Raw genomic sequence first — 60,948 nt, 5'->3', positions numbered from 1 at the left:
TGTATACTCGTGCTCAGTCCGACATATTTTGCTAAAGGTATTCCTTTGATATTCTTAGAAAACTGACTTAAGATTAATTCTTGTATTGCTCCGCTGCTCATTTTTGGCAGCTCTATTGCCTCTTTTTGTGAGCGTCCAAAAAGCTATTAGCTACGTAGGGTACCAGAAATTGAGTAAAAATTTATGCAGTGTTGCGGACCTATTTTCCTCATTCGGATTAGTCCGGGAAGCATTCGGTAGCACTCGTATCTATATCGCATGACGTAATGAAAAAACCTCATAACTGTTTTAGAGTATCAGTCGTAGACGCCTAAAGGAAGTCTATTCTATTATTTGCGTAAAATGTAGCTGTTTCCTTTCTCTCTCAAATGGCTGTACTAGTGAACACCTTCGCAAAACATGCCACAGACGTGACATCTTGTAGCTTTTCACCCAATAGTAAGATTTTAGCCTCAAGTTCTGGCGATAAATCAGTTCGACTGTGGAATATTGAAAATGGGAGCGAGCTGTCGGTGTCACCATTGCTTGGGCATACATACAGCGTCAACTCTTGCAGTTTCTCACCATTTGGAACTATACTTGCAACAGCCTCGACGGACTGTAGTGTTTTCCTCTGGGATGTTGATTCTGGTTCCATGATTTCGGTTCTACAAGGACACAAAAACGTTGTTCGCGTTTGTCGGTTTTCACCTAACTCTCGATTTCTCGTTACCGGCTCTGCAGATGAAACGTTTTGTATTTGGGATGTATCTTCTAGAAAGCTTGTCAAATGCGTGGATAGATTGGAAAGTAGTGTGTTGACTTGTTGTTTTACACCAGATAGCTTGCACATAGTGACTGGAACAAGTATGGGAGATTTGTGTATCTGGGATGCCCAGAGTGGAAAAATGACGAAGTTTTACGCGGAAGGACATGATCTCGGAGTAGCTGACTGTTGCTTCTCGCCAACTTTTGGATCGGCTAGTAAGTTACTCTTACCGTTCTTTCCAATTTGTGGTTTCGTGGTCCTTTTAATAAACTTCATTGTGGGATTTTTTATCCAAATATTACCCACATAACCATTTTGATATAAGTTTGTGCTGAAGGGTTGTTTGTTATGTAGCTGTTTGTCCTCTTTTGAATATTGAAAGAGAGTGTTGGGGATCTTAGAGTCAATTCTGTGTTATAATTTTTAAACTGCATGGTTCCTACTAACGAACTTATGTTGAAAAGATACCACTATCCTTCTCCTTCAGTTTATACCACTACCTACATTTCTCGAATTTTAGCTCTCTTTAGGGTTAAGAATGGCCATTGTGACTACTCAAACAGAAGTCGCTTTGCAGTAAACCTCCTAGAAAATTACACTCACGCAGCCCTACTATTGATTACCTATTGTTTTCCTTTGTAAAGTTATTTAATTAGACGAAAGATAAACATGTGAAGATTTTACCTGTGATGCAGGTGTACTTATTTCATTCGAATTATTCATTGAAGTATAGAAAAATATTATAATTTTCCATCAAATTGATAACCAGTAGCTCTTTATTTCTGTCAAGATGGAAGTAGATCCATCAGCAAACACAGGGGTTACTCTCAATGCAATTAAAAATTTCAATTCTTATTTTCTAGCATACATGTAGATCATGAGATAGTTTCATCAATGATTAATTGATTTGTGCTTTAGCAAGAATAACTATTTTTTTTTATGCATGTATGGAAAGTGACTTAGTCCATGATCAAACAGCTAGGATAGCTGATAATGGTTCGTCTTTTCACACTATTGTGTTTGTGATCAAATCCTTAAACACGAAGGTGCACTGTAAAAGGAGCCTTATGTCCCACTGGACCATTTGTCAATCAACCGTCGTGTGATGTAGAACTATTAGAGTCAAGTGAGCTTGAGCTACAGCTACTCCAAAGCAGTGAACAGTGGGCGCATTCCTCAAAATTGTTTTATGTCTTCATCGCAATACAAGAATTTTTGAGATTTGTATTTCCTTTCTCCAATGGAAACTGTCTTTATTTGTGGTGGTAAATTTGAGATGGAAGTAGGTGGTTTGCACGTTACCTCATGCCACCATGCTGGTGGAAGTAAACAATAGATATCTCATTTGCTCCTTTTGTTCCTCTACCAGCATTTGAATTTGACCCGCCCACGTCAACGGTAAGTGACAAATGAGCCTAGGTCTTCCCAGGGAAGACTTTCTTATATAGCGTGCCTTAGTGTTTAAGGAATTAGCCGTCACAGACATGTACAAGAAAATGTACAAGAAATGTATAGTGAACAGTATCAAGAATATGCACACTGATGTTAGGATGTAAACGACCTGTAAATTGTTAATGATTACATCGGTTTTGTAAGTAATATTTTTCTTTCCTGTTTGATTTTGAAGTTGAATAACAATTGCATTCCTAAACTATAACCATCAATGGTAATTTTAGTTAAACTTTGATTAGCTATGATTCAAATTTTCTAATTGCATTGATGCATTTATCCAGAATTAAACATTTGTCAAACTATTTTTACAATGATTGTCCCATAAGTTAGGTTAACTTGGCATTAAATCAGATTTTCTGGTAACTACATTTTACCTAATAAACAACTACCGTGACTATTTTTTTAAATTAACACTTTTCTTTAAACTTTTTTAATTCTTCTTATAGTACTGAATACTGTGGAATCTCCATTTATGACTCAAGTTGTGTTGCGCCGTCTTGGTCTTGATACAAATTGTAAGCTTACATTGTGCTACAGTGTCTGAATATTATTTATTGAATTATCTAACATTAATTGTAACAAGATCTCTTACCTTTTTGAACCTAAAACAACAGGCTTACAATATCTACAACAAGTTTTGTGAAGATCACTGAATTCTAACATAATTGTTGTAATTTTCTCTTTGTTGTCCTGTAAAAATATGGCATTCAAACCTTTAAAACAACTGGCTTGCAATATCTAAAACATGCTCTTTGAAGATCTTTGAATTGTAACATACTTTATTTTCTTTTCCCCCTAATTGATACAGCATTCTTTTGATTAAGTGTATTTTAGAAGGTAGAATTTATAATTAGTTTGCCTCAACCTGCAGCAGTTTTTCAAGGATAGCATCTATGCAAGAAGGGTATTATCATGAAATAAAGTTGAGTTCAACAGATAACACAGAAGGGTTATTAATGAATTGTAGCATGACATAAGCAAACATTGCGGTACTGTTGCAGATCCTGGTTTTCAAGACACAAGTGGTGGTGCTCCACAGTTTTTGCTTGCTACTGGTGGAAATGATAATCTTGTTAAGCTGTGGGACATTTTTACCGCTTCAGGTATTAGTATCGTCACAGTGATGCAATTTTTTGTGTATTTTTTTTGTTGATGATTAGACTTGAGTAAATCCTGCCTTGACTTGCTGACATCACTTTGATAGCTCTTTCACACGTTAACTCCAAAGGTCTGATTGTTAGTTGTCCTCTCCAGCTGCTATATATTTCCTTGTAAATTAGGTAGGAGAATTTAATATTTGATAATGTTAACAACTTCTATCTGATAAGTTAAGGTATTCTCATTACCTGTTTGCTGGACAATGTGTAGATATTATAGCAAGAAATTACTTGTTTTAAAGTCACTTCTGGGATTTAAGGGGTTAACTGTGATGTTTTGATTAATAATGATAATTCTCCCCTCCAGATGCAGTACATTTCTTTCTTTCTCAGTTGACAGAATTTTTCATCATCTGAACATTTTATTTTTCCTGTTCATGCTTTTTGCTAGATGATTTCTTGAAATTGTCGTAAATTATTTTGCTAGCATTTTCAGAAGAGTGCCACATCCGTAAACGCTGTTCATTAAATGGTCATCAGGGCCCAGTGCATGGTGTTGCCATGTCTCCAAATGGCAAAATCATGGCATCAGGGTGAGTAGGCTGTGCTACTCTGTGCTACCGATCACAAGGGATCAGATTATGTCCACAGAGGGGAAAGAAGAATTTTATAATTAACCCCCAGGTCCATACCACAGAAATGTGTTTTACCTGATTGAATGCAAAACAGGGAACAAATGTTGAATGCTGTCTTTTTTAATTTTGATTTCATAGGTCTTCAGACAAGTTAGTTATCCTTTGGGATCCTGTAAGTTGATGGCAGGAAATATTTATGTTTATTGCTTTATGGGGTTATAATACTTTGTATCATCAAACTTTGAGGCTGGCTATTGTAAACTTTGGACGGAATATTTTACAAAGCACTTACATGATGACTGACTAGGTTGTAGATTTCTTTGAATTTTGATAATTTTTTTTTATTTGTGAACTTTTGGTTCTCTCATTTTGTATTATATGTTTTTAAGGAAGGCAAATTATTTAAATCTTCAGAGGGCTAGAGAGAATATCTATTTATATTTGATTGAAGTGAGTACCTATCATGGTTAGTAAAAGTGATCCTGGAAATTTCTTTTCAACAGTTGCTGGGAGTATCATTACTGACATTGGAGGGGCATACAAGGTATGTGTAATTAACCCTGATCACAGTATTTGCTGGATTGTTTTAAAATGTTTTGTAAATTAAGTGTGCTACTTAACCCTTTCACTCCCAAGAGTGATCAAAAGGGATCTTCTCCTCACAAAGCTGATACACTCTCAAGCAGAAAGTTGACATGAAGTTGGACAAGCAAGGCTGTGGTCTAGCAGTGCCCGGTGGCCCCTGGCACCTTATGTTTGCTCTTGGGCGACTTAGGAATTTTAGTTTTTTCATACTCCTAAGGTATATGCTGGGCCCCCTGGATTTCACAGTTTCAGAGCACTGGGCTCCATTCAATTTTCCTTAGAGCACAGCCTTGACAAGTGTTAACTAGTGACAAGTGTTTGTGTGACACCAAATCCTCAGATTTAAAATTACACAAAATGTATGACCTGAAACTTTTGAAATTGATTATCTTGCTTGTAACACCAAATTACATAGAAGAGAGCATTTTTACCGCTCTAAATACTACCAAAATGCATTTTTTTAAAACTTGTGTTAGCAGAGTAACTTTCACAAGGGTTGATCTTATTAAGGGTTAGGGAAAAGAGCACAGTACTGAATCTTTTAAATGACTCGACAAAGCACATTGAATAATTTTTGACCAATGTACCTAAATTTGAATTATAGTGAAGGGTTTCAAGCAGTCAACAGCTGCTTGGAAGACTTGGTGGGGGCCGTTACCAATTAAAATAAAAAGGCATTGCAACCACTGTGATGATGACTCTTATGTATCATCATTATTTAGGTATGTAACTTGCTGTACATTTTCTTTGGATGGGAACTGGATGGCAACAGGATCAAATGACAGAATGGTGAAGCTGTGGAAAATTTGTCTAACTGAGAGCGGTACGTTCAGATGTACTTAAAATTTTTGGTAACTGTTAATTATTTCATCATTTGAAACAGTTTTTCTTCCTTTTCATTTAAAGTGAGATCACCATTTGGCCTGCAAATTATGACTGAACAAAAATAATGATCTGTTCATGCACAGTGTTGTTCATGTTGCTCCAAATAGTATTCTCATGTGTGTCTGCAATCACTTGTGGAAAATCTCCCTTCTCTTTCCTAACCCCAGTTGGAATTTTGTTCCTGCCTGCCGAACAATTATCAGAATAATAATAATGTGTTGAACCCCAACCTAAATAGGTGAACTGGATCAGTCAGGCAGGTCTACAGCAAAGCCAATTCTACAGTGTACACCAGTAAAGAAACAGGAATCCCAGGTACACGTATGGTTTGTTGGTTGATCATCTCAGATGAATTTTGATGGTCTCCTTTTTAAGCAATGTTGTGGTCTCATGAACCTAGGTAGTAAGGTTGGATGCTCTAGTAGTTCTAGTTTTTCTGCTAAATTTGTAAACTGTTTCTTGCCTTTGAAATGATACTCTCATCAGAGTGTGGCATTTTTCAGTAGACAATTTTTTAACTGAATGTAGCTGTGTATTTTGCGTGAAATTATGACTACGAATGACTGTGCTTACATTTGGTCCATGCCCAGGAACCCAAGAAACAAAGGAAGAAACTTGTGACATGGAGTGTTGATGATGTCTGTAGCTGGCTTATTTCATTGGATCTTGATATTTACTGTGAATCATTCCGTCAGAATGCCATTGATGGAATGGAGCTGTCCAACATGACAAGCGAAGTGCTGGCATCAGACCTTGGTATTGGTGAGTGGAATCTAGGTCTGACTTATTATTTCCTCAGATTTTTGAACCGTTTATAATGGAGCCATGAGCAATAATATGTGGAATTACTTTCCCCTCTTAAACCTTTCATTCCCAAGATTTCAGTATTATTTCTCCTTGCTGTCTGCCTTGCAATTCTTTGGATGTCAGTTTAGGAAGACTTTGTTATTGGATCAAGCAATAATCCCCTAATTGATAGTTTTCTTTATTCCCATCTCTTGTCTGCTTGATATTATATTGATATTGTATGGAGAAATTTTGTCCTGGTCCTGGAGTGAAATGGTTAGTGTAATTCTTGGTGTTGCTGTCCGTTGTGACTTTGTGAAGTTATGATGAACAAAAAAACGTTTTTGACAGTGGCAACTGAACTAGTTAGTTAGGTATTGTTGCATTTCTTTGAAGCTGCCTACCCAATAAATCTGTGTCTTGGTTGCTAGTTACTTATCAAAAGATAGTGCCCAGAAGTACCTCCTTCTTTAGATTCAATTAATATGTGGTTTGTTTTTTATATACTTGGATTAAGGAATATGTGAGAATTGTAAAAACTTGTTAACTTGCCATGTTATGTTCTTTTAGTAATGTGAATGCTTCTTGACGCAAGGGATTTTCAGATTATTTTCCTTGAAACAATCATGACAAAAGCAAGTCATACTCTAGAAAGCCCCATGATTGCTTTTACCCTTCAACCTTCTAGCGGTGATTGACTTCTGTCCTCTTCTCACACTTGAAAGCCCTTTACTAGGAAAATGATAATAACAACACAAAAACTTTTTAGCTCCAAGGTGTTATCTTGGTCCAAAACCGAATCATCTTAACTAGGTTACCAGGATTTGTGTCACAACCATAATAGGGGAGAATTAGAGGTCTGAATTAAAGAAAAAACTGGATGAAGTTTATGGAGCAAATTTTTTTATATAATTGAAAAAAATTATAACAGCAAGTTATCAAATCATTTTCAGGTCCAGCTGGTCATCGCAATAAAATTTTGCGAACAGTGAAGGAAATAAAAAAGGAGGAGCTTGAGGAAGATATTCCTGATGAATTTCTGTGTCCCATAACAAGAGAAATCATGACTGATCCCGTTATTGCTGCAGGTTGGCACAGTTTCTGAGTATTAATTGTTTTCTTTTCTGTTGGAAAGGTGATGGCCAGTGGGTGTTTGGTCCAACTCTGGATTAAGAGACAGGGTTTAAGCCTTGGCCAGATTACTAAGTTTTTTTTTTAAGGGGGGGGGGTGGGGGTGTGACATACTTGAGTACCTCTGTCCACCGAGGATCATAAATGGGTATCGGCAAACCGTCAGTGGGGGCTCTCTGTCTAATGGTGAAGAGTAGTTTTGAATTATTTCTGAAGTTTAATTCCCGGCGAACTGGCTAAAAAAAGTATTCAATTGCAAATGTGGGTTTGTTATCTTCTTTTTTTTTTTTTTTTATCTCACAAGATGGCTACACATATGAACGTGCATCTATTGATGAGTGGCTGACCTCTGGTCGTCTAACAAGCCCGATGACAAATGCTCCTCTGAAGAATTCTTCTCTGACACCCAACAGAATGCTCTTTATGCTGATACAGAGACACTTTAGTGGACAAAATGTTAATGTTTGATACACATAGACAATCACTGACTCATCAAACGTCTGTGTGTGCGCGACAAGGGTACTTTTTGCCATAGTGACAATCTGTTATTTAATGAAATAATTTGAATATATCAACAAAGTTGAAATGGTAAATTGGCCACCGTTACGGTTATAAAAGCTGACGTTTCGAGCGTTAGCCCTTCGTCGGAGGGTTTAGCGTTAACCCTTCGTTTCGCTCCGACGAAGGGCTAACGCTCGAAACGTCAGCTTTTATAACCGTAACGGTGGCCAATTTACCATTTCAACTTTGTTGATATATTCAAATTATTTCGTTACCCCAACCGACGCAGCGCCAAACAGTTTCTTTAGAAACTATCAGCCTTTATTCATTGTTGTTTAATGATTTCGAAATGAATCGTAATTAAATGTAGCCTGTTCTGGGCTTTCGTATCATGACAAAAACAAAACAAAAAATTAAAAAAACAAAAAAGCGAAAAGCAGGCGAGTGAGTGAAAAAGACCTGCGAGAACTGAAGTTACGGAAGGAAGGAAGTTCTCTCTCTCGCTCCAACCTCTCGCCCTTCCCTCGCCTATCGTTCGTCTTAACTGATTGGGAGTTTGGTAAGGACAAAATTCAACAACCTTCTCCGTAGGTAGGAACATATTTTGTTGTGTCCGATATTTAAAAATGCGTAACTGTAAATTAAGCTAAAAGTGCCCCAGTAATGCGGTGGCCGCGTCCTGGGTGCATATGCTAGTACTATATTTTAGATATTTAGATACACGATTAGTAGAGGCGTCTCGAAAAGTATTTTAACCGACCCTGAGAGAACCAACTGCGATTGAAATAATGAACACACTTTAAGGATTCCTTTGATGGTAATCGATATAACAAGCGAAAACGGCCCCAGCGAAAGCGGTTGGTGCCGTTCGAATTTTTTCATTTTGAAATACGCGGTTGATGACAATAATTTTCTATGCGAGACAAAACAAGAAGTCTGTGTAAGAATGGGTGACTGCCATTAGGAGAAAATGCTACGCTTGAATCAAGTATGTAGGTTAGGGAGTCAGTGCAGTTTGCTTCTGTTTAATCATTTCCACCAAATTCACATCAAAACACGCTCAGTTTGTCAAGTCTTGATTTCATCAAATATTTGATCTACAACCTGCCGATGCGGCACTTCGACTAAAACACTGGAACCTCGTAAATTCGAACTCAGTTAACTTAAACCCCCCTGGTAACTCAAACAAGATCCGATTTCCCTCGACCCATTTTTCGATCACTTGCTGTCAACTAACTCATACTACCGCAGATTTGAACCATTTTCTAACGATGTTGTTGCTATTGTTTAAGTTTTACACCACTTTTGTATCTGTCGTCTTTCCTTCTGTTCCACCGTTCAGCTGTATCGCTGTTGGAGTTGTTTCCGTTGTTGTTGCTGTCGTTTGAAACGTCAGCTTTAACTCTACGGTGGCCGATTTACTATTCAATCAACTTAGTTGAAAAAACCAAATTACCCTGTTACCCCCACCGACGCAGCACTACAGTTTCTTTAGGAGCTTACCCCCTTTATTAATTTAGACATATCTCAGATGATGGCATCAGGTGCACGAATGTTATATCAATTTACAAACACGACCAAAATTGACCGAATTAGCAGGTAAAAAGTTCACCCTGTGACCCATCTGACAAGTATTTAATTTCTCCTTGCATCAATCCCCCGAATCACATATAAAGGTCTTGAGAATAAAGGAAATGATCACCAACTAAAGAAGCTCGTGATTGTTAAACAAGTTCTCCTTGTCGGCACCTTGGAAAATATCTAGAGATCACTATGGAGAATATGCATACAGATGTTAGGGTCTTAAGGGTTTATGAAAGAAGAAAAGTTCGAACGAGTTCGTCATAAAAACGTTTATTGATATGTGTAATTTTTTTTTAAGGAAATATACCTGAAAAAGCACTTGTAAATCTCATTTACTGAAGTTTGAAGATTTGTTTTTGAAATCATCCGTTCATAGTGTACAGCCATTGCTCGTGTGAATCACATGCTATTGCAATATTGCCTACTGTATTAAACTATGAGTTTTGCTTAAGTTGTGCATACAGCTCTGAAAGCACTGAATTTTTCAATCTAGTTTTTAGTCCCTAAAATGCCGAGTTTTCTACAACCCTTTGTTTTTTTTCCCTTAAACATAGCAAGTAATCATTGAAAGTTGAAATAAAAAATGTGTTTAGCTTGATCTCTACTGAGATTTCCTCCAATTTAAGACATAGCCCTTAACCATTGGTGCATTTTTTACAAAACTAGTTTTTTTCTAAATTACCTCATAATTTTTTCTCAAACTTAAAAATGAATTGTTCACTACTATGAAGATGTTCACAACAATGACTAAAACCACCACCTTCATTTCACTGACACCCCACGCCGTGTCAAAGCGTTATGTACAGTTAAAACGAGACAAAAAATTGGATGTTTCAATTTTAGGATATTACACACCACTTAAAATGTCGAACCTGCTTATAAATACATCTTTTTAAGGTATTTCTTCTATGAACTGAGTCAAATTACGAAAATCACCAAACGATATCTGCATCGCAATCATTTCCAATCTACCAGCTATATAACGCGCCCGAAAAGTCCTGCTTTTAGACCTCTGATCAACAGCGGTCCCTAGAGCGCCTTTCATCATAATCTTGAATAATATCAATATAATATTAAACAGCGCCTTCCAGCATAATCTTGAATAATATTAATACAATACTAAACATAATTAGATACCGTGTCAGCTTGTACTGACAAAATCTGTTTTTTTTTTTGTTGTTGTTGTTTTTATTTATTTTTATCATCTTGTATGACACGCGCATCAAAGAGATGTAACTGTTCTATACTGTCCGTTGACCTCCTGTGATTTCTGAACATTGATTCTTTGACCGCTCTCTCTTCGCTTTGGAGGATCTGGTTTTGTTGGATGACCGCTGGTCGTGTGTACTCCACTGGTGTTCTTAGGCTCATCTTGCTTAGGAGGCTCTATCACCCAATGGATGTCATTTTCCATTGGGTTTTTAGCATCCATTTTTCTCTTTGCTTCCTCTTCAGTCCCCATCAATCTACTCAGGAGTCGCTCCTCGGCGATCTTTAATCGTTCGTTTTGATTCTCGTCATATGACAATCTCTTTGTCATTCCCCTGTACGGCGGGCTTCGCGGATTCCCAACAGTCAAATGGTCGGAATCACCGGAACTTTCCGAACATGAATCGGAAAAAGGCAGCGAAGTGTCCGATGACTTATCGGAGCCGGCCCGATATCTGTCAAAATCTGAGCGGTGGAAATTGGTTGGCAAAGTGTAGAAATGCCTTTCCCTGAATTCTCCTTCGGAAGATTTTATAGCGATAAAGTCGGACTGTGATCGTGGCCTTACTTCGGAAATGTCTGGTTTTCGTAAGGCTTCGCTTCGATACGAATCACGTTTCTGGTACTCGGGTCTTTTCGGGACATCCGTGGAGGAGCGCCGCCGTGGTAGGTCTGGAACTGTTAGTCTGGAAAGAGTGGATGTGACGTCATCCGTGGAGGACCTTATCGATGACGGAAGCGAATCATCACTCTTTAATGACGAGACTGTGGATTAAACAAAATAAATAAATATCAACATTATTTATTTATAAAAAAATAATCTCGCGCAATAACAGCATACTGTACAGAACTTTCCTATCCCATAGACACAGTTTTAGCCCATAAACCCGTGACCGGAGATTGATTAGCATCTCATTTCTCCTTACGATATCGCCCTTCAATCAAACATTAAGGTCATGGGATTGAATGGTACGATAACCAAAGGAATTCTTGATTGATAAACAAATTCTCCTTTTCAGTACCGAAGGAAATGGACGAGAATATAGAGGAGAATATGCCGGCAAACTGATGTTGGGATGTAAAGAGGCAAGAGGTTTACAGATATGCTGCAAAAGGAATGGGTTCAATCATGAAACGATTTAAAAACGTCATGATGGCCATTGGCATTGAAGGCGTTCAACAATAAGAAAAGTTTGATATGATTATTTTACACGATGTTGCTGCGCTCTCTGATATTTTTGATGGAAGATAGGCGGTTCCCTGACATAAGGGCCGTTTTCTCCATGAATATAAACTATCGCAGCAAGGCAAAGTAAGTTTCATTTTCCATAAGAAATTGTGCCTGAGGAAAGTGTATTTCGTTCAGTGACGATAACAGAGAAACACGATTGAAGAACGAGGTTGAAGTGCGGTAAAATGCGTTTCCTATTTATTGTTTACCACGCAGGTCATGTGCCACTGTGTATCCACAAAAAGACTACAGTGAGCATTGTCTTAACACCTGGCCAGTGGATAAAAATTTCAAGAACGTTCTAAACAAGCGATTGGAAAGACAACTGAAACCAAAACACTCTCATGACACTTTAACGGAAGACATCTCTACTTGATCAAATCTTTGCGTTCTAAAAATTCCATAGAAGTTCTCTGTCTGTCCTACATTCCCGAAGAATCCCGAAGTTACCATGGACACTTTATAAACCTCTCGAAAGTGTCCATAAACGGGAGCTAAAGCCCAGGCAATTGAGCAGAAATTTGTCTATCTCTATGGCTATCATTTGACCCCTTGCTGAACAGCCGACAATTTTATCCTAGTTAGATAGCGGTTTATCGTTCTCGTGATAATTTTGTTATCATAACATCAGATATGTGTGTTTAAGCTATCAAGCAATATCTTGTGAAAATATTCCTATAAGCAGAATATGAGTAGCCCTTGTCCTTTTATCTCCAAAACATGATATGGTAGCCACAAATCAATACAATCGTCAGAAATCGGTCACCTAACATCGACATTGAAGTCACGAAACTTACCTGTACTTCGTCCCAGTGGACTGGAAGCTCTTTCAACACTTTTCCAAAACTGGTCTGAGAGATTTTCCAGTGATTTATGATAATTTTGCACGCTTCTGTTCCTCTGCTTGAAATCTTTGACGTCTGTATTTTCTGTTGGCGTAATAAAAGTGATATTAGGCTTTGTAAACACGTCATAAATGAAACGGTTCGTGAATATTGTTCTGTACAGCTGGCAAAAGTTATAATTATAAATTTGCACGTCTCGCGATAAACTGCTATTACTGCTCATGCAGTAAAAATCTTTTGAAGCGCACTGACAAAACTGAGTCTTAATGAGAAGTCGTTACAATATACTTTCGCTTTAAAGTCGACACAGTAACTTGCTATCGGTAGATCACTGAAATTTGTACATCTCAGTAAAACTTGATCACCCTGCACACGAATATTTCTGCTGGCCCCTATTAGCCATTCAGAGCTGACGATCCAATGGAAGGAAGACACGCTAGCTCTCTAGTCAGACCTATCGTCATAAACTGAGGTGGGGAACTGTTTCCTTGAAAAAACAACACAACTCACGCAGAGGCTTCGAACGTGATGGAATATGAACTATGCGAGTGGGAAAATAAAAAAAAAAACACGATATTCGGAGTTGAAGACTCTTGTTGGAACGGTTTCAACAATTGTTTTCTCTGAATACTAAGTGAGATCCAAAGTGTTTAAGATTTTTTTTTTTTTTTTTTTTTTTAACCTCTAAGCTGTCACGCCACATGTGCAAGTCGCTGAGTTTCACTGACAAACATTTCGCCGGAAAGAGTTCGAATTAGCATACACGACAGGGGATTAAAACTGTTAAATGAAATAGGATTTATAGTTTTATCTTCATTGGGACTCGGTCAAGCCTTCTGATTTATGGTTTAACACCATAAATCCGTCAACTTTCAATCTTGACGAGACCACAAGATCACTGGGAAGTAATCCAAGACAACAAGATAAAACGCGAGGTTTCTTTGTGGTACTGATAAGATCCACTATCTTAAAATTCCGTCTTGTAAAATTCCGTGTAATTTCAGTCGTTGGACAATGGAGTTGGTAGTGGAACAGCTTACTGGCGTTTATTAGAACTGAACGCGAATCACGATCAATAAAAGTTGACAAACTTACCCGTAGAGTGAGGGTCATATCTGTATAGAGACCTGAAGTAGTTATCTGTAAGAAAGAAAAAACCAACAACATTAATGCTTTCAATATATGGGACAACATAACAATACATAGAGGTAGTAATTTCGTTTGTCAAATCACTTCACAAACTCTGTAAAGAATAACCTTGTATTACTCTAGCTCTGACAACGGAAGGCTTCGCAACAAGTGTGTTACTCTTCTCGGGAAACTTCTGTTTGACTCTCTTAAACTTCAACATGTTTCAACGTTTAATAGTTTCTCCCTTTACCATCATCGAACATCAACAAAGTCTGTTTGTAGCTTTTCAATTGCCGCAACGCTATTACAAACACATCAAGTTTCTTTTTGCCATTGTAGTATGTTGTACCATAAACGATTCCACAACCAGTTTTCGTTCGCTCGTACGTGGTGGCAAACCGTTTCCCGAATCGTCTCAGCCAGAGAACGACGTGATCTCAATATCGCAACAATGAGAGGCAATTGACTGGTGAACCGAGGCAATCTTCCTAATCCAGCGCGCGATTTCAGAATTTTGCATGCAAGTGTAAAGAAGTGATATCAATCGACCGTGGGCGTGCGAGACAAGTAATTTGTTACCCTAGGAAGTCACATAAACTGTCGGTGTGCGAATTCGATTTATCCACTGCCGTTCTTTGGTAGTTTAAGCACAGCCGACACTTCGTAATACAGATGTAACAATAAGTCGCCTCGTCACAGCCACCACCGATATTAATGGGCTTTTGACTACGCCAAACAAATTTCATCTAATTATGCCTAATTATGCGGTTTGCTTCTTCCAAAACAATCAAAAGGCACGGTTCGTTTACATTCCTGAGGCTATGGAAGGAAGTTTTTGATGTTATTAGCACGCGGTATTTAAATGTTACACTGATATATGTTTTTTGTGGTTCTTTGCTTCGATTTCTTGTATTGAAGTTTGTTTTAGAATTTCTACACGGCCTCTTGGCTCGTCAAAGCGTGGGAATAACTGAAGCCACAAACAGAGAATTGTTTATTCAACTGTGGGATGCTATTTGAGTTTCGCCCTTCAAGTTTTCAGTCATGAGAGGTCCCCTCAAAAACTGAGGGACAGCGGTGGAGAGGGAAAGCAATGAACTTGGATAAACTACTGCCCGCAGTAGGAACGCCTTTCCGTTTTGAAACCGAGACAGGAAAAGCTTAACTGATTTGTTTGATAAAACAACTAAGGTTAAATCTTGTTTTATCGAACCAACAATAAGTCCTGTTGTTTTTATGTCTCTATTGTTCTAGCGCTTTTTCGCCTTGCGGCTTCGGGTTTACCGCCTTTTAATTGACAACTGTATGCACAACAAAAACACCAAAAGGCAATTTCCTGCCATAAATAATATCGATAGGTTTGGTTTTCTCAAAATAGTGCCTCAAAATATATCAATACTAACTAAACCATTGTATCAATGGCCAAATGATCTGGTATGTTGAACTTTATATCAAGGCTTTGAAAATAATCAGGAACACGCTCTTAAAATCGAATGAATCAACACAGTTAATAATGCCGCTTTTTCAATAAGAAGCGAGTTGCCGAGAATTCAAAGGATTAAATTTAGCCCTACGAAAATCGGATTTAGCCAACCAGCTCAACATTTCAAGTACGGGAGATTCAGTAGAGCTACACAAAGCATTTAGGGACCATACTTTTATCCGCTCGCGTCAACACGTGAAAAAAAAAAATGGTATTAAAACTCGTTTTACCTGTTCTGAAGCCACGAGCAGGCAAGGTGGCCGCGCGTTCTTTGTTTATCACACTGAGGTCTGGGTGTGAGAGCGAGCTCTGATCCTTGGTAAGATTCCCGGATGAGAGAGTGTTGCTCGATGTATTCAAGGATTCCTCAGAACCAGAACTTCCAGCATGGAATGAACTGGCACGTGACTTGGGGTCTTGTGGAAGCTCTACATTAAAAGAGAGGAAACATCAGAGTTTGGTTCTAATCAAATGGACTTTTCTCGTAAAATTTCCTCGTACCTTTTTTTTTTTCTTAATTTGCATGAACCGTGTCAGTAGAACAACAAGTCAAGTGTCCCTGAAGGCTACTTACATTTGCTACTTATGACAAAAAACAATTAGAGTACAGTCAATGATTATTTCTAACCTACAATAGGGATTTTCTGGGAACGAAGCCAGATAAAGCTGAATTTCAAAACCGTTTAACCATTTCTGTAGGCAACTATGAATTTCCAGCGTGTGCGGCTTACTTCAAAAATTTAACGTTCTAAGTTCAGTGTTTGTTCTTCGTGAAAACTTGTTGTGGGCGTCTTTAACGAACCATGGATCGTAGGCCTGAATGGTTGTTCTACAGGACATCTTAAACTACACGAAAACTTTCCTTTACTAAATTAAAGAAATCTTGCGATCATTTTTCAATTCTTCCAATTCTTAGAACTAAAGGCTAATTCTCCCGTCTGTCTGTTTCACGTTTCTGCAATCTGGTAAATTTAGCTCTGAAAATCAAACAATTTCCGTGGTTTATTTTCTTCTTTATTCTTCTTTGTTCGTGCCAATGGTCTTCCTTACACTGCACTGATATGGAAGGAAAGAGATTTCGTTTTAGTCACCCCTGGGAGTAAAGAGTCACTTAAGTATAAACTAAGTTTACTGAGTTCAGAAAATCGTTTGGAGAAATATCCTTGCGTGTTAGCACGCTCCTGAAATTATCAACTCTTGAGTAATTAGTGACCCACTGTGAATTTCTCAGAACTGTGAAATGAACGTGCCGCAACCGTCGCTACAGTTAACAAAGGCTCTTTTGGCTAGTAACTACAAACGATTCAATGAAATCACTTCTTGAGTGTGAACAAGCTTTGGCCATTTTAGGACAGGCCAGAGATTTTGGAATTTTATCTGCTCTTCCAACTGAATAGCGAGAAACCGGAAGATGTAAACATTTGCTGGGATTTCTAGGCTTAGATTTTGAATTGTAGCTAAGAATTGACAGCTAATTGAGCGCGTTTCAAAATTGTTATCGCAAGCGTTTCAGAATTATTTTGATATGCCACCAAGTTTACGAACTGAACAATGTTAACAATATTAAGGGAGACATGCAACTGTCTCCAAGGTAACTAAGGCGTATGTTTTGATAAGAGGAGATTATTCCATAGGTAATTAGTTCTGAAATCTCCAAAGACTGGATTCTCATTTTCGTTTTAAATTCCGGAAACCTCAACAAACAACATGGATTACGCGAGCTTGACACTACTGAGCTAGGTAATTCTGCTTGCACAGTCATAAGCTATTTGATGATTTATTACGCTAAGAAAATACGACGAATAATCGTAATTAAATAACGGAGGACGACGAGTGTAATCATTCGCTTGTTCTTGTTATCTGCGTCAGCAGATGTGTTAAAATCCTGTAGGAATCACCTAGCAGTTGTCCACCGGCTGTTTCGTATTTTCGGTTTGAAAATACCTTTTTCGATTTATCTCCTATTGTGTTATGAACTTTTACCGTTTCAAGACCCGCGTCAGCAGGTTCAACAGTCAATCATCGCGTGCTGCAGGTATGGATCGTTAGTCAATCGAAACAGTGAATCATGTATCCACCCACGTCTTTCGTGGCGATCACAGTCTGCCACAGAACGAAACACTTCTGACGGGAAGTTGATTTGTCTATCGTGGTCGGTTCGCAAGCTGTACTTCTCCATCTAATTGTCTCGATTTTGTTTTTGTGGTTTAAAGTTTACGTAAAACAATTTAATGACTCGTGGAGCATAGAGTTTTCAAAGTACAATGTCACGTAATGTTTTGAAGCAACTCAGTGGTACTCATTCACTCTTGTTGAGCTTCTTTTTGCTCTGTAAGACATCTTATCGTGCAATACGAGGTTCATGCCGTCATTAAAGTTTTCCAAAACAGTCCTAAACAATATCGGATTGTAAACTTCAAATTCGAGGATCCAAAATATGCCACTTGTTCTTTTTCAATATACAATTTTCTTCTGATAAAGCGCTTTTTGACTATCTATCAGCTTCTGTAAGACATCACAGAATCATGTGTTTATATCCTGCTTTGCAAATACGATGACAAGAGCTCTCTCTACTTTTTCGGTGGAACGAACAGCTACGTTACAAAGTAGTGTAATAATTCGGATGATTAACTACGAGTTATACAATTGTTGTTGCAAAGCTGTGTTATATGAAAATATACTACGACAGCGATACTCTCTCGTTCCCTCAGTTGAGTGCATGGTCTCGCTTCTTTCGATAAGAGCATTTCTTAGGGTTTGTTAACAAAATCTTCAAAGCAGTAAGCTTTAGCTGGAAATTCAAAGAGATTTCAATGGAATTTTCGGTCGAAGATGTAATTTCTTCAGACTGTTTAACATCAGTTCAGCTTTTCTGTAAAAATATTATTGTAAAACTGAGGCATAAGAAGAAACTTTGTAACTGAGCGCAACAACTGAGTATTCCCAGTTATGAAGGTCTCTCTTAGCGGAGGGTGATTAAGAAATCTAGGCTCGTATTTTTGCACTAAATAGCTGGTAACTTAAACGTATTTGCACTCGAGTACTCACTCTGACACAAAGGACACGGTTTATCCACGAAAAGACACGAGTAACATCGGGGATGGCCACATGTGTCGATCAGTCGTCTCTTGCGTGCACTGTCGTATCTCTCACCGCAGTCAGGACAAGTGATAAACTTGGGTGAAGACCACTGGTTGTCCATTACTGTAGGCATTGGTTCTCTAGAACGTCGCGAGTGCACTTCAATCTTTTCTGTTTACTGAAACACAAGCAAGCCAACGTAAATAAACAAAGCTAAAAGCTAATGGAACTTGAGAAGGCCGCAAATTGCTAACGCATTTGGCGCACACACTGGAGAGATGTGGGAATTTGTTCACCTCAACTGACGTCTGTGTGGTCTCAGGCTAACGAATGCTGTCTGTTGCGTCTCGATTCGACGCAAGAATGTCACAGTCTGTACGAGCCTTGGTCCAATACAGATGTGACGGAAGCAGAGCGAAAAAAAGCAAAGTATAATAGGCTGGGCGTCAATTGGTTAAATATCCAGAGCTTGATAAATTGATTGGAAAATGCCAAAATGACAATGGAACAAAAGAAGTGTCAAGGAACAAATCGCAAGAAATTACGCTTCCGACTGTTCACACACAGCTAAGTGTCCGCGTGTGACAAGGTTTTGTACAAAGCTTAATCTAGTAAAAATGATAAGAATGAGAAACATAATGCAGCGCTTTGCTCTAGGGAAAGAGGCAAACATAGGAATTTTTGTGAAATTTAGCAAAGACAATGGTTAAAACGCGTTAATAGCTAGGGGTTTTCATACCGTTACGCAAGGGCAAAGATGTGGAATTTAGAGTTCAAGCGGTGATAAAGTTGTCCACACGCACGCTTCGATTTGCCCCCATACAAAGTCATTGTCCTTGAAAGAATTGTTGCACAGTGCGGATTTTTTTCTCCGCAGGCTACTCTCTCACCTTGAACTACTTTAGTTAAGAGTGCAATTTCAGTAAATCGTCGGTATACACTGCAATGACAGGGATTAAGAATTGATTTCTTGCTCTTAATCCAGTTTACACCTTTTTTTCTTCGATAAGGTGTGTCGACAATTGTTTGGCCCAGAATCTCAACTGAAACGTGAAATATCTCACGCTGAACTTGATTTGGCTGAGTTCTTTTCAAACTAGAGGACGATATGGTGATTATGTTTAAATGTAAACTTCGCAGACATTACTATTAAGCAATCCGGATTTTTTGCCCAATTCGATGCCGGCAGAATGCTGGCAATAAATTCAATTACACGCGATAAATATGAAGTATCAATCACTTAAAATGAGCCAATAGGAAAGCAGATATTCAGCCGAGCAATCACTGAGACAATTTGCAAAGTCAATTCAGATTCGCCGGAATGGAACACTTATTTGATCTTTAAAACAAGTGCAAATGTTGTTCAGTGGTAATCAGTATAAAACTGTGTTGAATATTAACCGCACGATGCAAATGATAAGAAGGCAAAGTCTAAACTACCCACACACTCCTGATCTCACCCCCTGCACAGATTGATAGCTTTCTTGACGAGGAGAGTACAGATTTTCTAGCGTGCGCGGAACCGCAAGACCTCTATTCTTTACGTAACAAAATTTTTTTAGCTCTCGTCAATAAATTGAAACAGGCGCTGTATTAAATCAGCTTAGTAACGAAGCTGAGATATGAAGAAAACAGCTAATAATTATCTTAGATTATTCCTTTACTTTCGCCTTGTTGGATTTGTCTCTCGTTAAAAGTCGGTGAAATAGAATGCTTCTTCCAATCGAAGTCGACTTTTGCTTTGCGTGTTCATCTCCGCGATTCATGTGACTGGTTCCAGTAGTGAACTGCTCAGTGTTCTAAGTATACATTGGACTTGAAGATATTAGTCACAGATACGTCATTGCCTCCTGACTTTATGTCCCTCTTTAGACTAGACAGTAATACCGATTGACTTTGTAAAGCAAATTGCATGTTACTCACAAGATAATGGTTTACTAAGACAATACGAAAGACCACCATTTATAGGAACAGTTTTTTTTTCAGATTTTTTTTCTTCGCTGAGCAATCTCATTGAACTAATTTTGGAATATTTAGGAATGATTTTCGCAGAACTGGAAAGAACACGCATTTCATCACAAAGTTTAAGTATTGAACAGAAGAAAGGAAAATAAAAAAGTATATAAAAAGTCCAATAGTTTAATTCTTTTGATTGTGATAATAACTTGAAGTGGTGACTACTTTTACATAAAGTCTCGTCTCGATTGATTTGTCATTTATGTTGCTTCCACGTGTGCCTGCTTAGTTCCAAGTCGTAGGGCTTCGTAGTTATCGACCGCACGTTCTCTGAATTCTTTCATCTATCGAAGTCACAATCTTTTTTTCTCGAAGGTCTACAGTGCCTGAGATACTAGTACTTCTCAATTATTAAGTATTCAAATGACACTCTTGGATGTACAAAAAACATAAAATCGGAAGATTTAGGTTGATCAAGGTTTTTCGTTTTTAAGTTGTTTCACCTCTTTCTGATTAATAATTTTATCTACGCGACATATTCATAACGTTACTCTTTAGAGATTTCTTCAGAAATTCCTAACTGAGCTGAGCTTAAGGATTAATCCTGTTTAACCTACTATTTTTGCGTGATGTCGCTTGGGCTTTCCACTCTCACAACTCAATAAGAGGTCGCGAACTGACAGAACTCGGGGTGAAACACCGTTTGACTTCTAACGATTTCTCAAGAAGATGGCACAGGTTAAAGCTAAGGTTCCAGCACTGAATCCTCGAAAAATCGAGAATTTGGTAGTGTGTTGTTTTCCGCTTCCTTTCCAGACAACTACCCCCTGAGATAAACCATGCATGTCTCCAGCTAAAAAATGCGGAAACCTCAGCCCTTGATGAAGCTACACTGAAACAGCTAACCTAGGAATGTTACGCCTCAAAGAAAATTTTAAGTCATGAGGCAGTGCTTTCTCTTTTCGTACAATGACCTTTTCAGTGGTTTGAGTCATTTAGGGCGTAAGATCTCTTGTGTTGTCACTGTACGCTTTAAACCCACGCAGTGCGTGTAACTAGTTCCCTTTTTTACGCCCACGATAATTCTAAAAGTTACATTTGAAGTCATGGCAAAGAGTGCGATCAAAATCCAATAACGAGCATTAAAAAACTGCCAAGCTTGAGTTAGAGGGGTTAAAATCAAATGAAATAACGTAAACGATTTGACCATTTCTTCGGTGTGAAGATGACTCAAGGTATGGAAACAGAACACGTAGGCGGATATACACAAGGTTGTGGTGAAAAACAATCAACGCGTGCAGATCTCTTTATAAAACTACACAACTGATTCAGGACAGCTTTTAAGGCTACTGTAATACGGCGACCGGCACAGTTCTACCAATATATTAATAATCTAAATATATCTGGAAAAAAAAAAAACAACCTTCTCTAATTTCGATCCTTGATAACAATATCAAACCTAAACGACTACAGGACATTGCGCAATTCAGTTGAACCTTGCATGAAGTTAGGAATCTTTTCGCCAGAATTGGATTGTTACCTGTTTCCTGGTATAACCTTTGAAACCACTTTTGTGCAGAAATAGTACATGAGGTCAGTGTCGGAATATACTGTTCGTGCTCAAGTGTTTTCATTTCCAAGGCGTTGTTTATTCAAGTCCTTAATGACTGTTTAGTATTGTTAGATCCTCGATGCTAGTCCAAACCAAACACATTAATATAACAAACATGTTTAAGTATTAAACTTTTTCTTATCAGTTCTTGCCACATTCCTTTATTATGAAAAATCCATTAGTTTAACCTGTGACGGGACTTTGATAGGACTCAGCCCCGTAAATATTAGCAAAAAAGTTCAATATTTTACTGAAAATGAACATTTATCAATATTTTTACTCAAGGACCCTCATCAGGTCAGTTCTTTCTCGGACATTTTTGTAGCGTTCTTAGCCGTGATTTAAAAACGATAGTCTAGGATTCAAAAATTTATTTTCTGGCAATTAAGTGATGGATTTTGTTCAGTAGTAACGCGAGATCGCGTGAAGAAACCTAATAACGTTAGTACCAAAATCTTCTCGATAAAAAGCGATAAACAGAGGTATTAATCATAAGAGTTTTCAATATGCGTCTCTTTGTTTATGCGGTTTTCTCACCATTAACGAGGTCATTGTTTTACTTTTCACACTGGAAAAAATGGAATATTATGTAAAAGTTTTGCATGTGTGCTCACGGAAACATCGATTCATTTTTTTTTTATCCAGGAGAACTATTTTTAGTCCTTTTTCATGTAAACACGCTATTAATGAAAACAGCGATGTAAAAACTAAAGAAGCTTTTCTCTTCTTCGGTCAGGATATCGCGCTCAGAGACACCACTCAATCGTTTTGTTTTTCTATCAAAACCGAAACCACAGCTTCGTATTGTAATTCTTGTACCACCCACTAAATATAATGCAAAAACTTGATTTCATCCCGAAAGTCCAGTTCATTTTGAATTCATTTTTGAGGGATAAAGTCCAAGAGGAAAGCGTCCGAAATTTTTGACACAAATTGGATTCGTCAGCAGTGTTGTTTTCATGAAAACTCGATCACAGGTATTTCTGCCGTGATAAATCGATAGTTTTCGATCATTGAAGGATATACTTAAATTAAGGTTTTACCGAAGACCGAAGACCGAAGACCTCGCAATTTTCAGAGTGAGGTATCTGCTAACGTCATTATAAAGGTCAACTCGATAAACAGATTTTTCGTGGACGTAAGTGAAGCCAGACAACCGAATATTGATTTTAGGACCGCGCTGACAATATTGCCGCGGCGTCAGCAGCCGTAGTAAACGTATCTGATATGACGAACATAGTTTAATGACATCTAATCTGATTCCGTCCGCATTCATTTGAAGGTTTGAGATTTTCGTGATCTCTTGTGAGAACACTTTCATTCACGAACAATACGTTAGAAATAGCTGCATTTTTTTTTTTAATTAAACACAAATCAAGTCACAAAACCAAAGGACCGGATATCTTTGTTGAGATCAAAATGACTCATCAAATTGAGACGATGGCGTGAGTGTAGTGTAGCGTGGCACTAGCGAACCGATAACGGCAGAACAGACAGGTTATGTAACGGAAAACTGTTGGATATCCGTCAATAAAATTTATATCTTAGCAAGTGACTCCATAAACTTGTCTTAACGAAACAAAACAATAAATTTCTAGCTGTCTGAGAGCTAAAAGTCAACGAGCTATTTCAGTGAACAAATTGGCGTGTAAAAAACGGAAAACGCGGTTAAACATTCGTAATAAAATTCCAATTTTAGCGAGTGACTCAATTCAAAGTATGGTATCAGGAAATAGAGTACTTACTTTCTAGTTGCCGAGAAAGCTTTAGATTTATCAATTATAAGCTAAGAAGAACGACGTCGCTTGTGTTTTAAGTTGATGAGGTTGGAAAAATGGGCCCATTTTAGCGGAAGGCACATTAAATCGATGTTCGTTTGATTTCCATCACCACTTAGCTGAAAATTGAAAATATTATTCTTCGACCTGCAGAACTTGTCACATGACGGTCTGTCTGTCAGGGGCAGTCCCTCTGACAAAAGAGAAAATAGCTTGATATAGGGGTTCTTTTAAGATGGAACAGTGATGTGAATTGGTTACAAAGCCGAAGTTAAATTTGTAAACTTATGTCAGATTCTTAAAATGTATTTTTGGAATCTCGTGACCTTGCGAGAACAACAGAACGATGAGACACATTTGCTTGTATTTGTTTCGTTTTTGGATCCATGCCACGCGCTGTTATGTTTTTGTTTAGTTTTATCTATAAATCAAAAGGTAGGGATCTTTTAGGAGTTTATAGTGGATACTTGTCACTCAAAACTGTATGTTTTAAAACAGTCATCGTTGAAAGGAACTCACAGTTAGGTGAAAGGCACTACAGTTAAACTAACCAGTTATTCTAACCACCTACGGGAATAATAAAGTGAAATCAAGAGCTCTTCATGTGCACATACAGAAGATTCGGTATATAATTAAGAAACACTAATCATTATATATTCAACTTCGCTCGTTTACACCGAACAAATCTGATCTAAATACTATCATATATAACAGTTCGAGTTTACGCCTCGGTTCCTCCTACCTTTTAAATAATTCTCCTCGCTGTGAAGTCTTTTGCTCCCTTGTGGAGAGATTTTGCTGGATTCTGCAGTACAGCGATAATTTCAGGAGCAGAGTTATTAAGCTAATGTTCTGTGGCGCGAAACACCGTTTTACATTTCCCACAACTTGACACCGCTTTTTATTGCAGTAGGCGGATTTCATCGTATTTGACGTCATTTATTTCTTGCCGAGATATTTTCGGTTTGTTTTTTTTTGTTGTAGATCTCATTAAAGATGGAATCTGAAGTAGTTAATTGCTCATTGTATTGTATTCTGATGTCTTTGGCAATTGTAGTGAATCGAATTACGTCAGTGATCTTACAATATAGCGGAAACCCAGTTTACAGCGTCACGCTAGCGAGTGGTCAGTATCATGCCGAAAGCTAACGAAGGTCAGTGTATTGTTTAGAAAAACTCATCCATGACTACTCGAAGATGTTACGGATAGAGCCCGAACATTTCCGAAATGTTAACTGCTTTCAACAAGTACCAACGTTGAAGGACATTTAAAAATGTTAGTATTCGCTGACTCTGTGTACACTGAGAATAAGCGACCAAAGCAGTCAGCAGTTTTTTGACATTTTATGCATTGACCCCGAGTCAGTCGCCTCGGTAACCACAAATGTTGATTTTTTTCCCAGAAAGGAGGGGTAACTTTTCCTTGGAAAAGTACTACAGAAGACGAGAATAGAATGTGAATCTTCATTATGTAATATATTAATAAGTTTGATTTGAACTAAATTTAATAAATGACTTGCTAAGCAGATCGTGGAATAAAACTATAAAAATGTAAGGAAAATATGAAATCCGGAAATAATAATGACATGTTACAAGTGACGAAAATATTTCCTTTGGTAAAGTGAAAGAGGGTTCCGCATACAACATGTACAAAAGATAAGAAAAAAGTTAACTTCTCATAAGGATATATTACATTTCTTCGTTTAAACTTTTCAAACTACTGACTAACAGTGAAACGAGTGAAAACAAACAGACGAAACCTGGATATTATAAACCATGAGTTTGTTCTCCATCCTAGATAGAATAAAATGAATATTTAATCGAAATTCTCTTCCTTACGTCTACGTCAGGCGAGGTTTGGACGTATTGGAAGCGAAAGACAGTGATCTCCAGCTGATTGCTTAGCTCTACAATTGATAGTAACAATCTTTTACATCTGAGTTTACGGCACAGTTCGTAAATGAGACGTTGAAAATAAACTTAACAAGGACTTACTTAAAAAAAAAAATTAACAAATTGAAAACGGAATTTGTTGATTGGCAGAACTGCTGATATTATTCCATCTTAAAAAATGTAAAAGCAGAAAAAAAAAAAAAACTCTTCCCTTACTACTGGAAGAACTTCCTTCCTCTACTGTTAAAAGCAATCGTTATGAGACTAAATTGACAAGAAAACGAGACCTTTGGGGCATGATTCCCATGCAAATCTTGCGGTTTGTAGGTTAAAATCCATAAATTGCAACTCATAGAAAAGGAATGTAATACAATAAAATGTATTCTATGCAATGTAGACATAAATAAAATACCATGCGGATATTTTAAGCTTTCAAGTAAAGTAAAAAAAATTCGAAAAGCGTCTATTCCCCTTCATACTACATTACACGTTGTTTGCCTTACGAGATTTATAAAAGGCAATATCATACGATCAGGATGAGTAAAAGGTCTAAAGATGGATATCTTTTCTCTTGAAGGGTCCAAATATGCATATCTTTCCTTGTAAAGATTCCTAGGAACCTGATAATTCTATATTGCCCATCCATGCCTTTTTAACCGGTCAAGCTACTCATGTCCGGGGTTTAAACAAAAAGGAAAAATAAACACAAATACAAAACAAAACAACAACAACAACAGTAAAGCTTTCGTGAAAAAAAATCAATTGATTTAGTGGTACAATTTCCGGGTCTGAAAGAGTAATCGTTGGTAGGCGTTTCTGAAGTGCGTTTAGAATGTTATTTGGGAATTGTTACGATCAATGGAAGCGAGATGGTTTGAAGCGTAGGTGGGGAAAGTTTTTTTAATTACCAACTGCTTCTCTTAAAAAAAGGAAATTGTTAATTTGACTGACGTCACGTTTCACACGAATGACAAAAATTTACATCCTGTCGTCGCTAAAGTGTTCAGTGAAGGCACGCAATGCACCAGTTGTCAGTGCCTTCTGTATATTTAAATATTTCCACGATTAAATAATAAAGAGTGTACGAAGGAAAATGACGACAATAATAATAACTAGAACTGCTTTGTTTTGCAGCCGTAAGAGCTAAGTATTGTCATGCGGAAGTTACAACTGATCACAGTTTTAGCACTTTTAGACTGTTATCCAAATAATCCTTGCATCCCAGTAACAAGATATTCGTGTTTTCATTTGTTGTGCTTAACAGATAAATCGATGGATCGGGTTGTTTTCGACAGTTGTGCTAAAAAATTAATTAAGACGACTTGTAATTCACTTCCGGTTCCCTGACGTCAGTAGCATCTAAACAACATGGCGTCCCTTGTTGTCAACCACAGTCTCGTTTTTTATGTCAACAACTACAGTGACTTGTGGCACGTACGTGTAATTTGTTTTTCCCTGAGAAAAGCACCTCTAGCTCAGGTGGTATTAATGCTGTACGTAAGAGAGAAACACGTAGCTATTTATTTGAAGGACTAATGCATGCATGCATGCAGCACTGAATCTTAGCAGAAACTACTTCACAATGTTTTGATGTCAAGTGCCACGTCGAAAACAATTTTATGAATTGCTTTCCTATTATCATTACTAGCTTGAATTCTTCGACCCAATGACCTGGTCTATAGTGGATAGTGATGAAAAACAAGTCACCTTCATTTTGGGCTAGGGCAGCTGGCAAAATAAAACAAACTACTTTGCACCAAGACAATAAACTAAGGCTTTAAAATTACGATTCTTTGGCATAATCTGTCGGTTCCTATCGTGGAACCTGTAAAATAGGATTAACCCAATATTCCTTCAGCTTACTGCTTCGAGGGGTTCGATTCAAAATAGAGTTTTTTGTGTAAAAGTTATCGCAGCGATGTTAATTTCTTTCTCAATTCTATTAATCGATGCTTTACAATTTTCTTACAGAAAGTCGGCATTAAGTTTGATCGCAGGAACAAATGTTTCCGTGTTTCTTCCAACTTCTTTGCTCCTTTCATTGTATTAAGGTTGCATGAATGAAAAAAGGGAAAACCGCCCAATGAATGAGACGTTTCAAAGCCACTTTGGATGAAGTGAAGAAAACACTTTTAGCGGCAGACTGAGCAGAAATTCCAAAAGAACAAAAGAATAAAATGCTGTCAGATTCTCTCCTTGCGAGTTGCTATTTTGGCGCAAACATGTGACCTTTAGACGTTCCTCGAAAAGCGCCCACGCGCGCCATTGAGTTTTAATTAATGAGAGAAACTAGTGTAGAAGTGAGAGATTTAAAGCTACTCTTAAGATTTGAGAGGAAACGGAAGAAGCTGAAAATATAGTAAAGGCCATCCTCGACCACCAGTGCCGATTGAATGAAACTGAACGTTTTCTGGGTAACGAATTAGAACACTGTCTGGTTTGACTTTATCATGCGACATACGAGTTGATAGTAAAAGTACTACAGACATCCTACGCCTCGTCTTTGCCAATTTCCTTTCGCCCCTGCTGTTTCATGCTCGTTTAAACCACACTTGTCCCAAGATGTCCCAAATGAACTGATAAGTACCACTGAAGACATCCTTGTGGCGAACATGAAAGTTCTCGGCCCTAGGCTATGGTATTTTACCGATGGATGGCGTTACAGTGATGAGAGGAAACCTTCTTATCTTCGCAGGATCAAGGAGTGGGGAAAAAATTAGGTTAGGGAGCCTACATTAGGCGTTGTTGTTATTGTTGCCTAACAGTTATTCGATGAAACAGGGGTTAACATCCCAACTGAAAAATTTTAAGCCGTGATTATAAGATGGATTATCTGGTCAGGAAGGTGGGAAAATTTTTTTCGTTATGTTTGTAATTGACGCGTAAGTTAAAACAGATTGCGGATAAATTGTGTTGCTAAAAATAGAAAAGAATCCAGTTTTGAAAGAGAAAGGGGTAAATGTTTGTAAGGATGTGGATCAGAAAACTGTGACCTCCAGAAGCGAGGCTTGATCGAAAGACTATTTATACTACACACTCTGTAAATGAAACTGATTTGTTCCTCGATGCACTTTGATAAAATGCGCTGGAGTATCCTATTCTTCGAAATTTTGTTAAAGGTGCTGTCTGTATGCCACCTACTCATTCGATTCACTGTGGAAACAACTGAAGTGAATGACCGAATTCTTTTAAAAAAGATGAGATCAGAGCTGGAACCGGCATGGCATCAACCAGAAGTGTTCAACCAGAGAAACAAACTCTATCGCAAATGATGCAAAATTAGAGAGGGAAATTTTGAACTGACTCGCTATTCCTACCTCACCTAAATAGGAAGTGAACTATCAGTGGTCTTCAAGCAACGGCTGTCAGCTTTGATTCTCCTTGAGGCAGTACTTGTTCGCCGTCCTAATGTTGGTCACAACTGAAATATAAGCCAAAGGAAATCGGTTTATCTTACGTACATTTTTTAAGCCTGCGTGGGAAAAGAATTTCCTCTTAAAATAAACACAAGCATCGGAAATGATTTTAATTTGTTTGGATTAGATTACAACAGTAACCAGACAGTGCCGGGATTACGTAAAACTTTGATATTCTTTTTGAAAAGAAATAATTCTATCGAGCATCCGCCAAGGAAATTAAAAGTAACTGATTATTTGTATCAATCAAATCGATTGATGCTCACTGGTCAGTAGAAGATTTGCATCTCTTCTTTATCAGCAGTTTTTGCTTAACTTTCTTTGTTTGGTCGTCAAGCCCAGGAACTTTTTGCAATACTGTAAATTCTTGTGATCGTAAAAAATAAATGCGTTTTGTTACTGTTCCACACGTTTCGATTTCTCAAGTTCGAAACGTTAGTTTTTCATGACACTACTCCTTATACATATTGGCCCGGAGGTGCGTTTCATTTCTGCCCGCTATCTAATCGCTTTTGTTACATTTCCCTAGACAACTATTGCGGCCACCTTGGGCAATTCATTTTGACTGCATGATAAGGGTGGTTTCCTGAAATGTTAAGTAATGTACCAGGGACTTCCCCAATTGTGTAAACCAGAGACAGATACGTGTATATCTCATAAGAGCACGTTTTCAATAATTGAGAAACGAAGGAAAAAAAACCAAAAGAAGGCCATCTTTGAAATCTGATTTTAGAATCTACCGTGCAATTTTTTTTTTCATTTAGTTTCTCGGAGAATCAGTTTTCTTCACAACCTGTCTTATAAATGTACAATATTTTTTGAACAAAGCAGTCTTAGAACTTTCTGCCTCACCCTGTAATTGTCTTATAGTATCTATGTCAGATAATATGTGTCTATTTAAAAACGGCATTGATAAATTATCGTTATAGAGCCTTTTCTGAACTTGTTATGTTTTGTCTGGCGATTGATCATTAGTACGTGGCTAAAGTATGGTCTTATCAAAGGCACTTGTGACCCCCTTTTTTGTCAAGAAAAGTTGATGAAAAAAATATGTGTAACGAATAGTTTTTTTTTTATTCAAAGCTTTATACTAAGCTTAGAGTTTTTTTTTTTTTTTTCATCTATCAAGCCCTGTACGGTGTATAACTTAAATGCCTTATGCTTTGTCGCAGAAAGATCCAAAATGGCCCAAAATCCGGTTAGGAGTTGTGATAAATGTTGGGCTTGGAAAGATGGAAAAGGGGGGGGGGGTGTGGGTTCTTTTCCCAGAATAAAACACTTAATCTTAATGTTGAGTGACATACTGGGTATTGCGTGGTGAGGGAAAACTACTTTGGATTATTAACGACACTGAATAGCCATCTTTGGTACTGATACACCATCGAAGGTGCGAAAACATCATTCCGAATGACAACTTACGATAACTTAATTAGCTGCGTCATTAATGACGAAAAGTGATTAGATTTGTGAGGGTTATGGAATAAATTATTTCACCCTGTCTGAAATACAGTTTGTTGACACGTGAGATGGAGCCTCTAACCGAAAAAAAGATGTACAACTGATCTGATCAACTATTAGTCATCAGTCACAGTGAGGGTGAAAATTGGTGAGCCCACAATGCGGACGATCTGTAGGTCAGTTATTACCTAAGTCACCCTTAAATTATACCTTAAAACCAATATTTTTAAGAAAAACAATAAATAACTATATTAAAAGCATTTAATGAGTAATTCAGTTTGTCAGGCAATGACTGAGTTATTGAGTGAGTCAGTGAGGCAATTAACTGTTTTAGTTTCATCTGAAACTGACTCTCCATGAAGTAACTGCTTTTATTAAAAACTGGATCATTGGATAATGCAATTCAAGACTTTTTATTGGCTTAGCCCTTACGGTATATGAACCAATATACCATAATCTACAAATATGGTAAGCGTACGCGTCAGCTTAAAATCAAAAGGGAGCTAAAAAATCCGGTTTATTCTTACAAAATAATAATTTCTTGGGGGCGTTTTTAATAAAACAATTATTCCACTCGCGCTTGTTTGATATGAGATGATTATAGCCAACGAGGCGCTACGCGCCTCGTTGGCTATCTATCATCTCATATCCAACGAGCGCGAGTGGAATAATTGTTAAATATAAGATCATCAACAGCACCCGTACTTTTTACTCCAAGAAAATCAGGAACTTTCCAGCACTCGGCGGCAACGTTGTTCAATAGACTCCCGATAGCAACAAGAAACATTTTAGAACATCATGTTTTTTACCGTAGTGCTAAGAAACATTTGTTTGCTAAATAACGGTCTTGAATCCAGATAATATGTATTGTATATTTTAATATCTCACGATAAGTTACATTGATTAATTTTATTATTGTTATTATACTTTTAATTAGTTACTACAGATATATATATATATACTTAGATTAGATTAGTACTGTTACAGAAGAAGATCTTAATTGTTGGAATCTGTAATAAATCAATAAATTAAATTAAATCAAATTAAAATTCAGTCAGTGAGTCAGTTAGTGAGTCAGTGTATCAGTCAGTTACTCCATCCCTACGTCAGTCAGTCGGTCAGTCCGTCATTGAGTGGGTGAGTCAACCTTTAGTCAATCAGTCGTTTAATCCGTCAGTCAGCTAGTCAGTTAGTCAATCAATCAATCAGTCATTAAGTGAGTGGGTCGATCCTTTAGTCAGTCAGTCATTAAGTTCGTCAGTCAGTTAGTCAGTTAGTCTGTCAATCAATCATTGAGTGAGTGAGTGAATCCTTCAGTCAGTCAGTCAGTCAGTTAGTCAGTCAATCAGTCATTCAGCCAGTAAGTCAGTCCGTTAATCAGTCTGTCAGAGAATCAGTGTGTGAGTGACTGAGTGAGTGAGTGAGTGAGTGAGTGAGTGAGTCAGTCAGTCACTCAGTCCGTGTGTCAGGTAGCCTGCGAACAGGCTCCCGGCTTTGAGGAGCACAACGGCGCGAACTTCTAATTGAACGGGGAGCCTGTTCGCAGGCTGTGTCAGAGAGTCAGGCAGTCAGTAAGTCATTCATTCAGTCAGTCAGTCGGCCAGTCAGTCATTTAGTCAGTCAGTCCGCAGCCTGCACCATACTGAAGTAGGACAACTGCTCAAAGTACTAAGAAATCTACAGAAAAGGAGTAAAACAAGTTCCAATCAAATATAACAACAAATCGAAGTGTTTTCGCTCTCGAATGTAGACAGCCTCTGTAATATAACCCTTAGGTAGTCAATAACGATCAGTGAATGCGATATCACTAGTCAATCAGTCATTTAATCCGTCAGTCAGCTAGTCAGTTAGTCAATCAATCAATCAGTCATTAAGTGAGTGGGTCGATCCTTTAGTCAGTCAGTCATTAAGTTCGTCAGTCAGTTAGTCAGTTAGTCTGTCAATCAATCATTCAAACAAAGTGACAGCGTATGTTTCAAAAATTCCGCAATTAACGAATGGTAAACACCACAGCGTACACTATTGAGTTATGGATGCACGCGGGAGGTTGCTAAGCACGAAAGAAGCGTAAGAGTCGCTCGAGGCGATAGCCGAGAGCGACTCTAGCTTCTTGAGTGCTTAGCAAACCTCCCAAGTGCATCCATAACTCAATAGTGTACGCTGTGGTGTTTACCATTTGTTTTATAACATAACATTAACACATTGTAGCTAAAGAGTTCCCTTTTATTTAACAAATCTTACGTGACCAGAAAAAACAAGCGCGCGCGGAAAAATAGTCTTTGCATTTGCTCACGTCAGCAGCGTACACCCATGGGCAAATGGGGGACGCTAAATTGACCAATCAGAGCGCGCGCTTTACTTTGGTTATGTTATAAAGAAAAATATCAACCCCCGTAATTGTGCTCTTAGTTTACAATCCTGCTCTGCTAAAAACGTTTTGCAGTTACTCTCAGCCGAATGCGGTGACCAATAGGCCTTTTGCAGCTAGAGATCACGTGCTTAGATACCGCATAGCAACGCCATACTGGAGAGCAAGCACTCCAGTGATCTCAGACAGTATAGAGGTCACAGAGGTCTGCATTCAAACAAAGAATACAGCGGATAACAGATCAAAAGGTATCCCAATTCGAGAAATCTAGTAAGAAGTAATCAACAGCTTCCCCGGAGTGTATAAACAGCAAAATCACAACAAAATTTGTTTTCCGCTGATACACTCCAAGGAAGCTGTTGATTAAAACTTACAAGATTTCTCGAATTGGGATACCCTTTAACTTGTTGTCCGCTGTATTCTTTGTTTGAATGCAGACCTCTGGGATCTCTATTTTGTCTGAGATCACTGGAGTGCTTGCTCTCCAGTATGGCGTTGCTATGCGGTATCTAAACACGTGACCTCTAACTGCAAAAGGCCTATTGATGCCCTTGATTATCTGCGTCATAGGGAACTTTTGCGCTCTTTGTTTAGTCGCACGTAAAACAATTCAACGAATGACTGGAATGAACCACTTTATGTATATAACAACGAAAATAAAAGGGCCTTTTCAGACTTCTTTTTGCGAGCTCCTGTTCATATGTTGCCCAAGTCGAGTCTCCTCAAGGAGTGGCGAAGATATTTTCTTTACGTTCTGCTAAGAGATAAAACGTTGCTTCGAGACAGGCACGAATCAGCCTTTGTACTGACCAGAAATGCTAAACCATGGGCTACAAAAGGTGAACAAGTTGAATCACTGCTGTAATTTTGCCTGGGGTAACTTACAGAGAGCTGAGCTAATAAAAAAATCAACTGACATGATTATTGGAACGAGAAAACGCCAAAGTGTATCATTCAAAGCCTCATGCTATTTTTGAGGCATAAATTAGGTTTGGTACAGCGACAGCTGGAAGCTATGTGCTCGCAATAAACGTAAACATATCATGTTCTCTCTTTCACCTACACATGAGTGCTTCGTTGACTTGGCTCTGACCAAAAGATTTAGGTTTTGCTGATACGTGTTACTTTCAGATCACAGAAGGCGTCACCGTGCCGGAAAACAGACAAACTGGGATAGGAACGCTGTTTTAGCCTCGTTTCAGTGTCTTTCGTGTTCGATCTCAAATGGCATCTGTTTTATAAAAGACTATTAAAACGAGGAAATGTTTAAACGAGCCCTGAGGCGCGCTAGTGTGCGCAAAGTTGTTCCTGTTTGGTTTAGCTTAGTTTGCTAGGGTAGGTGTAAAAAATCTGATAACACCTAGAAAACAAAACGATAAAGTTTTCGAAAACATCGACCGTGTGTCTGAGCCCTGAGATTTGATAGGTAACAACCAAAGGGGAACGTAACGCTTTGAATTCGAGTCATCGCATGATGCAGATGTCAATAATCTCAATGATATTTAAACGATGAGTTTTATGTTTATCAAGGCTAAATCCTTCCTCGACGACTATCGAACAAAACTTAGGTTGTTTTGATCTAAAACTGAACGCAGTTATCTTCGGAGAATATGTGTAAACTACAACGAAATTTTTCTCAAAATTCATTTTTGATGAAAAATTAAAAAACAGTCTTTTCGTAAACCCACGACCCGGTGTACCAAATGTTCAAACGTTATCAGTAAAGGATATAACACTTTTATTCTGAAACTTTCTATCATTAGCACACAACCTTGTCATATCACCATTTTATTTCAAACCCAAATTCATTTCATATTCATCAGGAATTAAAGTTAATGTGAATTGGGATATTGAGTACCTGAGATGAAAACCGACAAGGAAAGACCTGTAGCGTTCAATAATTCATGACTCATTTGGATCAAAACTGTTCAGTGATTTACATCGTTTGAAAAGATTACACACCGTTGGTTTTTGGTCATCACGAAAATCTGAATTGTGTGCGTGCCTTTTTTAGTTTGATTATTTATTTCTTTTATTTATTTTTTTTTGACAGGAAATTTGACTGGTGAATATGCATATGCAATGGATGACTTGCCTCAGGAAAGGAAGTTTGAATAGATTAATAAAAGGAAAACTTAAAAAAAGGTTCAGTTGGAATAATGAAAAAGAAATCTATCGATAATAGCCCGAGTGCATCATAATGGTTAGATTCTCTTCCTCTGTTATTTCAGTATTGTTAAGTACCGCTCTTTGGTAATATAAATAAAAACAAAAGAAATAAGTAATTTACTGTGCTGACCAGATGAAAGAGCAAAGTTCTTTTCACACACACAGGATCTTTACCGACTTACCCTCCTGATTGTCCGCGTGCTGTTTCTAGCAGTACGACTGCTGTATTTTAGCGGTTTAGAGTTAGTAATTTACCACCCCATGGTTTCCTCATTATCCAGAAAATTCCACCAAAAGTCGGCTCCTGAATTCACTGATAACAGCAATAGGACTCGAAAGCAAACGTTTATGTGTTTACCTCCGTAGAATTTGTCAATGAAGAAACTGATTATAAAACATAATATGAGCGTAAAAGTTTATGTTTTGAACAACGAGTTTAGATAAATTCCCTCATTGCTAAACAATTTCATAGAATGGGGATCAATCAACCTAAGTAGGAAACGAGTGTTTTCCAAAATGACCCCTTTAATCACTTCGTGTAAGATTCTTTGAGGAAACACAAAGAAACCTTTTGCAGAAATCACCATAATTCAGAACTAAACTTAAAGTGTTTGTTAAAGCGGATTTCAGATTCCTGACTCAATTTACTCCTTACACGTTCTTGTAAACGTAACATGACAATTTCGACTGAATTGGAAGACGCACTCCTATTAAATTTATCAAAAAGTCCATGGCAAATAGTAGAGCGATCTTAATAATCCAAACAGCTGTATTCATCTGTGGAAGACAAGCCGGCGTTTCTCGCTGCTGTCAATTTTTTAAAATTATTTACCCGCGAAACAGCTGCTTTGAGCTCCATAAATTGGTTTTATTGTCTTTTCTGTCGTAGATCCATTCATTGAACGGGTGTTATTTATTCGTTGATTATTAGTACCTTCCAGCCAATCACATCGTCGCTATTCTCCTCAGAATAATATGCAGCTTTCACGGCGGAGTAATTATGCGCGTATATAAAAATATGGAACAAAAGTAAAGACAGAACCGAAAAGCGGACACAAATTGATCGCGAAAACCACTCAGCCACTAGCGCGGTTTCGAATTACGATCGTCTTGAGTCGATTTCCTTCAAAACCTATTTATATTACCACGCGGAAATATTCTTTTCTTTTTTTCCGAAAAATTTCTCGTTGTTGTTATAAGCCTTATGTACCAATAATATTCTATTCGAATGCGAGCAAGTGAATAATCTGTATTTATTCACTTAAGGCCCAAGTCAGTTTATTCCGAGCAGAACACGGCATACTGTCGAAGGGAGCCGAAGCTGATTTGTGATGAACACAATATCGTAGAGTCCAACAGACAAAATGATTGCCAAGAAGGTCAGCATCACAAACTGTAGCTCCAAACCGATCGCGAAGCCGGCGGCGGCGGCGAGTTCATCTTCGTGGCCTCTACCAAGCCTACGGCTTGTTATAGTTTGTGTTTCTCTGGCTGTCACTCTCACCATGTCAGCTATGATCATTTTTGTGGACGTGCGAGCGCCTTCCTTGGCCGATATCTTTCTGTCTACAATGTATTTTCCTTTGGGTCAAGGACTGCAACTGAAGGCTCGGCGTTGGTCAAATAACAAGACCGAGTGTTTACACTTTTTCAAGACTAGAGACGAAAACTTCAGGCGCTTTGACGGTTTGCAGTGCGGACACGCGTTCTGGCAAAGCACCGCAAATGCAGAGGAAAAGGATCGATATGTGAAAAAAATCGCAACGAATTACAGACTATTCGATAGGGAATCACTCGCCAGTAAGTACTTTAATGAATATTGGCACGAAAAGCTCAAAGATCCGTTGCCAACGAGTTTTTATAACGAAGAAACAAAAAACTCTCCGAAAGCAGGGAATGAATTTCGCGCATTTAGATGGGATCCACTCGTGCCTTTGCCAACTGAGATATTCCCCATTTCGGGCTCGAGTCCGTGGATTCACCGTGCCGGTTCCACTTCTAGGCATATCATCTACATTTTCAGGTAGGTAAAAAGTTGACCCGACGGATAAAAAGATCTCGGGGGAATATAAAATTTTAGAGTCGGTGAAATAGTGATTCTCATTTCTGGGATGGGTTTTAGAATATTTGATAAATGTTGAAAAAAATTTTTCGAACGGATATTTTGTTGCCTAATGTAAAGATGAAAACCTAAATTCAGTGCTTTCAATAGCACATCGGAACAAGCCTCAGTAGCCCCAGAACATATTATTTCAACGCTGTTGAATTTTGATCGCTTGAAGTAATTTACACCGAGAATCCAGCTAGCTATTGGGTTCAAAGATTTATTCGAAAAGAGAAAAGATGTTGTACCTAATATTTCTTTTCTTATTTAACACTGGGCGTCTGAGAAAGTCAATAAGATATGAATTTCCGAGAATTTCTTTCAAATAGTTTTAGGAAAATGGACGATTCAAATATTCATTGTGCAAAGTAGATGACAAACGGTGCAATGTGTGGAACGAACTTTTTTTTTTTAATGATTTCTACCTTTGACAGAGGGGGAAAAAAGCCTTCTTAAAAAATTACCAAACACATCTTAAAAAGTTCTAGCAAGAAAGATGTGCCCAATATCCGGTTTGGAAGTTTTTTCATTTGAAGTAGATTGCACAGTTGTTTTCGGAACTAAACGGCATATTCAATTTTTAATACCTTAATATTTCGCGTCAAACAATTCAAAATCTACAAAAACCTGATTGGTCTTGTTAGGTTATCCCGCCAGATTATCCAGGCGGTGATAAACAGTCGTGTGTTGAAGTCTTTGGAACTTTTTTCGTGTGCATCAGTTGAAAAGAGACGGGTTTGGGACAAAATACAAAACGAACGACGAAATAAAATCCAGTTTCTTTGCGGTTAGAACGTTATGAGTTTATTTTATTAGGGAAAGAACAAACTTCTACCTTCTGTCATGAATCACAAGTTTAAATAATAACAAACAGGCTCTGCTGGATAGAAGACAGAATTTAATTAAAAACTCTTAGGCCTTTAAAACAGCTTCAAGCAAGTGTTGGGTATTTCATGAATTAGTTTATCAAAATGTTGTTTGACCGAACTTAACGATTGACTGCCTAAATCCAGAGTATGGTTCAACGAAATGACGAATAATGACCTTGAACTTAAGTAGCACTGCATGAAAAGGTGAAAACAGAAGGTTGCTCGCCAGTGGGAGGGAAAGCCCAATTAATAAGGTACAAATTTACAATAAAGGGACATAAGGTGATGTAAAACCACTTTGTAAAACTCATGAATGTGGCCTAGTTAATTGTGGATCATTCAATAAACTTCAATGACAAAAAAGTAGGTGATTGTGATGGAGTTTTTGGATGTAATGTGGAAACTTACTGACCTTCGCTCAACAGCAATTAGAATAAGATTACCATATCTTCTTTGTGGTTTTTTAAGGCTAGTCTTTATCTTTGCCGCCCGTTATTGGAAAAAAAAACTTTTCTGTTATTCTATTTTTTAACATTATTTTTTGTAAACTATGTAGTTCATAGCCCGCAATCGACGGAATTGAGAATTGAGAACCAACAGCTTTTCTTCTCCCCTCTGTAAGAAAAGTTAGTCGTTCACATGCGGTAAACCAGCGTTTAAAATGGTGCAAGTCCTTGGTACATTTGCTACTATTTCTGTTCATAAAGAAGTGGATTTGTGTAAAATAATTAGAGAGATCTGCTGATATAGTTTCAGTATTCGATTTCGGCGCGCGGAGAATCGAAATCATAATTTCTAGATATCTGCCTTTTTTTTTTTTTTTTTTCTAATTCTTTCAGTTCTTGAGAAAGATTCCGTGTATTTGAAAACGATAAAATCTCTTAGAAGGTGTACTATATACACTTTTACAACAGTATGTCGTCAAAAGTAAACCAGAATACATTTGAATAACAAAGGCCGCGGAACACCAGGAAATGACAACCAAGGTCTTAATTAAAAAGGAAGAGTGAAATGTGTGTGTGTGTGTTTTTTTTAAAGTGATAGCAAATTACTAACTTAAAAGCCTCCAAAGAAAAATGACTGAACATGGAACCTGATAAATGTTTATTTACTTCGTCCGATAAAATTGCGTTCAATCTTCAAGTTGTGGAACTGATCAGGACCCCTATAGCCCGAGAAATGTTTTTTGGCAATGAAAACGCTGCACTGTACTGACTCACAAAGAAACTTGTAATAAAGGAAGGATTCGCTTTCTGTCGTTTTAAGCTTCAAAACGTGAGAGGTCGAGGCTGACTCAATATTCTACTCTTGAAGCAAGGGGTTCAGTAGGGTGATAAAAGATTTTGGCGATGTCAAAGAAGGTAAACACAACAAAGATAAGAAAGAAAGGGAAGACATTGTAAAGTGAAATTTTATCTTGAATTTTACCAACAGGTGCTAACAGAATATGCATACGCCTATCTAACCTAGCCAACAGTTATTGAATTAAAGAAAGTTCTTAGAGACTTTTATTTCAAGCTGTGAAATGACATCTAATTAAGAAGGTAGAACACATATATGTGCGGAGAAAATTGTTTTAATACTCTTTTTCGGCGTTAAATATCGGAAGAAACAATTACATAGAGTCAAATGGCGGCAACTTGAAAGCTGACCTGTACTGGACTTTATGTCAACGATAATTATAGTAATAAGAACATGCTGTAATTACTGTAATTCGGCAAATATGATGCACGGTTCAAAACTGATATTGACTCATGATAATGGTGACATGATAATGTCATTTTCTCGAAAATACACCTTATTGCATGCAATGATGTCATCTCCGAGAACTCTGCTAATGAGTTACATGTATATATATTCCGAGGAAGATTTTGTTTGCTTTTATCAACTAGATAGAGATTATTTTAATGGCATGGTCAATAGATTAATTAGTGTTTGATGAAGGACCTGTCATTAGTCATCCCCTGGGTGGGTGGGAGGGGGAGGGGAAGGGAGGGGGAGTGGGTTTTTTTTGAGGGGGTGTCATATAGTATTCAGGGGGAACGGAGGGGGGATCGGTTGTCGCTTTCACTCCCAAGATCTCATTATCAATTCTCCTTACTGTCTGCCATACAATTCTTATCATGTTAATTCAAAGAATTTCAACCTCGTTCCCAGGGCCTTTTTCCTTAGCTGGTTCTCATTACTTGTCTTTTTGATTACGTATTGATATTGTAAGGAGAGATTCTAGTTTGGCCACTAATGGGAATTAAGGGGTTAAAGAGGGGACTATAGAAAACTGACTGCCAATAAGGAGGGAATAGAATACTACTGAGCCTTATGGGGAATACAGGTAAATTTTAGACCATTTTATTGTGACACAATCAAAATCGTCTGACTCCTCCCTAGACGATAGAGAAGGACTGGTCTCTAGGGGTTTGGTGGTGCCTCTTCAGATATCTCACGGGTTCAAAGTGTGTCTTTCAATAAAGTAGGAACACGACGCTCCTTGCCACCAGCGGTCGGAAAATGTGTTTCTTTAAGCCAGTCTTTCTATAGACTGAAGATTTCTATTGATCCTGCAGTTTCAGCGAACTTTTATGGAAATCTTAATTTGAATCAGACCTTTTTCTTCCTACTCTTATTAACTCGGTTCTCAGACAGGGGCGGGTTTTTGCACGACTGTTGGTACAGGGCTTCAACAACAGTAAGGATCCTAGACTTGGGGTGGAGTTTGCCGGAAGGTAAGGAGAACTAATCGCTTAAAACGTTTAATATCGTAATACTTCTATCGGCGACTTTTTGAGCAACAAAAGGAACAAAAAATGCGTGTATGTACCTTTTCCATCCAAGGGTATAAACATTAACCTCCATTACGCACGAAAATATGCTCGGATGCTTGTCTGCCGACACTATCTGTTCGGAGAGGTAAATGGTTCGAGCCTTGAGGAACAGCACAAGACCAAGAATTCTTTTGAGAACAGACTAACAGTCCTCGGACAAATATTCACGATAGAAATGTTGTTTCAGGAGCTTGTGTCAAAGTTTGATTAACCACTTGTGCTATCTCTAGACATACTCACCCAGTGACGGATCCAGGGGGAGGGTCCGGGGGATCCTGACCCCCCCTATCGGACCTGACACTTACAACTTTGAGACTGAAATTCTAACATCTGCAGGATCGTGTATCACTTTTTAACTGGCTGATTTTTTAAATTAATGAATCCAAGTAAACGGTAAGCAGCCAAGGAATTATAACGTGCAACCGCGACTGGTGGGAGGGGGTGTGGAGGGGGGGGGGTGGGAGAGAAGTAATTTGCCTCAAAAGAGTTCAACAATCCTTTCTGAACCAAAGTTTGGACCCCCCCTATCAAAAATACCTGGATCCGTCCCTCCACCTGTTTCGAACTTACAGTAGGAACGAGCAGGGTTAAGGTCTTTAGACTCTCTTGGTACGACAGTTGTAAGACTTCATAATTCAACAAAATGACGAGAACTTCACTTCATAGCGGGGAGAGAATGCAATACTTCCCTTGGAGGAGAGCAATACAGCTCATTGCTGGGGCTAGGTTAGGGTTCCTGAAGAATCTTCCCCCTAGTTCGTATGGTCATGTTACCTTTTTGAATGCAGAATAAATGTATGAAAAAAACGTCCTTAACAGCGGTACTGGGCTCAAAGCTCTCGAAACAAAATGTTCTGCGCAAAACGAAGTCAGTTCGATACAATTATATACAGCCTACACGACTTAATTTGCATCGCAACGAACTTAATCGTCGTGTTAATTTCCCCTAGGTTGGCTGGTGTTATGGCAGAGCTGATTGAGGAAAATGAACCCACCCCCTTGCGGAAGTTTCTGTTAAACGTGCAGTGGGGTATACGATACTTTATACGAGCCACGCCCTTGCTGTGCGCTCAAAAACGTAAGCACAAGTTTTCTCAACATGATATAATTTTCGTTAAAGTCAGTTACTGCTCGTACAGGAAACAAAAAAGAGTGTCATCTGTTGTCTCCAATGAATCGTATTTTATATGTTCAGGAATTTTAGCATTATTCCGGTTGACCCTGGCAGGAGTTTGAAGGAATTTCGAGTTATAGGGCTCACTCAGTTTGTAAGTCCTATTGTAACTGTTCTATTGAGATGACCTGAGCTAATTAACAATAACAAGTAGAACAATTTTTGTTATTTTCTTCTTAGCTAGTCTAAGAAAGTCTATCAAATACTCTTTAGTAAAGTTTAGATCATCATTTCTCGTTGTTTTCACATTTTCTAAATGTTTTTTTCCGATGCTGTGGCTGTTTCAACGGTTTTGTTTTATTTTTTGAGGAGGAGCTTATTGACTTCATACTTTCGTGTACTCCTCAATTGTGAAAGGAATGGGAGAACGTCCAAATACAGCGTGCAAATACAATGGCTTTCTCCTTAATTCAGTTTCCAATATCCTGGTTTTTGTCCTGTCCTTCCCAGAGATTACATTCCCCTAATCCCTTGAGGGTGAAAAGGTGGATAAGCTGCAAAAATTCTAGAAGTTTTAGTTTTATACGGCATTTTTCCATTTTTACCCTTTCTTTGCATTTTTTCTCTTTTCCTTTTTTAGTTTCCACGGCGCTGTCCATTCTGTCTCATTGGACGAGCCAGCTGCTTAATTGTACATGGTCTTCACTGCGCATGTCACTTACCACCCAACTATTTGCCTGCTGGAGGCATTTGATTGGTGCGTACACGGTGCTTTCGTTAAACAATTATTCGCCGTCGGGGAAGTAAAATCTTCAATAAATTTTAACATTTCCTTTTCATCGTCAGGCTCAGGACTAGGTGATCTGCATTTCTTTGGTGTGGCCATGTTACTGCTGATCCTCCATAAGCTGCACATGGTACTCACGGTAAGTCAATAAACGATGTAAATAAATTACGATCGAGGAAATATTGTGCGTTTCTTCTTCCACTTCTGTATCATTTTATCAAATAAGAGCGCGAGAACGCGCGAAATATGCTACGGTATTACAGAATATACGGAGCAACAAAATGACCGTATTAAATCATCTAAATTTTGATTTTTTTTTTCCCATTTTAGGCTTGACTTTTAAAGAAACGAACTTTGGTCGCAAAGAATGTTTTAATGGTTTTGTTCGTGTTGTTTTCGACTTTTGCGTACCCCGTATGCGATCGATAAGATGTACGGATAACGTTGTAGGTGTACGGATAACTAAAATCAAAATACTTAAAAGTGAAATAATGGTGGAATGATAGATCCCTTATTTGATGATTAAACATATACGAGCGGAAATATGCTCATGCTCATATTTTAGAAATACTACGCAGCTCGTAAAATAACCCCGTGCATTGGAATGTATTTTTTAAATGGCTTATCTTTTCCGCAATTAGCACTGTCTTCGAACAACCGAACGACAAGACTTCCCAGAATTGCAAACCACTAAAGTCGGAAGATTAAGCTAATTCTGTTTTGTTTTGTTTTACTTTTTTTAGCCATATGATCAGATGGACTTCTCCCAAGTCAGATGCCAAAGCATGCTGATGTCAGCCATCGAAAGAGCTCGACGACAAAATTTGCTTAATCAGGATCTGTTTTTACAGCCAAATTAATGAATTTATTCTTGCAAGTGAGAGCAAACAAAATCGGTTTGTATTAATGAGAGAGTACTTTTAATTTATTGAAAAATTCGAAATTTAATATAATCTACGTACATTATGTATCAAATATTGTTGGAGAATGAATAAAGTTGACGAAGCTTTCAAAAGCTTCTAGTTACAGAAAAACTTATGTTTTTCCTCAAGAGATTCTGTTTAAGAAACCGAATCGCGCTGATTCCCGAACTAGTCTCAGCTCGAAAGATTTAGTTGAGCTGCTACTTTATAGTAATTCGTTAGGATTTCCTGTAAATTATCCAACTTCGTAACAAGGATTCCAAATATTTTCCTTGTGAATTACCACAAAAACTGTGTGTAGAACAGTGCGGAAAAATGCATACTGACATCAGGAGTGTCTGCTGAATCCACATTCGAGACAATGGTCTGCTTGCGGGCGGTAGTTTGTGTTTTTACCTCGGTCGCCATATTGGACGGGTGGAAGATTTGGGACGAGTGACAAAGCGAGGGGGGAAGGGGGCGGGAAGGGGAGAAAAACTCAGATCTTCCACCGGTCCAATATGGCGACTGAAAAAATACGCCGCGCTGAATCTCGCGCATGCCAAACTATTGCCTGCAAGCAAGCTAATGGGTGGATAAAATCGGGACTATTGGTCAGACTTAGTCAGTGTCCGCCACAAACAGGGTGTCCGCTTTATCAACAGGGTCTCTGTACATTAATAATGGATGACATAATCAAATCAATAAACAATAGCATCGCGGAGAAACCAATTAGTTGACACGAACAGGACATATGATACTCGACTGACAACAACTCCTCAGTTGACTCGGATGATGACTTCCGCTCAGGAGGTCGAAACGTCGGTCACCACTACCGACTACAGTCCCTCTCAGGACCACGCCCAGCCGGGCGATCAGTTTACAGGATTACCCCACGTTCAAATTGAAATCAAATTCGCTCGCCATCTCTCCAAACTATGCTTTGAGGGGATTAGTTATTGTTGTATTTCATGTAATGGCCAGTGAATACCTTTGGCTGCAAAAGCAATTGACTGAGTTTATTAAACCAATTTGAAGGTCTTTAAGTGACAAGTTTATTTGAATTGACGAAAATTCATAACATTTTCTTACAAAATCATTTTATTTTTAACGTACGATCGTGATTACAGCTTTATCCTTGTTTAGCTACAAAATTTAGCGATGAACTATGTGTGGTATAACAAGAAAATATGTGATGAAGTCGTTTAACATCAATAAAGCACTGTTAATTTGTAATCACCAATAGTCCTAATACCTTTGATTAATTATCTTAGGCCCGACATCCATACTGATTTGGAAAAATTGTCTATCGAAAACGGGTTTTAGCGTGAACGTTAGCTCTGCAAACCCGATAAATTTGAGCGTACTGGGAACTTTTCGAGAAGCAGACGCCCGCTAGTTTTTTAAGCGTGATAACTAGATCCTTATCCGCATACCCAAGGATGTATTTAAGCAGTTTTGCTTCTGGTGACGTTTTCAAGCTTATTCCTCTTCTTGTGGTCGGGGCTTTAGAAGTGTACTCAAAACTGAGGATACAGATTATGTGAGCGGTCACCAAGCTCAATTGAGGATGAGGATGATGGTATCTGTTGCCAAGCAACCTGTCTCTACCAAGTAACATATTTTCAATCTCATTTTTCTCTTCCTTATCATATATATGTTTCGTTGATATATGAAGCCCCTCTCTTTGCTTTTCCATACGAGGTTAAACAGACATCAAAAACGAATAACAAGACCTGTTAAACTCTTGATATAGTTAAAGCTGGCCAGCAGCTATTAAAGACAACATTAAAAACCGTTCCGTGATTGAGAGAGCATGGGCGAAGCACCTAAAGTTCAGTTTTTCAGCTGCCTGTGGTGGCTTCACGAGATGCTTTGGGAAAGTCAATGACAGTTGCATGGGGTAATGCAAACAAAGCTTCTCTCAATGTTCCGTGTTACTTATGAACTGGAATCACTTGAAATACCGATCCCGATGCTGGAGAAATAAGAAGAAACAGAAACAGGAAGTATTAGAAAGGTTGAAATGAAAATAAATTTATCTCTTTTGCAGTTCTGTTTCAGTAACAACATGGATTTAATTATCTGTGCCGGAGGCCAGTACTCACCAAGGCCGATTTCCACGCTAGTCAGCGCGTTCAAATTCATAGATCTTCCGCCCATTCCATTTGCCATCTTTTTCTTTGACCGATTAGCATTCGGCGAAGTTCGGCTCAGCGTCGATGATTTTCGACTGGTCGGAACAGGCGACGATCCACGTGAACGCCCTCCATTCGTAGGTGATGCGTTTCTTGACAGCGAAACGGGGGAGGTTGGACGCGAGTTTGGACGAGAGGACGGTCTGGAAGAAGGCCGTGACCGGGAATCGTATGGCGTGACATAAGTAGCTGGATGTGAGCGACTCAAGCTTGGTGTTGTTGGCCTGGATCGTATGCTGGGTGATCTGTTTACTACGGGTCGTCTGGAAGCTTTGTTGGGTGAGCTGTGTCCAAGGCTTGCAGTCGAAGTGTTGAGGTTAAATGAGGAACCTGTAAGAGTCCCCAACCTGAAATTCGGTTTGGAAGTTGATCTTCGATCGGGACTAACGCTTCCTGTTCGACTAGAGCCACGGCTTGATCTTCGCGAGCGAGTTCGGCTTCTGCCATTGAAACTGCTGCCACTAATGTTAGAATTTCGAAGTTGCCTGTCTTGTTTAGCGAGACGTTTTGCAATTTCTTGAAATTCGGAGGGTAAGTTACTGTACGCCTCAACCCCATGAGTGTCAGTTCTGGGTTCTACCCGTCTAGACTGACCCAATTTACTTTGCTGAATCTAAAACGGCAAGAGATAGGGGATGTTAGTTCGGCAAATAAGTTAAGTTGATTTTCGATATGAATTACTTCTTGTAAAGTAAGCCGTCGTGCCCGATTCAAGAAACAAAAACTAACTATATATCATTCCCAAGAATGAAAAACTTTTTTTCCGTTTACGTGAAAGATGTCCTATATCGAAAACCCAAACCGGAATACAGACGTGAGAAATACAAAAATGGAGGTGTATTTATCCGGCAAAGAAGTCATTCTTGTTTAGTTTTACAACCTGTTGCATTAAAGAATCTCGAGACTGAAATCCTCCAATAAAATTACTGAATTATTTATTAGAACTATCTTATACATATGCCTTATTAACCAAGCGCGAGGGCCGTACTAGGAGAATATCGGCCCGAGGTCTTGACAGTACGGACCGAGCGCAGCGAGGTCTGTATTAAAAGACCGAGGGCCGATATTCTTCTAGAACGGTCCCGAGCAAGCTTGGTTAATAAGAGATTCATGACTGAAGTTCAAAGGGACACAAGTGCGGTATCATTCGGGACCATTCGGGACAGTGCCCGGTTCAATACTGAGAGAATATTGACCAGCAATAGAGCATTTTGATTGGTTGATTTTAGTTATTGGCCCTCTGACTGCCCGAGTCGTGTAATAAAAAAGACATATCTAATGGATGGGTTCGATTTTTTTTTTTTCATGTTTGTATCAATTACCTTCACTCGCCCTCCTCCTGGCACGTGACCAATATTGCTGAAGGAATTTACTTTAGACTTCGCTTTCTTGTTGAAATCCATCTTCTTCGACTCGACTGTCTTCGCTCCTGGGAGAGATTTCAAAAAGAAAACGAAGATTATAGATAATAAGAAATCATAGAAAGCGTTTTCCTGGTTGGAATTCAAATCTAAAAGCTCACCTTGTCGACATTTCAGTTGGTGAGATTTCCCGTCCGATGCTTTTGTTCTAACGCCTTGTTGCTAAAAAATATTGCACACGAAAAGTAGGTAAGAAACATTAGTTGCAAAGAATAACTGGATGGAATGACATGTGACACTTAATTCTATTCCAAAGCGGTGCAGCAGATCCACCTGTGATTGTGACTCTGGTGGGTAATGAAAAAAGATTAAGTAACCGCAATTCGAATAGTTTTTGTTGACAGACTTTCATTTATATCTTCAAATGGGTGGAAAGAAGAGGCCGGGGAACGGGGCGAGCTTATCTCAGACTAATTAAATTAAGAAAAAAAGAAAAGAACCAAACAAGACAACACTAACCAGGAATGAGCGATAATTAAGGGCGGCAGTGAATGTAATATTAATATTAGAGTATAAAAAAAAAGCAACAACAATGTTGAATAACACGCATCAAAATAAGCAGAGAAATAGGGTTCCTCTCCCTCAGCAAGTGCTTTGTAACGATCATTAGCATCAGTTGGTAATTCGGTCGTGTTAAGCAAGTGACGCCTTGTGTAAATGTAATCCATCAGGTGATTGGGCATTTTTCAAACGTCCAAGATAATCCAAGATTTCTTTGTTGGTAGAACATCGCTGTTAAGTTGTTTGTGTATTACTGGCAGTTCTTCAACGTACCTGTTTTGCTCTGCCATTTTGTTTTATGTATGAATTTGAATGTACCTCCCCATTTGATACCATCTGGTGCAGGTCTGTGAACAAAAAAATAAGATCATTTAGTCGGCATTTCCCTTTTCATGCTCTCGCAAGGCGATGGAGCCTATATTTAGTTTATTTTTCATCTTGTTTTGGAGGCCACGTAATGAAAGGGTGGTTTCTGATCGAAATCATACAAGGAAGAACTACTATAAAATTTTTTTGACTGCTTCTTGCATAGCTTCATGTTCCCGAAGATTTTCGACGACGCGCCAATGTATTTTGTTAACAGCGATTCAGGGAGACAAAAATTATTGCACGGTCAAAAATATCGGTTTTGCTTTTCCACGATATCTTCATTCCTTTCCTAGCAGTTTCGCTAGTTTACAGTCACAACTATGCAGATTTCGGCTGTTAGACAGGATTTTCTGCACTTGTCCAATCCTTCTTTTTTAATTAGATTTAACTTACTTTTCTGTATCCCCGTTCTTTGGTTCATTTCAGTCGCGGACATGCTGTCGCCAGAAATGTATGAATCCAAGCTGTTTTTTCTGGAACTACAAGGAGTCTTTGAGAAAGCTTGTTCTGTTGTCGGGGAGTCTGGGTAAAAATCTAAGTCGCTCTTTCCATCACGTGACTGCGATAAGAACCCGGATGTGGGTATTTCGCTGTCTGTAAACACGTCTGAACTCAAGTCTGACAAATCAACGTTTAATTCGTTGTAGTCTCCATTATGCAATGTCTCATTTTGTTCACTAACGTAGAGCAATGTTCGATTATATCGGTTCATTCTTTCGGGATCCTGCATTTCTCCTCTTTTCGCGTCAAAATTCTTATTTCCAGTTTCATTTCTTGAGCTCACGTCAATCTCCATAACTTCTGGTTCGCCAAAAATCTTCTCCTCGGACGTCCTAATTGGATAACTTTCAGTTCTAGCCTCAATACTGGGTGTTTTATCATCTTTTAATTTTGAAAGATTTTCCATTGCTGGTGTTGTCCGAATCGGAGAATAATCTCTTACTCTCGCGCCATTTCCAGACGATGTGTTTTCTTGCCGAAAGTCGGTGTCCCCTGAATTCACCTCTTCGGCGTTATGCGAAGGACTGTTGCAGTTGTTAAAATCCGTTCTCCACGAATCAACTTTTGCTATACTATCGGCAATACTCGAAGATGTTGGGTTACTTTTGGACAGCTGTTTTGTTTCATCATCTGCCAGCCTTAATCGTTCCAACACCGCTTGAATTTGCAAATCAGAATTTGTCTTTCCATTTTCCGGTTTACTTTCATCCAATGTCTCTGTTCTACCCTGAGCATTTTTCGCGTTTACTTCTAGAACACTCTTTACTGGTGAACTAAAAATCTTCGGTGTCATATCCAAGGTGCCAAAATTCGCAGATAGCACGCTTCGCGCCGGCGAGTTGTTCAAAGAGCTTTCCATAGTATTGTCCAGTATTTGGTAAGAATACTTGCCAATTTTCACTTTCTTCCTTGGACTTGTTAAAGCGATGTGGTCATCGTATAACTTGATATTTCCTCCCATTGAATATTTAAACTTGATACCTTCTGATTCATACGAAACAGAAGAGCCATCTTGAAAATTTTGAGGTTGCTCTTGGATTCTGACCTCATCAAGATAAGGAAGATATTCTTCACCAACAGCAAATGCTTCCTCTGGAATATAAACAGCTCTATCGCCTTTCGTTTTCCGGTATCTAGGAAATGAAAAGAAAACAAAATTACTCTTAATTGTACCAAAATCCCTCTTTGCAAGATAAAATTTGATTTGATTCCTCCTTATATACTGACTGACATAACCCGTTCATCGGGAAAATGTGCGAGGAAATCATCTGATTGACAACACGAATTTGTGTTTGTAACTTGCGGGACAGGAAAATACGACTCTGCATATAATTTTGCTTTCTTCGGTTACCGTACGCGGTTGTTCTCTACGTTGTTGCGTACAGCCTGGTTTCTGTACTGGAGTTTGTATTTGATGTATGACGATAGACATTGGAAACCATTTGTACCTACTCCAACTAAAAGGAGATTGTCCATCAAGTACTTAAACTATTCCCGCGATAAATGTTTCCCGAAGAACTGAAATCTGAGCAGAATGTTTTCCCTTGAAATTCGTCATTGGAAAATTATTCTTTACTATTAATTAATGACTCTCACTCGTTAACAGGGATCTCTGTTTTACTCAAACATAAGATCGTTCGGCAATGTTTTCAAAAGTCTGCGGAAAAAATATGGACGATTGAATTGTGGCGCCGTGATTGATAAAAGAAATTCCTTCTCGAGAAGCAAAGAATAAAGTTTTGAATCCTGCAGTGATCAAGGAAAAACATAAATACTCTGTTTAAACAGCAGCGGTGAAAATTTCCCGGAATAGAAAATACAATGCTCAGTCGCAGCCGACATGACACATGATGTATATTTTATGGTTAAAATATGTACAGCAAGTGCAATTCAATCGACGTTTAACCAAGATATTGGGATAGTTTTTCGATATGTTAAAAGGCGAGAGAAAAGTAACAAACTTCTTCTAGTTAACAAAACAACTGCCACTATATGTGAAATGTTATTCCCGTATTTCATATCGACTGTATGTGCGATGCACGGTTATCAAGAAGTTTAAGGTAATGATAACGCTGAATGCTCTGTCATCTAGTTTTATCACAGTAACAATATCCTTTTGCTCTTTACAGTTGAAAGTTAATTTGCTAAAGGTAGAGTTATTTGAACGAAATTTTGTGTTTAGCTGATAGAGACGTCAGTGTTCACTGTCTAAACGGCATAAATGATATCTTGCGACTTCATTGCTGCTCAGTTAACCGCATTTCGTTTCATTTTTTCCAGTGATAGATACTTCACCTATGAAAAATTTACCCAACACAATGAAATCGCAAATTGAATCAATACCTTACTTATTCCTTTGCCGGTAGAAAGGTAAAACTTGAGCCTTTTGGAGACCGCTATGATGGTGACGGTGAATTTATGTATTTGGTCAGTAGCACTCGAACGGACTACAAACTTTAGCAGGTGCTGCTAACTAGCATTGAATATGTAAATTACGGTTGCTATCTCTCCAGTGTATAAAATAAGTGACAAAACCATGAAAGTATGGGAAAAAGAATGAATCGTTTGCGAGCCACCGATTACGATGCGGTTACGAATTCCTCCTTCTTCCAAGTACTTTGGTTCCGCGCAACTGAACTTCCGTCGTAGTAGGAATTGTTCGGATTAAAAACATAACCATCCTAATGTTGCGGTTAACTCCAAACTCCAAATTTTAAACATCATGTCTCATTCCTAAAATTAGCATCGAAACTACATACCAAAAGCATGCATCAGGGGCAAAAAAGTAACTTTATTTCAACTCGGGTTGATGAGGCCAATTAGGCCCCAAGCCATGCAGTACATGCTAGTATGCTGAGAAAAGTTATAATGGAAAAATAACCAATGACTGGCTTTCTAACTACTTTTGTTAAATAAACAATCCTAACTCTTTAAATCATAAAATTATCTGAGTTATGATTGAAAAAGAGAAAAAAAATAATCGAAAATACTGAGAGCGCAATTTTCTCCGTCTGGCTCATGTCTTGTTGCTGTATGTCGTCTCGCAAGAGTTGAATAAATCCTGGCGTTTGGTAGCGCCAGTTTATAATAGTGAGTGTAAGTCGAGTTTGATAGTGTACGGTGTTTGGTCTAGTGACATTATTCCAATCCATCAGCCTCTTTAGAAATAACACCGAAAAAAGGTGTTCTAGAAATACAACCTTCCTCGAGGTATCAAAAATTGATTAATGTCAAAAAGCAGTGCTAAAGCCGAAACTCAGCAACGTCAGTTTCATTTCCGAGGAAAATCCGAAAATCACACGAGTGGTACCGAAGAGTGGGTCAAGTAAGTAAGTTATCTCAAGCTGTGAAGGTGTTGTTATAATGCACCTTTAGATTGCTTGAGATTACTCATGACCATGATCATTTGCACAAATGGAGTGAAGAGCTATGTCTGCAAAAAAAGTGTACGCTTTTTTCCGTAATGGCAAATCATAAATTTTTTTTAGGTAATTGAGTTTTAGTTGATTTGAAACATTGTTAATTAATCGTCTAGGTAACTATTTTCCATAAATATTTTTTGCCTTTTTGGCGCACATAAAGCAGTATAATTAAAACTGTAAAGATCAGTTTGAAATGTCTTCTAATTAAAGTAACCATTTAAATTTAGATTTGCCGTAAAGGTTTAACGCTTTATCGTGAAGAAATAAATCTGCTTGAGCGGTAAATAACACGATATACTGAGTTATTAATGGGTTTATAATCATCTCCTGCAAGTGTTCGCAGAGCTAACGACACACTTTGTTATAAATTCTGCTCTTTTACTCGAGCGAATAGGTATTGTCGTTAACTGGAATAAGTTTCTACTTCGCTACAACGTCAACGGAATCGTAATTGGCGAGAACTAAAAATTCCTCATGCGTAAATCACATGACATGATCCTTTTAACTACAATTCGTTTCTCCTAACACATCACATATTCTACTTACCTTTGTAGCTTCTTGTATTCTCTAAGATCTTTGTAAGTTGGTCCAAAAGCGTACAAACTGCGAGAGAAATGATCAGTTTACTTAGCACTTTATCAAGGTTATTTATATACTACACTGGGTAAGGGTAACGTAACTTAGAAGCTTTGAAACCAAGCGCGAGAAACCAACCCTAATGCTGTCCACATTTTCAACCGCTGATGGAATGTTGTAGAAGTTTTTATCAATCGTAGACGCCTTGTCTGCAATAACAGTTAATTTAAGCATAAAACGGGATATCGCAAAGGGAAGATTATAGATTACGTGGCGGTGATCTACCAAGAAGGTCAAAATAATGGAAACAAAGCAAGGCGAACAGGTCTTGACTGGTAACAAAAAGTAAAGCCACCCGCCCGAAACTTATGACAATTGTGTAGGGATCGTTTACTTTTTGAAATAAAACCGTAGGTCAACAAAACGTTCGATTCTTTGAAAACTCTTTTCCAGAATGAACTGAGAAACACCTTTTACTCTAAAGAACTTTAATTTTTCTGCAAATAACTTGCAACCATAAATAAAACATCACTAGCGTAAGTTTTAATATTTTACAATAAGCGGGGAAAATAAAGTAGACAGCCGGATATTAGCTCCAACTATCGATCGAAAGCGTTCCTTTTCCGTATTCCCGCTTCAGATTTGGTGTTTTGAAGGAGTTACGCATTCCATGGGCCTTGGCTTAATCATGTGTTAATCCCATCCTGGTAACCGATATAATAAGTTTTACAATAGGTTCACCAAATGAACTTTCCGGTATCTCGTATGCAAATGATGTAACTTCATCATAATTCTGACTCAAAGCGAGGCTCAAGATGTATAATTTAGTATTTCCCAGAATTCCTTGAAAAGAACCGATGTAGTTTGGGATTTCTTAGAACCGATGTGCCTGAGGACGAGGTTGCATTGAGATTTTCCCCTTCCGTTCACAGAACCGAAAGGTACCTTCGCAGGTTCGTTGGAACCTAGAAACGTGTCTCCCCCCCGCCCCCTTAAAAGAAGACTGTATGGGGGGGGGGGTCGAGGGTTTGGTGGATTTTCAATGAAGAAGAAAAAACATGGTGGGACTTAAAACATGAGAGTTAACAAGCTACTCATAGTTATTGAAACGCACGGAAAGTAGTGAGTTTGGAGCAAAAGCCATCATCGGTGATTATTTTTTTTTCCTAATTAGAGTATCTCGTCAACAAGAAGAGTAGCACAGTTTTCAAAAACGAACATAATTTTGTGCATAATTTGGAAAAATCGGGCGATGTTGGTAGCATACCAGCAGAAGCTGTAGGGGCATACTCTACACTGCCCTACTAACCAATCCATCGATGCTCCCCCTGCGTACATTCATTTTCTCAGTTTGATTTTAACGTGTATCAAGGAAGTTGTTTGAACCGAATCTTTTCGGTGGAGGGAGGGGGGGGGGGGAGGGAGGGGCGGCAGGTGGTGGGATACCTAATTATTTCCCTGAGATACCTCCAGACCGTAATTATCTTACAGAAAATATGAAAATTTTAAATAAGGGATTGTCTTTAAATACGCTATATACAAGTCACCCGCGATTCGCAAACACCCAAGACAAAGAAGTTTAGGTCTCACGGAAAGATACCGCATCCATGGAAAGCGTAACCCTATGAAAATCTCAGACATGCTCAGATTACATTAATTTGTAATACTGCCTGAGAAAGGGAACGCGGGCTCCTGCTTGTATTAATAAAGTTAATAACTATGAACAAAATTATCTGTGTACGGACCGCCGTGGAAACGCAATAGTCTGAGTTATTCAACCTTACAAATCCCTTGCAATTGTGATTTTTTGCTAAATTTAAATTCTACATTCTAAACATACCTCGTCGACAAGATTTCTAGTAGGAAATTTTTATTTTGTATTCTTTGTTTTCATACTCTATCATGTGAAATCAGTTATATTTAACCATTTTCATATGTCACCTTTTCATAACTTCAGTATTTGTAAATGGAAAGGAACATCCAATTGAAAAAGGACGTGTTGAGGATCCAAACTCAACTTAAAAAAGTGTCAAAAAAATCTGACGTCTAGTGAAAAAAAGGAAAAACAAGTCAGCAACAAGGCAAAGGGGACAAGATCTGCTTCCTCAAAACTGAAACAGAAATTCCAGGGAAAAAATGAAGTGGTCAAAAAGGGGTATTTCCTTGTGGAGACATTTGCACATGGTCACAATGAAAACAACCAAAGATCTTTGATGTTTATGGCTTGTGTCAGATACATACAATATGCATCTTTGTTATCTTATCAAAAGACAGCTGTAGCATTACATCTGATTTTCAATTTTTTTGTTTGATCGTAGCCCCCCCCCCCCCAGCAAACTTCATTGTCTCGCCAACTACAATTTCTGACTGGAATGTTCTCTTGGGTGAAGCCAACAAACTAATTTTATGCAAGCGCTTTTCAAATTCCAAGTATGATTTTCATCTCTGGAGTGATGACTCTTACAAAGGAGGAGAGGCACATAGTGGGTGTTCACACCTGGTGCCCAATAGAGAGTGAGCCTTAAGCTTATGTCCTTGCAAACAGCCTAACAGCAAGCGGGTCAGGAAAACACACCAATCTGATATGGATTACCATATTGTAAAAAATGAATAAGATATTACCAATGTTTCGGGGTTGGTTGGGGACATTGCTTCTACCCAAAAGGGAAAAGTAAATGGTGTTTTAGCAAACAACACCAAAATGCTTGGAAAGGGAGTTTTTTTGTAGGATGCTACCCACATGTACTAAATACTATGCTGAGAAGAATGTGCCATACTGAGTTTGGGGCAAAGGGTGACTTAAGCAACCCCCATGTTTTACAATTACAATATAAAATATCTTGGCTCCAGCATGAGTGTTTGAGCCAGTACAAAGTTATCTACGACTGTTTTTCTGGGTATTCTTAGTGAAGAGCCACCCCTTCCTCCAACATTCATTGACACAAGGTGGACATAGTATCATGAAACTCTTCAGTGGTATCTTAAGTATGGAAAAGCTTGTTTACAGCTTACTGAACATCTCCTTGAAAGTTTGCCAAAATCTGATAGCCACTATTTGGCAAGATGTCATTAGGCTAAGCTCCAGTCCTATGATTCAAGTTGAAATCAAGTTTTTGTTTGAATTCCTTGACAAGTTTATCATCCCATCTCTGAATGCATCCCAAGCTAGTAGTGTATAACTTGGATTTTCCAGTGGTTACCGAGTATGGTTATAGCCAGCAACTGTTCTAATGCACCATGAAACTTTAAGTGAAATGTTGATGTCTCTATCTGAATATTTCCTATAACATCACAATGGGTGAAGATGTCATTGAAGGACCCAGCAGCTATTAACCATTTTCACAAACAAATGCAGAGGCCAATGTTACAAGAAGCAATTAAAGTAATCAAAGATCATGGAGCTGAGTGGTTAACTTTTCCTAAGTTGTTTGGAATGTGAGCTGATCAGAGATACCAAAGTCCCTTCTGACATTTGGTTTTAAAGCTTCTTGAAATTCCAGTCAGATCTGAAAATCAACAAGAAAAGTCAGTGAACAATCCCTTTCATGTTCATGGACAGAACATTCTCACATTAGTGTCTACAGACAGAGTTTGATTACCGGTAATTAAATGGACCACTCTTTGGAAATTAAAGGAACTGCAGTTGCTAAGTGAGATCAAAGAAATGGTTTTATCACAACAGAGCTCACTCATATGTAAAGAAGTCACTCCAACCTGTTTGAGTTCTATGCCAAGCACATTTTAAGGCTCCACGTTCTAGCTGAAAGACAGTTCAACCTTTCTCAACTGTATCTTAATGATAACATGTCAGAGTTATAAAAACAGGCCTCAATCACATTTGTTGAGAACATCCTGATCAGTGGAAAAACCAACACCAGGACCACAGAAGCCGCATGTGAAGTTCTTCAAGAAAAAATGAAAGAATGTGCGCAAATGCTCACCACAGACCTTTTGCAGGAGGCAAGAAAGAACTTAAACAAGATAGAGAAAACAGCACACACAGGCCACTTACAGCAAAGGATGTTTATCCTAAAGCTTGGATAGAAAAGAAAGTCAATGATTACTTACCAGCTATGATTAAGTCACCAAAAAGCAGATGGTCGCAACCTTGAACTTCATTGGAAGACTTCTGCCAAGGGAACATCTGCACTGGAGGGACAAAGGTCACTCAATCCAACAGTAATTTAGGGAGTTACCAGTACACCTCATGGACAAGTTCCAAGGCTCATACAACTAGTAGCGCTAATGATGTGGAACTATGGGGAGGAGCTACCAATTCATGATCTACCTCAAGATTGCCAGTTGTGTCTACAAAACCTTATAAATGTCTTCCAGCCTTCAACCACTAGTCTTTCCAAGTCCCACATGACTTTACATGTTACACCATTGCCTGCACATGAAGAATAAAGTATTCACAGGGGTGGCTCAGTAATTTTTAATCATTTCAGATTTGTATGTAATTGATTTCATTGACCCACCCTGCATGACATAAATATATCTCAGCATGAATGCATTCTTACACACAGTAACACATCTAATAATAGGCCATTTTACAGTTGTGTACTTTGTTGCCAAGCCTTTGATTCAGAGTGAGGCTGAAGGTGACCTTGTTGTGATAGAGACCTGTATCTACTTAGCATGATAACAAAGTGATTTACATTTGAAAGGCAGGAAGGTTTGTATCATAACAAGGTCACCCCTAGCCTCACTCCCATTCAAAGGCTTGGCAACCAAGCACACAACTGTAAAATGGACTATTAAGAAATGTTTCAATGCAACATGTTAGAACCAGGTAAAAACATGTTGTAGATGCCATTTTAGTTAAGTGAACAGAGCTGAATGTCTTAGTACAAACTGCGTAGATTAGTGTTTTTTTGGTAGCACAACATGCTTCATTCACAACCGCATGAAAGAACATCTCAACAATGAAAACTTGTCCATGAAAAAACAGATCTATTCCTGTTAAAACAAAGACTATAAAGGCATTGATGTCAAGATTATTATGAAGCATTTTACATTAGAAAATACAAGCCTACACTCAGTTCTTGCAAAGAATGTAATAAATTTGCAGACCTTCTATTTTAGTATTTTATTTTCTAGACCATTCTTTAGCACTCTTAGAGGTCTTTTAATATCTAGAGATGGTCCATCATCAGAGCCTTGTGTTTCATTCACAGTTTATTTCTATAGCTTTCATACATATAGTCACATCTTTTACACATCTCACCATACACTTTCTTTGAATATATATAGTGCGCCCAAAAAATTTTCTTATCCCTGATGATGCCATTCATTGGTGAAAGCTTGCATTTTAAATTTTAAATTTTACTTTTAGACAGCAGTTTAAGGCCTCATTGGAACAGTTTGTATGTTTTTAATTATGCTGCTGAAGGACAACACGAGCAGATTATTAATATCTTAGTGTGCGTAGTATGTTAACTTTGCAATATTATAACTGGTTTTACATGGTAAAAGTAAAATGCATGGTGCCAAAGCTGGGACATGCATGTACAATCATGTTGTATTGGATCTTGAATTAAATGAATTGAACATTACATTCAAAATGAACAATAAGTAAATGAAAGTATCTGATTTTAAATTGTTATGCATGACTGAAACTTTGTAGAATATAGAACAAACATTGAAATGCTGTCACTTCACTACAGCAGTTTAAGACCATAATAAATGTAATATTTAACTATGTCCATGTAGATTGTATCATTATACTGTTGCACATGTATAATTTAACAAATCATTAGCAGTATGTAACTTTTATTGTGATAGGAACATGACTTGTGTATAAGTGTTCTTGTACATAAAGTGTATCATTTTGTTCAGGAAGGGCAAAGCAAATTGATGTCACCAATGTTATGTTACATATGGTTAGTGTACAATGTATAACAGTAATGAATTAGATTTAAACAATGGATCTGTTAAAAAAATGTGCCAAGTTTGTTATCCTGTATAACTGCCTCCCAGTTAGCTCAACTGGTTAGAGTGCCAGACTGTTGTGCGAGAGATGGAGGGTTCGAGCCCTGGCCAGACCAACACTCAAGGTCTTAAAATAATTGAGGAGAATGTGCTAACTTTCTATAATATCAAGAAATGGATAGACATTCTTGTCTTCTTGGATAAGGATGAATAAACTGTAGGTCCCGTCTCCTGCATCCATTAATTAGTTAATCTGGTTGAGCAGGGGACATTAAAGAACCCACTCACAAGATTACTGTGATGTGGTCTGGTCTGGTTGCTGGGGATTGGGGGGAGGGGGTATCTTCAACTTCCTTTGATTCATTGTAAAATGTTACAAGCAGTCTGGTAAAGTCTCCCCCACAGTGTTGTAAGAATGGCCCTGAAAAGCCCCAAGGGGAGTGGTCATCCAACCTATCTATCTCTCTGTCTGTCTGTCTGTCTGTCTATCTATCCTTGTTCTGTGTAAAAGATAAGTAATACTATTCTGATCCGTAATGAATCCTATCTCCCCTTTAAACATTTTTCTTCTAGTATTAAATACATCTACATCAATGGAATTTTTTTCAAATACAGGCAACTTGTGATAGCCACTATACCTGGACCTACACCATTTAATGAATATGAAGTGTGATAAAAAAAGAATCGATGCGTTGGTCAATCCTCCACATTCAAAAGCGCCCAAAAGTAACGTGGCCGGTATGGACAAATTATGTACGTTATTTACACAAAACACACACAAACTTTATAATTTGCGGACAAACTTAACAGAAAGCCAGCAAACTTAATAAACTGCACGCAAACTGTAAAAAGCGCTAACAAACTTAACAAAGGACACGCAAACTTAACAAAATGCGTACAAACTTAATAATGGACATGCAAACTTAACAAAATGTATACAAACTTAATAAACGACATGCAAACGTAACAAAATGCATACAAATTTATTAAAGGACTTGCAAACTTAACAAAATGCGTACAAACTTAGCAAAATGTGTACGCATTTTAGGACAGGCAAGTAAACTTTAAAAATAGCACGAAAAGTTAAAATGAAACGCATTCAAACTAAAAATGAAAAGCATACAAAGTTAAAATTAAAAACACAAACTTAAAATGAGACACGCAAACTTAATAAAACGCGCACAAACTTAATATGAGACGAACAAACTTAAAATGAAATGCACACCAACTTGAATTATAACATAACCAAAGTAAAGTTTGTACGTCTTTTGTTAAGTTTGTATGTCCATTATTAAGTTTGTCGCATTTTGTTAAGTTTGCATGTCCTTTATTAAGTTGGTTAGCGTTTTTTACAGTTTGCGTGCATTTTATTAAGTTTGCTGGCTTTTTGTTAAGTTTGTCCGCAAATTATTAAGTTTACATGTGTTTTGTGTAAATAACGTACGTAATTTGTTACGTAATTTGCCACGGTACAAAAGAAATAAGCATTAATTTAACAATCGATATCAGTCAAACATCACCTCCTCCGTAATTAGAACCAACGAGTACCCGAGAAGTAAATTATTGATAATCTGTTCTTGGCCCCTGTTGACGAATAAACCGGAGTTCCCTCTCGATCTCGAGTGGGCGATATTGAATGTAAGCTAATTAAGGCTATTACCATCAACACACCCCAAAATAGGATCAAGATTACTTTATTTATACTCCTACCTGGTGCATCGTGGGCTTGCTTGTACTCTCGAACTGCTCTGAGAACATAACATCAGTCGATATATTTCATTCCTCCATAGCATCTTGAGCGAGCGTCCAAAAATGAAAATTACTTTCAAACGAACAACAATGGACTCCAAACCTCAATCTGCCTTGAGTTTTCAAGGCAAATTGTGAAACTCGATGTGAAAACACGATGCCAACTCTTGACCTTGTCCGTTTCGAAATCCCAAATAAGAAACACCACGCGCAAAGAAAAGAAAACCGTAAGAAAAAATAGCATTTCTACCACTAAGTCGATGAAAAGAAAAGAATAAAATGGTAGGATCTTTAACTCCGTCGCAGTCTTCTCAAAAACTTTGTGTTTTGATAAGTTATTCAAAAGTAAAGTAAAAGCGCGTGGAGGAGAAAAGTAAACACAAGAAGAAGTCTCTTCTGCGCATGTCTGAAATTTTCCTGAACTCACGTGAGCCGCTGTTCCGTTGGCCTAAACAATTTGCGTTTGAAAAGCAGCAACAATACAATACAATACGATACAATACAATGTTCATTATTTCGAGAGGGTTTAACCCAGTAAAGAGTTTTCTAATACATGGCCCTCTAGTAAACCCACCCCATCCATCACACAGTAATCTCGTGTGTGGGAAATTAACGTCTCCTACCCCAACCCTGCAGGAGACGGGACCT

The 60,948-nt window shown here is 38.2% G+C and overlaps 4 protein-coding genes across 9 annotated transcripts; 2 read left to right on the top strand and 2 right to left on the bottom strand.

Moving 5' to 3' along the window:
* Positions 1–293: 293 nt before the first annotated feature.
* On the top strand, positions 294–8,892 carry LOC111341456 (WD repeat, SAM and U-box domain-containing protein 1). 2 transcript variants are annotated; one of them, XM_022948430.2, is made up of 11 exons: positions 300–963; positions 2,647–2,715; positions 3,202–3,303; positions 3,785–3,890; positions 4,071–4,104; positions 4,436–4,476; positions 5,240–5,340; positions 5,641–5,717; positions 5,993–6,164; positions 7,142–7,276; positions 7,624–8,892. In XM_022948430.2, the coding sequence occupies exons 1-11, from the start codon at positions 369–371 to the stop codon at positions 7,785–7,787; spliced, it is 1,596 nt and encodes a 531-aa protein (XP_022804165.2). In that variant the 5' UTR covers positions 300–368; the 3' UTR covers positions 7,788–8,892. The 2 variants fall into 2 exon arrangements, with proteins under 2 accessions (XP_022804166.2, XP_022804165.2); XM_022948431.2 differs by lacking the exon at positions 2,647–2,715 and having other exon boundaries at positions 294–963.
* A 766-nt stretch (positions 8,893–9,658) lies between these two features.
* LOC111341453 (uncharacterized) lies at positions 9,659–28,960 on the bottom strand. 3 transcript variants are annotated; one of them, XM_022948427.2, is made up of 6 exons: positions 28,946–28,960; positions 18,352–18,562; positions 15,534–15,731; positions 13,785–13,829; positions 12,642–12,773; positions 9,659–11,378 (listed from the first exon to the last, which is right to left on the bottom strand). In XM_022948427.2, exons 2-6 carry the CDS (start codon positions 18,515–18,517, stop codon positions 10,627–10,629), a joined length of 1,293 nt encoding a protein of 430 aa, XP_022804162.1. In that variant the 5' UTR covers positions 18,518–18,562; positions 28,946–28,960; the 3' UTR covers positions 9,659–10,626. The 3 variants fall into 3 exon arrangements, with proteins under 3 accessions (XP_022804162.1, XP_022804161.1, XP_022804160.1); XM_022948426.2 differs by lacking the exon at positions 28,946–28,960 and adding an exon at positions 24,473–24,631; XM_022948425.2 differs by lacking the exon at positions 28,946–28,960 and adding an exon at positions 18,681–18,810.
* Positions 28,961–36,039: 7,079 nt separating this feature from the next.
* Positions 36,040–43,764, top strand: LOC111341455 (uncharacterized). The gene is made up of 6 exons (XM_022948429.2): positions 36,040–37,057; positions 40,647–40,730; positions 41,780–41,907; positions 42,584–42,700; positions 42,790–42,869; positions 43,474–43,764. The coding sequence occupies exons 1-6, from the start codon at positions 36,399–36,401 to the stop codon at positions 43,588–43,590; spliced, it is 1,185 nt and encodes a 394-aa protein (XP_022804164.1). The 5' UTR covers positions 36,040–36,398; the 3' UTR covers positions 43,591–43,764.
* An 866-nt stretch (positions 43,765–44,630) lies between these two features.
* On the bottom strand, positions 44,631–53,032 carry LOC111341444 (uncharacterized). Of its 3 annotated transcripts, XM_022948409.2 has the most exons (8): positions 52,759–53,032; positions 52,591–52,647; positions 48,515–49,755; positions 48,026–48,099; positions 47,353–47,413; positions 47,153–47,259; positions 45,741–46,443; positions 44,631–45,610 (listed from the first exon to the last, which is right to left on the bottom strand). In XM_022948409.2, the coding sequence occupies exons 1-8, from the start codon at positions 52,773–52,775 to the stop codon at positions 45,570–45,572; spliced, it is 2,301 nt and encodes a 766-aa protein (XP_022804144.2). In that variant the 5' UTR covers positions 52,776–53,032; the 3' UTR covers positions 44,631–45,569. The 3 variants fall into 3 exon arrangements, with proteins under 3 accessions (XP_022804144.2, XP_088596287.1, XP_088596288.1); XM_088740161.1 differs by lacking the exons at positions 52,591–52,647; positions 52,759–53,032 and adding an exon at positions 50,966–51,297; XM_088740162.1 differs by lacking the exons at positions 52,591–52,647; positions 52,759–53,032 and adding an exon at positions 50,971–51,297.
* Between the last annotated feature and the right edge of the window lie 7,916 nt (positions 53,033–60,948).

This window comes from Stylophora pistillata, chromosome 12 (genome assembly GCF_964205215.1).
Source record: "Stylophora pistillata chromosome 12, jaStyPist1.2, whole genome shotgun sequence".
Lineage (NCBI taxonomy): Eukaryota > Metazoa > Cnidaria > Anthozoa > Scleractinia > Pocilloporidae > Stylophora > Stylophora pistillata.
The sequence above is the reverse complement of the archived record's forward strand: the minus strand, read 5'-3'. Positions and strand labels throughout refer to the sequence as shown.

Excerpts from the sequence above, each read along its gene's own strand:
- LOC111341456 (XM_022948430.2), top strand. The coding sequence starts at position 369 with ATGGCTGTACTAGTGAACACCTTCGCAAAACATGCCACAGACGTGACA. Across the intron at positions 5,341-5,640 it reads AATTTGTCTAACTGAGAGCG|GTGAACTGGATCAGTCAGGC; the intron begins GTACGTTCAGAT and ends CAACCTAAATAG. Across the intron at positions 7,277-7,623 it reads TGATCCCGTTATTGCTGCAG|ATGGCTACACATATGAACGT; the intron begins GTTGGCACAGTT and ends TTATCTCACAAG.
- LOC111341453 (XM_022948427.2), bottom strand. The coding sequence starts at position 18,517 with ATGCCTACAGTAATGGACAACCAGTGGTCTTCACCCAAGTTTATCACT. Across the intron at positions 13,830-15,533 it reads TGCTCGTGGCTTCAGAACAG|ATAACTACTTCAGGTCTCTA; the intron begins GTAAAACGAGTT and ends TCTTTCTTACAG. Across the intron at positions 11,379-12,641 it reads TCCACTGGGACGAAGTACAG|TCTCGTCATTAAAGAGTGAT; the intron begins GTAAGTTTCGTG and ends TTTAATCCACAG.
- LOC111341455 (XM_022948429.2), top strand. The coding sequence starts at position 36,399 with ATGATTGCCAAGAAGGTCAGCATCACAAACTGTAGCTCCAAACCGATC. Across the intron at positions 37,058-40,646 it reads CATATCATCTACATTTTCAG|ACAGGGGCGGGTTTTTGCAC; the intron begins GTAGGTAAAAAG and ends CTCGGTTCTCAG. Across the intron at positions 40,731-41,779 it reads GGGGTGGAGTTTGCCGGAAG|GTTGGCTGGTGTTATGGCAG; the intron begins GTAAGGAGAACT and ends AATTTCCCCTAG.
- LOC111341444 (XM_022948409.2), bottom strand. Across the intron at positions 49,756-52,590 it reads GAATACAAGAAGCTACAAAG|ATACCGGAAAACGAAAGGCG; the intron begins GTAAGTAGAATA and ends TTCATTTCCTAG. Across the intron at positions 48,100-48,514 it reads AAGAACGGGGATACAGAAAA|ACCTGCACCAGATGGTATCA; the intron begins GTAAGTTAAATC and ends TTTTGTTCACAG.